This window comes from Hylobates moloch, unplaced genomic scaffold, assembly GCF_009828535.3.
Source record: "Hylobates moloch isolate HMO894 unplaced genomic scaffold, HMol_V3 SCAFFOLD_8, whole genome shotgun sequence".
NCBI lineage: Eukaryota > Metazoa > Chordata > Mammalia > Primates > Hylobatidae > Hylobates > Hylobates moloch.
The window spans coordinates 117,181,202-117,253,087 of record NW_026652283.1 but is presented as its reverse complement, the minus strand read 5'-3'; the positions used below and the strand labels follow the sequence as shown (position 1 = coordinate 117,253,087).

Here is a 71,886-nt window from a genome sequence, read left to right as displayed (position 1 = left end):
GGGAAGTCTAATTACTTCTGAATTCATGTGTTACCGGAAAGGGGTCTGGATTCACACCCCAAGGGAGGATTTTTGGATCTCGCGCAAGAAAATTCAGGGCGAGTCCGTAGAGTAAAGTGAAAGCAAGTTAAGCAAGTTTATTAGGAAAATAAATAAATGAAGGAATGGCTATTCCATAGACAGAGCAGCCCTCAGGGCTGGTTGCCCATTTTTGTGGTTATTTCTTTATTATATGCTAAACAAGAGGTAGATTATTTATGCCACTCCATTATAGACCATATAGGGTAACTTCCTGAGGTTGCCACGGCATTTGTAAACTGTCATGGTGCTGGTGGGAGTGTAGCAGTGAGGACGACCAGAGGTCACTCTCATGAGCATCTTGGTTTTGGTGGGTTTTAGCCGACTTCTTTACTGCAACCTGCTTTATCAGCAAGGTCTTTATGACCTTATCTTGTGCCAATTTCCTGCCTCATCCTGTGAGTAATAATGCCTTAACCTCCTGGGAATGCAGCCCAGTAGGTCTCCCACCTCAGACTCTCGAATAGCTGGGACTACAGGTGCATGCTACATGGCCCAGGTAATTTTTAAATTTTTAAAATTTTTTGTAGAGATGGATACTTGCTATATTGCCCAGGCTGTGCTTGAACCCTTGGTTCAAGCAACTCACCTGCCTTGGCCTCGTAAAGTGCTGGGGTTATATGTGTGAGCCACTGTTTTTCCTGGAAGGTGGTCCCTGAGATTGACTGACTATTCCATTTAGAGAATACTGTGTTGTACACCATAAACACATACAATTTTTCACTTGTCAATTAACAGATAAATAAATACTGTGAAATACATAAATAAAAGATAGGAAAGACAGTGTTATCTAATGAAAGCCAATAGAGCCAACAGGCATGGGGCAGAACTTCAGATCAATATATTCCAAAATCTGGCTATTTATTTTAGGAGACCCAATAATCCCCAGGGCTGCCCAAGAATGAACATAGCCTCAGATACAATCACCTAAGTAAAACCCACACAAGACAGAGTTGAGTATTGAAAACTGATTTTTATCACTCATGTATTGCTCTGTGAGGTCCTACCTGGACATCTTGTCATATGCTCCTTCATACTTTACATCTTTTTCTTTGAAATGTTTTTCTCAAATTTTGCACATAAAATAATGTGTTAAACATATTCCTCATTTCTAGTGTTTATTTTCTATCTCCCTATTATAAATACCATGAAGGTAGGAATTTTTTATTGCTTTGTTCACTGCTAGGTAAATGTTGACAAAAATGAATGAATGAAAGTTAACATAATCAGTAATTTTCTCTGAGTAGTCAAGCAATATGGGGAGGCAAATCAGAATTCTACCTCACTCGACCGACCTTGAGCAACATGATCACAAATTTGACAATACGCACATGTAACACTTATATTTGGTGTTCCCAGCCTCTCCTCTTTCTTCAACCATGACAAAGTGTTACCACTAGGTTTTTTCCCACTAGGGTTCTTTCCTTTCCCTCCCCTCCTCCCAGAGGTTTGTTCTACTACCACTGGACCAATCCTATGTGCTTGAATCAAGAAGAAAAAGGAAGCAAGAAAAGGAAACAGAAACAGAGGGCTAGAGCTGGGATTTTTCAAAAAATTTGGAGAGAGATGATGGTGAATCTGTGAATACTGAGAAAAATATATGGGAGAACAAAGAAGGTTTTCACTTCATAGTGAAGAAATACAAGTAAGAGACTGAGTTATTTCTAAATTACTAACTGATTTCTAAACTCTTTTGGTAATAGTAGACCATTTTCCTGATGGACAGATACATTGTTCTGACAGAGCATGCTGTGAACCAACTTCATAGGCACCAAAAATATTCAAAATCCTGTAATAATCCCTGTAGACAGACAGTATAGGAAGCCAGTGCCAATGAAAAAACAACTGGAGAAGTTAATGTTTGTATCTTTACCTGGATATCCCTACTCATTGTTCATTTGCAAACCTGTGCTGAATTTTCTTTTCTTTTTTTTTTTGAGACGGAGTCTCTGTCACCCAGGCTGAAGTGCAGTGGCACGATCTCGGCTCACTGCAAGCTCTGCCTCCTGGGTTTGAGCCATTCTTCTGCCTCAGCCTCCCAAGTAGCTGGGACTACAGGTGCCCGCCACCACACCCAGCTAATTTTTTGTATTTTTAGTAGAGACAGGGTTTCACTGTGTTAGCCAGGATGGTCTCAATCTCTTGACCTCATGATCCACCCTCCTCAACCTCCCGAAGTGCTGGGATTACAGGCGTGAGCCACCGTTCCTGGCCCCTGTGCTGAATTTTCTGTAGTTGCTCATTGATTTAGACCTGACCAATGGTTCTGTTTGTTAGTCATCACAAGGTCAGCCAAACTCTTCTTTTCCATGTGATTGTTTAGGTTTTGGCTGCTTGTTGGCGTATCTCATCTTTCTTTTTGTCCTCCACCTTCCAGAACACCTTGCAGTATTTTCTTTCTCCATCCTCCCACCCCAAACTTGCATTGTGAATTACAGAAAGCAATGGTCATCTCTAAGCTAACTCTCTCACCAGAGCAGGACACAGATGCTTGTAGTGGAGGGAAGGCTTGCTCAGGACATTACAGCTGATGCTGAGACCTGGACAAGAAAAGTGGCCAAGGAAGACACACAATAATCACACCTGCCCCAGGACTCCAGCCTTGCAGCATAAGCCTCTGAGCTGCAACTGGAATTCCTACCTCTCGACAGACTTCTGCCTACATCTCCATGTAGGACTGACTATTTTGGGTAGTCTCTCTGGACAGGTGTGCCTTCCACCTGCACATCCCAACACGGCAATGCTCCCAGCACTCTGCACCCTCAGTAGGTTCCTCCTACTCAGCACGATACCCACTGCAGGGGGTCCCAAGCCCAGCTCTGTCCTCACGTCTCCTCCCCAAACTATAGTAAATTCTTTCATATCCAGTCGCCCTTCCATGCAGATAAAGTGTTGCCAAACCACTGAAAGAAAAATCTTAGACTGCGTGATCTTGGCAAGTTATTTAACCTAGCTGAGTTTTGGTTTCTACATCTGAGAAATGGAGTTAATAAACCAAAATGGGTTTAAGGATTAAATATGTTATGTGAATAAAATGCTTTGCAAACTTTAAAACATAGTATAAGTTTAATTATAATTTTCTCCTACCCAGTGCCTTCCCCTTCATGGGAAACATATCTTTCTTTAATCAGTCCTAATGATAATGAATTATGTGGACTTGAGTAATGTTTGCTCTCATTTGGACTAAAGGAGCCATGCTTCAGATCCCGCGCCTGTGTTCCTTGCCGGGCTCCTCCATCAGCTTCTCCGTATTTTACAGCAAACAGTGAAAGCTCTGCAGGGTCCTCTGAAAGGCTCACAGTTTGGTGTTCCGCGCTTCAGACAGATCCCACCTCTAAGGTAGCAGGGTCTTTCAAAATGGAGTGCCCTAGTGATGCCTGAAAGATGGAAAGATGTTTGTATGAAGCGAAAAGTCTGAGGAGGAAAGCAGGAGAGCTCACCATGCAGATGGAATCTCCACCTTTCCCAGCGAAACACTAACAGCAAGTGGGTTTGATTCCAAGGCCTCAGCCTCTCCTCCCTTCACCCTCTCAGTCTCCCATAAGCTCCCATTGTTGTTGATATAACTACTGAGCAAATCTTCTTTCCTCCCTGGGGAATAAACAGGCGTTAGTTCATGTGTCAGGGGTGCAGTATGATCAATACCTATCGCCTGGTCCATCTCTCCAGGCATCCCTGCTCCCCTACCCCACATGACCTGGCCCAACTCTCACAGTCTGTTAAGACGGAAGCCCTGTTCAGGCAAATTGAAGTCACCACTGTGATGAGTGGCACCAGGTCTCTGGTCAGGGCAAACACAAAGAATCTTTGTCTCCACCCCAGTTTATACTGATCACATGAGTCAATAGATTTGGTCCTCAAATCATCCAATTCATTGGGGGAAAGCATAAGAGTAGAAGATAGTGACCTAACAGGACTTTTAACATCATGAAGACACAGCAGACAGTTACAGAGGAATTTCTTTTACCTTTTCAGTAAGTTATTTTGGGGTGTAGTGATGACCTCTGAGCAGCCCCCTAATCCTTAACTTTCCAACTGTTGTTGACTTAGGGAGAGGAAAAAGCAAAATAGTGATAATAAGAAAGGGCCATGATGTTGGTATTTACCGGGTAGTACCTGGAAGATGGCAAAAAGAGCAGTGAGGAAAACGTGGAGTCTCATTGTTAAAGAGCTGAGGTTCTTGAAGACCTGATGGAAGAAACAAGAAGACAAAGTTAGATGGCTGAGGTTCTGTCAGAGGGACTTGCAGTGATGTGAAGATTATACAGAGATCAACATCTCACTTCTCCAAGATCCTGCTCCTCCATGACAGTAGTGTCCACCTCTCCTGCTCCCTAATTCCCAGCTGACACTTTCCCTGGTTTTCCTCAACACGTGGGTATGACGCTGTCTTCTGACCATCTTGTAGGAGAATGGTGCAAAGGTGATGTAGAGGTCTGTAGGCAAGTAGTGGGTCAAGAGTCAAGCTGTCATAACAATAGAATAAGGAGGGTCCTTCACAGGTGAGGAAAGTAATTGGAAAAGATTTTGAGGCAAGTTGGCTCGATGTTTCAGACTTCTTAAAAGGGTGATTCAGTATGGCAGTTGGTTAGTTACAACCTCCCTGGAGAATCTTCATTAAAGGAAGAAAGAATTGATTAAAACTTAGTAGAAAGATAAACCCAGGTCAGTCCTAGAATTTGAATGTTGTAATTCGCTTGCGCTTAAATCTATTATTCTTCTAATTTTAAAAAATAACACATATTACAAAATTCCAAATAATAGAGAAATGTAAAAAAAAAAAAAAAAAATGAAGGTAGAAAACCCCCATACCTTGTCCCTTCAACTATAACCACCATTTACCATTCAAAGCATTTTAATTCATTCCCCTTGCAAATAAATCACGTAAATATCTGTCTTAAATTTCAAATACAGAATCATACTCCACAGCCAGCTCCATTGCATGTTTTTCATATTTAAATATTATCTCAGAGGTTATTATTTGTTCATATGTATTTGCCTCATATATTTATATGGCTGTGCATATATCTTTAAAAATGTATCTGCCTACTACTTTGTAAAAATTCCTAGAAATGGAATGTCAACAGCTATGCATATTTCAAGTTTTATTTTTATTCCTTTATTTATTTGTTTTTGAGACAGAGTCTCACTCTGTCGCCCAAGGCTGGAGAACAGTGGTGTGATCTCAGCTCACTGCAAGCTCTGCCTCTCAGGTTCAAGCAATTCTCCTGCCTCAGCCTCCGGGTAGCTGGGACTACAGCACATGCCACCACACTCAGCTAATTTTTGTATTTTTAGTAGAGATGGGGTTTCACTATGTTGGCCAGGCTTATCTCGAACTCCTGACCTGGTGATCCACCCACCTCAGCCTCCCAGAATGCTGGGATTAAAGGTGTGAGCCACCTCACCTGGCCAATTGCCCACTTTAGAAACTGTTCACCCACTTTTTCCCTCTTACTGCAATATATGGAAGTATCTTTTAACTATGAATATTCTTACCAATACTAATTATTATCAATTGTTTTAATCTTTGTCAGTCATATGAGTGAATATAATATTCCTGCTTGTCTCACCGTACCTTGTAAAAATTATTTCTGAGAATAAGCTCTTTTTGAATGTTCATTTGTTATTTTTCTTTCTTGTTACCTATTTTTCTGCTGGGTCACTCATCTGTACTTACTGATTTCTAAAATTGTGCGTATTTAACATCCTTTATCATAGGTATTACAAGAATTGTTTCTGGCTTGCTTTTTATTTTGTGTTTGCCCATCTAGTAGCCAAAATATGAACAGTGATCACTTTTTATGTAGTTCATGTTTGATTTCCCTAAAAGACATTTGTTTTGTGTGTTTACCTAATTATTTCTGTGTTCCTGTTAGTTTTTTAGCCTTGAGATAAAGGCTGTTCTGAAAAGTCGTGGCAGGCTTGTCTTCCCAGCAATGACATAGAAACTGTTTCTTGCTGCATCCAGAAGTATAAATTTCCTGAGCCTGCAGAAATGTCATCACTCGCCATGTGCTATCTCATACAAAAGGCCCATGTCTGGGTTCATGTCACGTTGTCTTAGAAATCTGAGTCTGTACAGTAAAGAAACAAAATTATGCAGGATTCGAAGGAATTTAAAATGCTAGGCCCATCTTGATGCTGGGGGACAGCCAAACATCCTACAGAGAACACACAGCACATTTTGCACACTCACTGCAGGGCAAACACCAACCTTGCCGCCTATCAAATTCCCAGGCATTCCTAGCTCATCCAGTGGATTCCATTCTCCTCTACTCTCCCGTCTCTCCCTGTGCCAGTACCATGCAATTTTAATGAATGTAGCTTCTACCAGTCTTTATCAGAATTCATGGCTACCCTCTACGATTCACTCTTGCAAAGTAACTTTTAAATTACTTTATCAAGTTAAAATAATTTCATTGCTTTTTTAACTGACATGAAACTGAAACTATAGGTTTTGCTTAAGAAAAAGCTGATATGCGGACTATTGAGCCTTCTAAGAATAGGATTTTACTTCAAATATTTTTGTCTCATTTTAATATATCTTTTTGGTACTCTTCAAGACGTTTCTTCATATAGATCTAAAACATTTTGTAACTTAATTATAAAAATAACAAATAATTGTTTTTATTTGAGTCACATTCTTCTTTCATTGTATTTTATAATTGGATACTGTTTGCTAGAGAAAGCTATTGATTTTGTATATTGAATTTATCACTAGCCTACAGGTTGAACTCTTACTGGTTTTGATTTTTTTGTGATTACTTCTCAACAGTTTTTCAATCACAAAATTGTATATTTGTCAATAATTAGCATTTTGACTCCTCATCTAAGTGCCTTGATTAACAATTACTAAAGCCTTCAGGGATCATTTAACACAAACTACTCACTTTACAAATGAAGAAACCATGGGCACATGAGAAATGTCAAAATAGCATTACCCAGTAAGGCTGGTAGATGTCCCTTACGTTTGCAGAACTCTCTCTCAGTTACTACAATGCAAAAATTGCCTCCTTCTCTTCAATTTATTCCACCTTTTCTTTCTTGTCTCCCTAATTCTTCCCTTCTCATGTCAAAGACCAACTTCCTTAAGTCATGGTTTCCACTTAACAAGTTAGAGCCAGAGAAAATGTACTTTGGATCTAGGAATATAACTTCCTCTGTGATGGGGTTAGATGATCTCCCAAAGTCAATTCTCAGATCTGGAATCTGTGGACCTACAAGCTTCTAAGAGTTGTGCACATGCCACAGGGAAGAGGCAGTGAGATGTGCGTGAGAATAAAATGTTCTACTTGGTTCAACTACATTCCTGCCTAAGAATGAAGAATTAAAAATAGCTGGTCTGGAACATACAGCCCAGTACAAAATCCTCCCTAATCTGCAAAGTGTCAAGCACTCAGTTACCTCCTTTCCCACCTGTGGACAGCAGCGGGGCTTGCTCAACCTCTTCCTCATTCTTAAATGATTGTTTCTGAATGTGCCGCTGATAGCCTGACCATGTTCTGACCACACTGGTGCTAGTAAACCAGAAACACCATTGAGTCAGCAACCTCCAGACTAGCCTCATGTGCCTGGCAGTGGCCCAAGCACAAGCATTATGTACCCCATTAGCATTTGTAAATGTGTTTTTTTTCTGCAGTGGACTTGGCTACTAAGCAAAAGTTTTAGGAAACGGAGCCTACTAACATGCTGGAGTGCTTAGTAGAGTCACTGCTTCCCAGGAAGATCATGAGGAAGCTACTTTACCACCAAGAGCTCAGCGGGCACTCAGATGTACCAGCAATGTGAAGGGTGTCAAACAACCAAAGCTCTGTCTCTGGACAAGAGGTTCCACAAGCGATGGGAAGGCGTCAAACAACCAAAGCACTACCTCTGTGCGAAACTTTAGACAATGGCTGGGCCAGCTCTTCACACTGCAAGTGGGAAGGCTGAGACTGAGAGCTAGAGGACATGGAAAAGATGAGAAGAATGGGAAAGGAACTCCACAAAATTGTGGAACTTCATTAGGGTTAAGATGGTAAATAAATGGAGAATGCAAGATCTCTGAGTGGAGAAGTAAGTGAAAAGGAAAGAGTATAAAATTCTAGAAAAAAATATAATAATTAGGAATAACTCATGCTTAAAATATGTCTGGGGGAGACAGACCTTGAAACAAAGTGTTTAACCGGACCGAGATTTTAACCACTGAATAGGCAGTGGAGTAAAAGAGCATTGTAGAGCAATGTAATTAATTCTTCTGAGAAGAGGCGAGGAGTTTTGGTACCTTCGGTGCTTAGGAGAGTGCCTAGAGAGTACGTTATAAAAATGCATTTGGAATAGATGGATAAAAAAGTTTTTGTTTGGAAACCACAAAAATCATTGAGAATCTTATATTGAAATGTTCATTTTAAAAAATACCCCAATATTTTCTTTTGTCACATTTTTATTTTCTTTTAGTGTGGCTCTAGTGACACTACTTGCCTATGAATTTTGGGGCATGTTCCTTCTTATTCCTGGAGCTTAACTTCCTCATCTGGAAAATAACAACCCTGGATTAGATGATCTCTAAGATCCTTCCAACTCTGAGATGCTAAGCATTTAAGCCCAGTACTTACTCCTGGGGACACTAAGCACCGATGAATGAGTTCTCAGCAGAAAGCTACCTTCAATAGTAAATAAAAGCCAAATTATCTACTTCCTAAAGCAGTTTTCTTTTTTATCCCTCCTGCTAATAACAGGAAGTACACTATTCAAAATGTAGAATTATCTGCCTTAAGTTGGGGTGGACACCAATCTAACATCCTGACCAGGAAAATAATTTAGAAGAAGGGTAGTTAGATTTTCCTTAATGTGTTTTAAAATGGTAGCTGTAGTATAAAAGTTAAATAGTGAGGAATAAGCAGAATAAATAGACATATTAGTTACAATGAGAAAAAAGAAATATATGTATGTGAGAGTTTAGCATTTTAAACAATGGAGAAATTTTGGATATTTTAATCAGTAGTGTAACAAAACCAAGCATTTGGCAGACAAAAACAAAACTTGATTCCTAACTTACTCCTTGCATCAAAAGACACTAATAATAGCACAAGTTTAAATGTAAAAATAACTTGTCAATTAAAATATCCTTATAATCTTGATATAGGGCAGATAAGAATGTCAGATATCCACAAAAGACTGATGACTTAGACAACATAAAACTTTGCAGATTTCTTTATAAAACATACACATGCACAAATTAGGATTGCAAATGAAACTGAGAAAAGGAAATTTGCAATTTATAGGTCAGAAAGAGCTTGATGTCACTTGTTCTTATATCAGTAGGAAATTACAAATCCATAAGAAAAAGGAAGATGACAAAAGTAGACAGAGAAATGCATAGACACAGCAGACATAATAGGCTCATGTGCAAATTGCACACTGCTGCCCATCTCTTTCTCTCCTTTCCCTGACTTGCTTGAGAAGGCAAAACAGACTGCTCTCAAAAACTCTCTGGTGGCCAGGCACGGTGGCTTATGCCTGTAATCCCAGCACTTTGGGAGGCCGAGGTGGGCAGATTGCCTAAGCTCAGGAGTTCACGACCAGCCTGGGCAACACGATGAAACCCCATCTGTACTAAAATACAAAAAATTAGCCCAGTGTGGCAGCGTGCGCCCGTAGTCCCAGCTACTCCAGAGGCTGAGGCAGGAGAATTGCTTGAATCCGGGAGGCGGAGGTTACAGTGAGTCGAGATCATGCCGCTGCACTTCTGCCTGGGCAACAGAGCGAGACTCCATCTCAAAAGAAAAAAAAAAAACTTTCTGGTGTGAAGCGGCCAGATTTTCATTACATGTTTTAGAAATACATAAAAACATGAATAAATGACAAAGCCAACCAATCATCTTCAAGGTACTTTCTCACAGTTTAGGTCGGTCCATGAAAATGCCTGGCACAGGCTTTCCCTGAAAGCCTTCCAGCATGAACATGGTCCAGAGAGCTCAGATTTCTAGTTGCTGTCAGATCTCAGGCAAGTCACCTCAGCTCTCTGAACTTGTTTCCTACTCTGTACAAGGAGAAAAATGTCTGTTACTGGTGTTTTTCAATGATTACAGGAAATAAGAGATAGGATCATGCTTTATAACATCTCCAGGTATTTCATGTGGAATATGGTGCAGGTGACTGGAAAGGCATAGAAGAAGAGCAAGCTGGGAAATGCTTGTGCCAGCTCAGCATACAGAGGCCTAAAAATGGCATTAACAATAATTTTAAGATGTGTATTAATCTTCTCAAGTCAGATTTTCAATAACAGTTTTAAGGAGGTGTTCATCTGTTCTCCTTGAGGCAGATGAATTGTATAAGCCTGATTAAGAGGAAAGAAATAGAAAAAAATGCAGAACAGATGTAGGAGTTCAAAAAGATAAACATTATGAGACCATTTAAAAATATATAGCAGTGTGTATCAATAGAACAATCACGTAAAATTATAAAGAATTATTTGTGCAAGAAAAAGTTGAATTCAGTTGTAATGGCATCTGTTTAAGAAGAAATTGAAATAAAATTATTAATCCATAAAGTTTTCCATAAAGAACATTTCAAATAAATCTTTGAAATTAAATTCTTAGACCTTTATCTATCCGAAAAGCTCCGATATCCTGAATGATTTATTTCCTAAGTTTTTTAGAGAGTCCAGGTATTAATGCAAATACCAAATAAATCAAAACCAGAGATGATGCATTCTTTTTCTGTTGCATCATTCTTTTTTTTTTTTAGATGGAGTCTCACTCTGTCACCAGGCTGGTGTGCAGTGGTGCGATCTTGGCTCACTGCCACTTCTGCCTCCTGGGTTCAAGTGATTCTCCTGCCTCAGTTTCCCAGGTAGCTGGGACTACAGGTGCCCGGCACCATGCCCAGCTAATTTTTGTATTTTTAGTAGAGACAGTGTTTCACCATGTTGGCCAGGATGGTCTCGATCCCTTGACCTCGTGATCCACCTGCCTTGGCCTCCCAAAGTACTGGGATTACAGGCATGAGTCACAGCGGCCAGCCAGCATCATTCTGAATGTAACCAAAAACTATGGCATTTTATTCATAATAAAGATGTGCCAAAGTTATGTGAACTTCATGAGCTCCTCCAACCCCAAGTCAAAATCTTAGAATCCATGCTAGGCTTTTACTCACATCTCTTCCTTCAACTACTGATGGTCACATCATGAAGTGACAAAGTAAACTGTTATTTATACAATATAGAATATTAGCACTTACATCTGCCACAGACAACTCACCACCATTGTACATTATACATCTCCAGTGAGTCCTGCCCTTAGGTGTTAGATCTAAACAAGACTAAGACAGGAACTAGCTCAGCCTTCTGCCTAGGCAGCCATGAGCAGGTGGTGTGCACATGAACACTGGACTCGAACTGAAAAGACCTCAGAGGCCATTCAAAATGACACACTGCATGGCTGCCACGTGTATGCCAAGAACAGAGCTAAGAAGTTCAACGCCCTTACACTTTTTATTCCCCAGACAATCCTGTGAGGTAGGTGCTATTGTTATATAATAACTGTTACCCTTATCCCTCTTTAGAAAATGTGGAAACAGAGGCACAATGTTATGCAACTTCCTCAGTATCTCAGAGTCAGCACATGGCAGAGCTGGGATCTACCTTAATTCTTCACCACATCCCTCCCGAGGCTCTCTTCCTAGGAACTGCATGCTGCCAGGTCAGCCCACTTTGCTGAGTCTCTGAGACTCGGGAAGCTTGCATGGGTTAACCCCTGAGGTCTTTTAAATTCTTCATGAGTAAGTTGACACCCTGCTCCAGCAACTTCCCTCAGAGGCCTAGGGAGGAGCTCAGATCCAGAGCGGGACTTGAGTTGGCAAGAAATCATGGGGCACCAGGGAGTAGCTCCTGGCTGTTTAGCTGTCCCTCTCTGACCACCTCCACCCAGTTTGTATAACAGCAAAACAGTCTTCTAATCCATTCAGGGACAGGACACTTACCTCACTGCTGTATCCTTGCTTAAAGACAAAAGGAGGCTGTTACGCAAAGAGACAGACTGGAAAAACCGGAAAAATAGCCTCCTCTCTGCCTTCCAGTAAGTCTATTTCCAGGATCTAACTTAGCCTCACCCGGAAGGGTTAATTTGCAAAGGATTCTAGGAATTAGAGTCCTGCCATTGACTTCCCAAGGAGAGACTTTGCTAGGGACAGTGCAGAGTAGTGCAGCGATCGCCCCCCTGTGATGTGGCTCGTAATATCCGGGGGGGAGAGGGGGGCGATATTACTCCCCCATTTTTCCTACAATCTTTTCTCTGCTGCCACCCTTGGTTCACAACCTGGGACATTGTTTTCCATATTCTAGCAAGATGCCACTACTAAAGTCACAGGGCATATACACCCTGCGATATTATTCATCATATGGTAGGGGAATGTTAATCCTGTTGTCACAGGACTCTACACGCTGTGATGTTATTCCAAATATCCTAGCTCTTCATTAATAATAATGTCACAATGTGTGTACACCTTGTGGTGTTATTGTTGTTCTCCTAAGAGGAGGTTACTTTTATTGTCACACGGGGTAGTTTCCCTTTGATAGTATTCATAACATCCTAGAGGGATATCACTGCTTGTGTCACATGGTTTGTACACCTTGTCAAATTACTCATATTATCCTTATAAGATGTCACTCCTCATATCACAGAGGTGTACACTCTGTGATAGTATCAACATATTCTAGGGAAATGTTACTTTTCATGTCACAGAGTGTGTACACCTAGTGAATTATTCATTATAATTTTGTAGGATGTTGCCCCTAATGTCACACGGGGTGTACACACAGTGATGTTACGTGCAATATTCTACAGAAATGTTACCCGTAATTGACAGGTCCTGTACACCCTTTCATATTCTTCGTAATAGCCTAGGAAAACATGACTGCTAATGTCACAGGGCGTGTAGACCCTTTTATAAAATTCATAATATCCTAGCGGGAGTTCACTAGTAATTTCATAATATTTGTACACCCTTTGATATTATTCTTATTTCCTGAAGAGATGTTACTACTGATGTCCCAATGCAGGTGCATTCTCTGATATTATTCGTGATATCCTCGGGGGATGTTACTTTTTTTTTTTTTCATTTTAACCTTTTTATTTCTTTTTTTTTGGTCTTTTTTTATTAATTTTTTTTGCACAGAAAACAATAAACATTTTCTAAAAATACAAACAAAAAGATGCATATCAAACATATTAGGAAGGTTGCACATGGGAAGATGGGGAATAGAAATGGGGGGTGGGAATTAAAGAAAACAAATGAGAGAGGGACTTTGTATGGATCAATGATAATAACTCAATCCTCTATTTGACAAAGGAGAAGGAAGAGGAAGAAAAAGCAAGTGGGATAAAGGATCAGAAAGGGAGAAAAATAGAAAAAATTAGAGTATGACTCCAAGGTAGACCTGTTTTGTTGTCGCTGGGTTGGTTGGTTGGTTTGTCTGTTGTATTTTTCTTTTTTTTTTTTTTTGAGATGGAGTCTCGCTCTGTCGCCCAGGCTGGAGTGCAGTGGCACAATCTCGGCTCACTGCAAGCTCCGCCTCCCGGGTTGACGCCATTCTCCTGCCTCAGCCTCTCCGAGTAGCTGGGACTACAGGCGCCCGCCATCACGCCTGGCTAATTTTTTGTATTTTTTAGTAGAGACAGGGTTTCACTGTGTTAGCCAGGATGGCCTCGATCTCCTGACCTCGTGATCCGCCCGCCTCGGCCTCCCAAAGTGCTGGGATTACAAGCGTGAGCCACCGTGCCCGGCCTGTGTGTTGTATTTTTCATATGTTTCGCCATGTTGGCCAGGCTGGTCTTGAACTCCTAGCCTCAAGTGATCAACCCGCCTCAGCCTCCCAGAGTGCTGGGACTACAGGTGTGAGCCACCACGTCCTGCCCCCACATTGCGTTTGGCCTCCGTGGTAGACCTCCCAGACAGGGCGGCCGGGCAGAGGCGCTCCTCACTTCCCAGACGGGGGGCGGATGTTACTTCTAATGTCACACGGGGTGTACTCCCTGTGTTCTATTTTGTAATGTCCTAGGGCAATTTTACCTTTAATGACACAGGGGGTGCACACATTGTGATATTATTTGTGATATTCTAGAAAGATGTTATTCCTAATGTCACAGGGGTCTACATCCTTTGATAGTATTCATAATTTCCCAGGGGTCTATACTCCTATTGGCACAGAGGATAACAACTTGTGACATTCTTCATCATCTTCTAGCTAGATGATACTCCTAATGTCACAGGGAGTGTACGCCCCGTGATATTATTCTTACTATTCTAGGAGGATGTTACTCTTAATGTCACAGGTGTGCTCCTTCTGTGATATTATTGAAAATATGCTAGCAGGATATTACAGCTAATGTCACAATGCCTTTACACCTTGTGATATTATTAGTAATATTCAGAGGGAATGTTACTCCTAATGTTACAGGGGTGTACACCCTTCGATATTATTTGTAATCTTATAGAGAGATATTACTTTAAATATCACAGTGGGTGTATAAACAGGTGGTACACCCACTGGGATATTATTTGTAATATATTCAAGAGATATCAGTCCTAATATCACAGTGGGTGTACCCCATGTGTGTACACCCACTGTGATATTATTTGTAATATCCATGGTAAACATCACTTCTAGTAACCCACAGAGGGTACACCCTTGGATAGTTTTCATAATATCATAGGGCGATATTGCTGCTAATAACACAGTGGGTGTACACCATGGGTCTACACTCTGTGATATGATAGCTTATATCCTAGAGAGATGTTCCTTCTAATATCAAAGTGAGTTTACACCCTATGATATCATTCATAATATCCTAGAAAGATGTTGCTGCTAATATCACAGAGGATGTGCCCCCAGTGACATTATTCATAATATCCCAGGGAGATGTTACTCCTAATGTCACAGGGAGTGTTCACACTGTGATATTATTCGTAATATCCTAAATGGATGTTACTGCTAATGTCACCACACGTGTACATCCTCTGTATTTGTTCGTTATATCCTCGGGCGAGGTTACTCCTACTGTCACACAGGGTGCACTCCCTGTGATATTATTCATAATATCCTAGGTGGATGTTACACCTCAAGTCACAGGGGCTGTGCATTTCGTGATATTATTCACAATATCCTAGAAAGATGTTACTCCTCAGGTCACAGGGGATGTACACCCTGTGATATTATTCGTACTACCCTCGGGGACGTCAATCCAAATGTCCCAGAAGGTGTACACTCTGTGATATTCCTCGTAATGTGTCAGGGAAATGTACTCCTAACATCACAGGGCCTGTGCACCATGTGTGCACAGGCCCTGTGATGTTATTTGTAATGTTCTCGAGGGATGTTAACCCTAATATTCCATATGCTGTTAACCATGTGTGAACAGTTTTGTGGTATTCTTTCTAACATACTAGAAGGATGTAACTCCTAATATCACATGGGGTATATGCCATGTGTGTACACATTCTGTGATATTATTCATAACATCGTAGGGCGATGCTACTCCTAATTTTCCACGGTGCATACATTATGTGTGTACTCCCCCTCTGATGTTATTCGTAATATTCTAGGGGAATGTTACTCCTAATGTCACAGGGATGTACACCCTGTGATGTTATTCATAATGTACCAGAGGGATATTGGTACTAATGTCACAATGCGTGTACACCTTCTGATATTATTCGTAATATCCTAATGTCACAGGGGGTGTGTTCCGTGTGATATTCTTCCTAACATGCTAGATGGATATTGCTCCTCACATCACAGGGTGGGTACACCTTGTCACATCATTCATAATATCCTAAAACTACGTTATCCCTCAGGTCACAGGGGGTGTTCACCCTGTGATATTATTCGTCATAGTTTTGTGGGATGTTGCTCCTAAAGTCACACGGGGTGTACCCAGAGTCCACACAGTCATATGAGTTGTAATCTTCTATAGAAATGTTACTCGTCAATCACAGGGGCTGTACCTCCTGTGATATTATTCGTAATATCCTAGGGGAATGTTGCTATTATTGACATGGGAGTGTACACCCTGTGATATGACTTGTCATATCCTAGCGGGATGTTACTACTAATGTCACAATGCGTGTACACCCAGTGATATTATTTGTAATATCCTAAAGAGATGTGACTACTAAGGTCACAATGCATGTACACCCTCTGATATTATTCGGTATGTCCTCGGGGGATGTTACTCCTAATGTCACACGGGGTGTACTCCCTGTCATATTGTTCGTCATATCCAAGGGGGATGTTATTTTTAATGTCACTGGGGGTGTATATCATGCATATTCTACGCTTGTGATACTATTTCTAATATCCTAAGGGCATGCTCTTCCTGATGTCACATGGGGTATACACCATGTGTGTACACCCTGCTGTGATATTATTCATAATATCCTAGGGGAATGTTACTCCTGATGACACAGGCGGTGTATACCATGTGTGTACACTGCCTGTGTTATTCATAATATCCTAGGGGGGTGTTTCTTTTAATGTCACAAAGAGTGTACAAAATGTCACAGAAGGTGTACACCTTGTGACGTTATCTGTAACACCCTAGAAGGATGTTACTCCTAATAGGTCACAGGGGTGTAGATCCTTTGATATTATTTGTAATCTCATAGAGAGATATGACTTCAAAGATCACAGTGGATGTACACACATAGTGTACACCCCATGATATGATTCATAATATCCTAGGGAGATACGACTCCTGATATCACAGTGCGTGTACCCCATGTATGTACACCCTTGATATTAGTGGTAATATCCAGGGTAACTATTACTCGTATCACAGAGTGTGCCCATACTTTAGGGAGATTTTGCTTCTAATATCACAGTGGGTATACCCCATGTGTGTATACTCTGTGACAGTATATTTTCTATCCTAGGGAGGTATTACTCCTAATTTCACAGTGGGTGTTTACCGTGTGATATCATTCTTATTTGACCTTACTGCCTTTTTTAACCCACAGTACAGAAGGAATGGAACAGATAAGAAGATACTGAGATTAGACTGTGCGGCTGTGCGGTTGCCACAGGGGCTGTAGATGAAGGGGTTCAGCATGGGGGTGACCACCGTGTACATCACTGAGGCCACTGCACCCTTTCTCGGGGAAGATGACACATCTGAACGGAGGTACCCCCAAACGCCTGTTCCATAAAATAAGGAAACACCTGACAGGTGAGACCCACAGGTGGAGAAGGCTTTATACCTCCCACCTGATGATGAAGCCCTCAGAATGGAGGAAACAATTTTAGAGTAAGAGAAAAGCGTCCCCGAGATGGGAAGGAAGCCAAATATGGCAGCAGGGAAATACATGATGATGTCATTGGTGAAGGTGTCACAACATGCAAGATGGCAGAGTTGAGAAGGGTCACAGAGGAAATTAGGAATTTCCACATCCTTGAAGCAGGTCATTAGCAAGGCAATCAAGTTATGCAGCTGGGCCTCTAAAAGACTGAGAGAAAAAAAAAGACAACTAGAAAGCCACAGAAACACGGGTTCATGATGGCTGAATGATATAGAGGGTGACAGATGGCTACAAACCTGTCATAGGCCATCACACTCAGGAGCATGTCTCTCTTCCATGCCTCCAAAAATGGCAAAGAGAGACATCTGAGTCAGGCAGCCTGCCTAGGAGATGACTCTGCTGTGAGATTGGATGTCCACAATCATCTTGGGTACCATGGTGGTGGTGAAACCGATGTCAGGCAAGGACAGGTTGGAGAGGAAGAAGTACATGGGGGTGTGGAGGTGGGAGTCAGGGCTGATGGCCAGGATGATGAGCGGTTTCCCCAGCACCGTGACCAGGCACATGGACAGGAACAGCCCAGCAAGGACCGGCTGCAGTTCTGGATCCCCTGAGGTTCTAGGAGGAGGAATATAGAGACATCTGTTAGATTCTGTGAGTCTGCAGAGATTGGACACCTTTTGCCTAGAAAAGAGGGTTGAAAAATCGGAAACAAGGAAACCAACACCCAGCATTGTGTCTGCATTTTGGATGGAAGCAACTCACAAGTAATATTTTCAGATTTCAGAGCAATCCACACTCAGCAATATTTTGCAGTTCTGACAAACTCAATTGTTTTCTAATGCTTTCATCATTGATTTCTGTGTTATTCACTTCTTGCTGTACACACCTGCCTTAGAGACACCAGATTCAAGAATGTTCCAAGAAAAAGATCATCACATATAGCAAATTCATAATTGCTAGGAAATACAGCCTATCTTTTCCGAAGGAAACTCTGTAAGAAAACTATTCTCTTCACTTTAAGAAAAAGGTTATCGTAATGAAAGGAAATTAAGAACTCAGATATTTTATTTGATTTGAATAGATTAATACAAATTCCCTTGATTTAGAGCATTTATAAACGCTATGTAACAGCTGCCAAGACCCTTGTGGTGCACAGGCAGGCCCTCATAAAACAATGAGTAGTGAAAATTACAGCCTTCTTGGTGGGTTCTCAGCACCCCGTCGTGAGCCACACCCTGCCCCAGGGAACTCAGGGTCACCCTGCTGCTACCCCTAGGCCAGTGCCCCTTCTGAAATGCCCCAGGCTGGCACCCCTATTCTTAGATCTCTTCAGCCTCCTCATGAAAACCTTCTTGTCCATCACCCCAGCATTCCCTGGACTGTGCTAAATAAGCAGCTGACCACATGTCAAATCAATTTTCAGAGTTTGCCTTTGGTTTAATATTCATGGATTATCCAAAAGATCTTGTCACTATAGCCAGATGAAAAAAATGACAAAGCTCATGAGAAGCACAGCCACAAGATGGAAGATACGTGGGTCCCAGGTTCATGAGGAGAGGAGCTGCCTGCTCCACAGACTGTCACCTGAGTGGGAATGAAACTTTTGCTGCGTTTAAACCATTACCTTTCTTCACTCTGTCACATGGTCTATCTCTGCTAAACAGAACTTGACCTCCACCAGACCATTTACATCAAGACCTGTATGTGCAGTGCAGTGGCCTGAGCCTCCAATCCATGCCCCACCTATCCAACCGGCCTTACCATATTCTTATTCTGAGGAATGGTGTTCTGGGGACAGAAGCTCAGTGCATAGAATTGACTAATGCCAGATCCTTCAGGCACTTTGCACTTTGAAGTCTACCAGTCCTAGCACATTCCAAGTACAAAGAAGACACTTCAGCAGTACAACCTGCCCTACACTCAATTCAATTCCTTCTTCAAAAACCTAGGCCTGGCCAGGCGTGGTGGCTCACACCTGTAATCCCAACACTTTGGGAGGCTGAAGCAGGTGGATCACTGAGGTCAGGAGTTCGAGACCAGCCTGACCAACATGGTGAAATTCCATCTCTACTAAAAATGCAATAAATTAGTTGGGTGTGGTGGCATGCTCCTTTAATCCCAGCTACTCTGGAGGCTGCAGTGGGGGAATTGCTTGAATCCTGGAGGTGGAGGCTGCAGTGAGCCGAGATCATGCTACTGCACTCCAGCCAGGGAAACAGAGCAAAACCCCATCTCAAAAAAAACAAAAAAAAAAAAAAAAAAACAAAAAGCAAAGAAACCTAGGCCCACATCCAGACAATGGAATGTTATTTAGCACTAAAATGAAATGAGCTATCAAACCACAAAAAGACATGGAGAAACCTTAAATGCATATTCCTAAGTGAAAGAAGCTCATCTGAAAAGGCCGTGTACTATATGATTCCAACTAGATGACATTCTGGATAAAGCAAAACTATGGAGACAGCGAAAATACCCATGTTTGCCAGAGATCAGGAAAAAGGAGGAATGAATTGGTGAAACACAGAGGATTTTTAGGGCAGTGAAACTACTCTGCATGATACTACAATGGTGGATCCACGTCATTGTCCGTATGTCCAAACCCATGCAATGTACAACACCAAGAGTGAGCCCTCATGTAAACTATGGACTCTGGGTGATAGTGATGTGTCAATGTAGGTTTATTGATTATGACAAATATCCCACTCAGGTTTGATATTGCTAGGAGGGAAGCTGCACGTGTGTGTGTGTGGCAGGCGGGAGTAGAGGTTGATGAAAACTCTGCACTTTCTGCTCCATTTTTCTTTCTTTCTTTTCTTTTCTCTTTCTTTCCTTTTCCCTTCCTTCCTTCCTTCCCTCTCTCCTTTCTTTCTTTCTCTCTCTCTCTCCTTTCTTTTTTTCTTTCTTTGTCACCCAGGCTGGAATACAGTGATAAGATCTCAGCCCACTGCAACCACCATCTCCCAGGTTCAATCAATTCTCCTGCCTCAGCCTCCCAAGTAGCTAGAATTACAGGCATGCACCACCATGCCCAGCTAATTTCTTGTATTTTTGGTAGAGATGGGGTTTCATGATGTTGGTCAGACTGGTCTCAAACTCCTGACCTTGTGATCTGCCCACCTCGGCCTCTCAAAGTGCTGGGATTACACGTGTGAGCCACAGCACCTGGCCTCTGCTCCATTTTTCTATGAACCTAGAACTTCTCTAACACATTAAGTCTATTTAAAAGGAAAAAAAAAAATCCCTATCCCCAGGAGAGCATTACCTTTGGGAGGAGAGGAGCTAGCGTTAGGGAGGGGAGAACGAGGAGCTCAGGCGAGCTGGCCATGCCTTTTTCCTTGATCTGCATGGCGTGCATGTGCTTTACTTTGTGACAGCTCACCCAGTTATCCACTTTGGATATGTAAACAAAAATGTTTAAGAAAACTTCTCCTGCAGTTATCTGACCTACACTTTTAAACAATACAGAAAGCCTAGGCACCATGGAGCCTTGGGTAATTCATGGAGCAAGGGGGTGCGAAATGCCTTCTGTAGCCAGCCTCAGTCCCATGAGGATGGGCTGCTGGGTGACAGCAGGACAAGCTCATGAGGACCAGCCATCGCCCAAATGCTCTGGTCCGCCAGGCTGCCTGCCCATGTCTCAAGCTGTTTGGTCTACAGCGCCAAAAGGTCAGGAAGAAGGACAGTTAGAACAACCCCATGGTTTCAGCAACATGGAGGCCATCAAGAACCATTTTGAAACCATATGGAATGGGGGGTGGGGACAGAAGCTTGTTTGGAAAACAAGCTTCTAAAACCCTTAGAATCTCCAAAGTGATGTGTTTTGGTATGCTAATAAGTTGGCTGATGGCTGGCAGCCCCTAGCTAGCTTCAGAATGGGGGCTAGTCCCTGGAAAGACCAAGGCAAGATTAGAGAGTTAGGAGTTTGAGCCTAACCCCAACTTCCAGGGAGAGGAGAGGAACTGAAGGTTATATTGGTCACTAATGGCCAGTGATTTAATCAATTGTGCCTAGGTAATGATGCTTCTATAAAAATCCAAAGGAATTGGGTTTGGAGAGCTTCTGGATAGCAGAACATGTACAAGTTTCTAGAGGGCAGGGCACCCAAGGTGGGCAGGTAAGCTCCACACTCCTTCCCCATCCCTTTCCCTGTGTATCTCTTCATCTGTATCCTTTGTAATAGCCTTTATAATGAACTTATAAACATAAGTAAACTTCCCTAAAGTTTTTCTGTGAACCAGTCCATATTGATGGAACCCAAGGAGAGGGTTATGGGAACCTCAATGAAGCTGGTTGTTCAGAAGTTCTGGAGGGCCAAACTGTGACTGCTGGGAAGAAGGGCAATAGTCTTGGGGACCGAGCCCTCAATCTGTGGGATATGATGCTATCTCCAGGTAGATGGTGTCAGAATTGAATTTGAGTATATCCAGGTGGTATTTGCTGCAGAATTGATTGTTCACTTGTTGGTGGAGAGGAATCCCCAAACATTTGGTCACAAAAATATTCTGTGTTGATTGTTGTTGAGTTAAAGAATAGAGAAAGTATTTTGAGTTTGTGTGTGTGTGTGTGTGTGTGTGTGTGTTTTCACACAACTGGTGTCAGAAGTGGGATTTGCTGGCCGTGGCCCTGGCTCATAGAAACATGTGCTTTGGGAAGAGAAAGAATGAGAGGGGCCGGGCACGGTGGCTCACGCTTGTAATCCCAGCACTTTGGCAGGCCGAGGCAGGCAGATCGTGAGGTCAGGGGATCAAGACCATCCTGGCTAACACAGTGAAACCCCGTCTCTACTAAAAATACAAAAAATTAGCCGGGCATAGTGGTGTGCGCCTGTAGTCCCAGCTACCCAGGAGGCTGAGGCAGGAGAATGGCATGAACCCGGGAGGCAGAGCTTGCAGTGAGCCGAGATTGCACCACTGCACTCCAGCCTGGGCAACAGAGCCAGACTCCGTCTCAAAAAAAAAAAAAAAAAAATGAGAGGATGGAGGATAAGGGACCTTTGATTCCTGGATGGTCACATGGTCGCCCATGGTATGAAGTCATAGCTGTGCTGCACTCAGTTATTAAAGGTGAAAGTTACCAATGGAATTTGGAGATAGATCCAACTCTTGGAAAGTTGGTTCACTGGTTGTGCAAGGAAATGCAAACCAATAATAAAAAAGTGAAATAATCCTTTGCTTACTGTTATCTGTAATAGCTAAAATAAAAATAAAAGGGAGCGCTAGGTCCAGCCTAAATGCTACAACAAGCTTAGATGTCAGTGAGTCTGAGCTTTGGTCACTAGCTTTGGAGCCATTCCCTAAGGGCAAAATTATGCAGAAACAACAGAAAATGCCTCTGAGACCTGTGGTTACCAAGAAGGTAGTCAATTTCAGGGAAGGGCAAAATTAAGTAACTACTGAAATGAAGGGGTAGAGTGTGAAGGAACTGTTTTATTTTGTGGTTCAGTATCTTCAACTCCCTGAGGGAGCTTTACTAAAATGGACTGTGAGAATAACTAATATAGGGGCAGTATCTTTGTTTTACGTGCTGCAGAGGGGAGGAGCATGTTTGGGTTGATGCAGGATCCACAGCTCACTATGGAACAACTTCAGATGGCTATATACGATCTGGACATACAGCAGGCTATTCGTGAGGCAACACCCAGCCTAGTAGACTGGATAAAAGCCACTATAATGTTTGTTTACCCTGAGAAGGAGGACTGTCCAACTCCACCTATAAATGCCAAGTGGAGCACTCCAGATGAAGCAGCTGGTATGCTTTGTATGCAAGCCACATGGGACTGGCTTTATGGTGACTGGGATATCCACCCGCTACATTGCCTGTTACCCAGGTCATGGGAAATGCTGTGATTAAGGGGCCCTATTTGCACGGACACCTCATGCAATCTCACTGCTGCAAAATCAAGCTATGGTTGGAGAAGCCTTATTGAATTTGCTATCTCAGCTTGCCATCATGGGTCTTATAGATGCTACTAAAAACATTAGGGCAATTAATAAAATAATGTGGAAAAGCAGAGGACAGAGTCAAAGGACTCATCCCATGAAGGTGGATGTATTTAAGCAGTTATTAAGAAATAAAGAGATTAAAGAAAACATTAATAAAGCTAAAACTAAGAGGAAAAAGGGAAGGGCCATGGGACTCATCGCAGGAGGCTGAAAATCTTTAGTGGTGCTTAAGAAATGAGATGAATAGAATGGAAATTGATGGGGTGAAAACAAAGGTCTTAATACAACACTATTGAGGGTTGGGTGGACCAAAAAGAGCCCTTGCTGGCTGCCGACATTAAGGAGTTCCAAATGGGTTTGCTGTATTCACCTTAGTTTGGAGAAATTTTAAAAGTCATTAAGCGGAGATTATAATGAGAAAGCTGATCAGCAATCACCTAGGCCAATGTTGAGGCAGGTTCATCCAGATAAAGATTGACAAAAAGGCCAAGGTTCCTTGGCTCAACCCTCTGCTGGCGACTCAAAGCCTTTTGCACTGGCTGGTGGAGAAGAGAAGCTCCTGGATCTAGAGCTTAAAAATGTGACGGTTGGTAGAATTATGAAAGTTGGTGTATTTGAACATGCTTCATTTGAAATGGTTACATCTCTTTTACCTGATTGTATTAGGGAATGGACTTTGTATCTGACTTGTCCTTCAAGCGATATTAATGGGACGTGAGATGGGAGCCAGTAAGATTGCCCCCAGCCCACAAAGTGCAGAGTGGAAGCTGCTGAGCTGGGAGGGACATATTCTCCATTCAATAACCCCTCTATGGAGCCTCTAATGCAGCATATGGCAAAAGCCTGTCACCGTCTCCCAGTGACGACTCCCGGCCCATAAAATGATCTTGACACCTGAAATACCCATGCTGTCTCAGGTGATGTCATAGAAACACTCTAATGAGGCTGGGCACAGTGGCTCACACCTATAATCCCAGCACTTTGGGAGGCCGAGGTGGGCGGATCACCTGAGATCAGGAGTTTGAGACCAGCCTGGCCAACATGGTGAAACTCCGTCTCTACTAAAAATACAAAAAATTAGCCAGGCATGGTGGCAGATGCCTGTAATCCCAGCTACTTGGGAGGCTGAAGGAGGAGACTAGCTTGAACCTGGTAGGCAGAGGTTGCAGTGAGTCAAGATCGTACCATTGCACTCCAGCCTGGGTGACAAGAGCAAGACTCCATCTCAGAAAAAAAAAAAAAAAAGAAAGAAACATAATAAAACAGAAATGGTTTATACAGCATCATGCTATGTGGGGAATGCAGGGAGGAGATATTCCCAAGGAGGGAGACTCTTTTCTCCTACGACTGACTCTAGAACAGTGAGGAGCTGCTGGATTCTATCAACAGTTCGACAATGCCCTATACAACCAGCTCTCAACTCGTTCACCCCCAGCTGTTTGGCCTATGGATGACAATTTCAAGGTGAACAAACAACAACCTGTTTGGAGGGTTGCTACTCTGGCTAAAGATGGTAAAAATCAGTCAGCTCAGTAAGTTGAATTGCACGCTGTTTTCCTAGCTGCTGATTTATACTAGAATGATGTCAATAACTGATTTTCAAAGAATCATGGTATGTGTCCCAAAGTGTTCTACAGGAGTGTGATGTTGTGAAATATATATTTGATCAGTTGAACAGTGGTAGAAGCCCCGTGTTTGGGTTTTTACTGACTCCTGGGCAGTGACCAGTGTCTTGGCTGTACACTCAAGCAAGAGAGCAGTAGCCACCTGGCTTATTAACGGGATATCCGTATGGGGCACAGCCCTGTGGAGATGTGAAAGACGCCTTGAAGTAGAACAGGTTCACGCCCATCAGAAAAACTCCCTTCCAGGCTCAGGAGGTGGCTGGAGTCACCAAGTGGGTTTTTTTTGTATGCTCCTGTGAGGTGGTCACCTGGGTCCATGAAATGAGTGAACAAGGCGGTTCTGCAGCAGTGCAGAGTTGGGTTGAATCTAGCCATGACCCTCGAGCTCAAAATGCAAGTAACTGTTCTGTCGCTGGGTGCGGTGGCTCAAGCCTGTAGTTCCAGCATTTTGGGAGGCCGAGGTGGGTGGATCACCCGAGGTTGGGAGTGCGAGAACAGCCTGACCAACATGGAGAAACCCCATCTCTACTAAAAATACAAAATTACCGGGGCATGGTGGTGCGTGCCTATAATCCCAGCAGGGGCAGGAGAATTGCTTGTACCCAGGAGGTGGGAGTTGCGGTGAGCCGAGATGACGCCATTGGACTCCGGCCTGGGCAACAAGAGTGGAATAACATCTCAAAAAAAAAAAAAAAAAAAAGAACTGTTCTGTCTGCCAGCAAGAGAAAAGAGACTGCCCATGGCTGTGAGGCACATTCCCTGGTGGGAAAGCTCTTAGCATAACTGGCAAGTGAGATGGATGCTGGCAGCCCTGGGGGGCTACATCTAGGTCTTGACAGGAATAGACGCTGTCTCTGGACTGGGCTTTGTTTGCATGGCAGAAGATGCAAACACTCAGAGTGCCATTAAAAAAAAAAGAAAAAAGGCCAGGCACGGTGGCTCATGCCTGTAATCCCAGCACTTTGGGAGGCTGAGGCGGGCAGATCACCTGAGGTCAGGAGTTCAAAACCAGCCTGGCAAACATAGTGACACCCCGTTACTACAAAAATACAAAAAAATTAGCCAATCCCAGCTACTCGGGAGGCTGAGGCAGAAGAATCACCTGAACCCAGGAGGCAGAGGTTGCAGTGAGCCGAGATCGTGCCATTGCACTCCAGCCTGGGAGACAGAGGGCGACTCTGTCTCAAAAAAATAAATAAAGAAAAGAAAAGGGAAAAACAAAACAAAACAAAACAGAACAGGAGATACTGCATGAATCTTGATGGCCAATGTCATTGCTTCAGAAAAAGGAGTACTCTATACAGCCCATAATGTCCAACAATGGGCAGGGAGGCATCCTCTTCAGGGTCATAATTTGGCACAGAAGTGGAACAGGTAATTCAAACGCTGGTTGTCTAAAATGGGGGAGGTGAAAGCACAAGGGCTGGTGATAGAGTTTGGATCTGTATCTCCACCCAATTGTGTGTTGAATTGTAATCCCCATTGTTGGAGCTGGGGCCTGGTGGGAGGCAATTGGATCATGAGGGCAGGTTTCCCATGAATGGTTTAGCACTGTTCTCTTTGGTATTGTACTCACGATAGTGAGGGAGTTCTCATGAGATCTGGTCATTTAAAAGTGTGTGGGGCCGAGCGTGGTGGCTCACACCTGTAATCCCAGCACTTTGAAAGGCTGAGGTGGGTTGATCACCTGAGGTCAGGAGTTCAAGACCAGCCTGGCCAACATGGCAAAACCCCACCTCTAGTAAAAACACAAAAAGTAGCCAGCGTCGTGGCAGGCACCTGTCTGCTACTTGGGAGGCTGAGGCAGGAGAATCACTTGAGCTCAGGAGGCAGAGGATGCAGTGAGCCAAGATCATGCCATTGCACTTCAGCTTGGATGACAAGCAAAACTCTGTCTCAACAACAACAAAAAAAAAGTTCACGGCACGTCCCCCAGTCATTGTATCTGGTCCTGCTCCTGCCATGTAAGAGAACTGCTCCTCATTCATCTTCTGCCATGATTGGAAGCTTCCTGAGGCCTCACTCCAGAAGCAGAAGCTGCTATGCTTCCCATACAGTCTGCAGAAGAGTGAGCCAATTCAAACTCTTTCCTTATAAATTACCCAATCCCATTGCTTCTCAGCCTTTTGGCTAAGATCAAGTATAAATTACCCAGTCTCAGATATTTCTTTATAGCAATGCAAGAATGAACTCATATAGCTGGCTTGCACGCTTCGTGAGTGTGCACTGATACTCAGCATTAGTGGTCTAAAGGAGTGGCCTTTCAGATTTTTCTCCATTTTTTTTGGTTGATCTGGGGAAGGGGGCGTGGGGAGGATGCTGACATGACCATGTAATTTTTTTTTTTTTCCTGAGATGGAGTCTTGCTCTGTCACCCAGGCTGGAGTGCAGTGGCGCAATCTCAGCTCACTGCAACCTCTGCCTCCCAGATTCAAGCAATTCTCCTGTCTCAGCCCCCCAAGTAGCTGGGATTACAGGCACATGCCATCAGGCCCAGCTAATTTTTGTATTTTTAGTAGAGGTGGGGTTTCACCATGTTGGCTAGTTTGGTCTCAAACTCCTGACCTCATGATCTACCCACCTCAGCCTCCCAAAGTGCTGGGATTACAAGTGTGAACCACCGCAACCAGCCCAATGAACAGTTCTTGAATGAATGACACAATGAAGAAGACTACCAGAAGAAGAGCAGATCAAAGGTGAATAAGTGAGTAGTAGCTTCTGATTAATCCTCATCAGCAACCAACATAACCCAGGGCTTATAGATTTCTCTATGTAATATGCTACACACACGTCTACAGAAAGAGAGAGAGAGAGAAGCACATCAGTCAACAATTTTTAAAAAGTTACTCTAAATGTGCTGTGTTGGTCTTTTATTACAATCTTTAGATTACACTACCATTTTATTTCAAACAGGACTGGTAGAAACTTCTTCTTGCCTTTTCAACCAAAGGCCTTCAATACGGTGAAACCCCATCTCTACTAAAAATACAAAAAATTAGCCAGGTGTGGTGGCAGGCACCCATAGTCCCAGCTACTTGGGAGGCTGAGGCAGGAGAATGGCATGAACCCGGGAGGCGCAGCTTGCAGTGAGCCGAAATTGCACCACTGCACTCCAGCCTGGGTGACAGAGCGAGACTCCGTCTCAAAAAAAAATAAAAAAAAATTAACACTTTGTTCTTTGACCAAGTACCAACCTTAGAAAGTTATGCAGCGAACACCATCTGACTTAGATTAATTGAAAAGTAACTGAATCTAACATTTAAGTCTTTAATCCATCTTGAATTAATTTTTGTATAAGGTGTAAGGAAGGGATCCAGTTTCAGCTTTCTACATATGGCTAGCCAGTTTAGACCTAAAACCATTAAAATCCTACAAGAAAACCTAGGCAATACCATTCAGGCCATAGGCGTGGGCAAGGACTTCATGTCTAAAACACCAAAAGCAATGGCAACAAAAGCCAAAATTGACAAATGGGATCTCATTAAACTAAAGAGCTTCTGCACAGCAAAAGAAACTACCATCAGAGTGAACAGGCAACCTACAGAATGGGAGAAAATTTTTGCAACCTACTCATCTGACAAAGGGCTAATATCCAGAATCTACAATGAACTCAAACAAATTTACAAGAAAAAAACAAACAACCCTATCAAAAAGTGGGCAAAGGACATGAACAGACACTTCTCAAAAGAAGACATTTATGCAGCCAGAAAACACATGAAGAAATGCTCATCATCACTGGCCATCAGAGAAATGCAAATCAAAACCACAGTGAGATACCATCTCACACCAGTTAGAATGGCCATCATTAAAAAATCAGGAAACAACAGGTGCTGGAGAGGATGTGGAGAAATAGGAACACTTTTACACTGTTGGTGGGACTGTAAACTAGTTCAACCATTGTGGAAGTCAGTGTGGCGATTCCTCAGGGATCTAGAACTAGAAATACCATTTGACCCAGCCATCCCATTACTGGGTATATACCCAAAGGAGTATAAATCATGCTGCTATAAAGACACATGCACACGTATGTTTATTGCGGCGCTATTCACAATAGCAAAGACTTGGAACCAACCCAAATGTCCAACAACAATAGACTGGATTAAGAAAATGTGGCACATATACACCATGGAATACTATGCAGCCATAAAAAATGATGAGTTCGTGTCCTTTGTAGGGACATGGATGAAACTGGAAAACATCATTCTCAGTAAACTATCGCAAGGACAAAAAACCAAACACCGCATGTTCTCACTCATAGGTGGGAATTGAACAATGAGAACTCATGGACACAGGAAGGGGAACATCACATTCCGGGTACTGTTGTGGGGTGGGGGGTGGGGGGGGCGGGGACAGCATTAGGAGATATACCTAATGCTAAATGACGAGCTAATGGGTGCAGGAAATCAACATGGCACATGGATACATATGTAACAAACCTGCACATTGTGCACATGTACCCTAAAACCTAAAGTATAATAAAAAAAAAAAAAAAAAAAAGAAAAGTAACTGAATCAATCCCCCTTTACCCCAAGCATCTAAATGGAACAATTTTCTTTTGTTTTCTTCTGGATGCAGCATAATCCGCAAACTACAGAGCCACTTGGCGATGAAGCCAGGATCACAGTGCATTTGATAACTTAATGTAACTTTTTACTAGCACTTAAAACTCAAATATGAAATCTATACTTGATCTTTTCTGCTTGGAATTGGCCAGATGAGTGGTTCTGCCCCCGAATACAACAAAAGGCTCTCAGAAACACTCAGGGTTGCTAACCAATCAGAAGGACCAACAGAGCTTGACAAACAGACAGGAGGGTGGAAGGGCACCGCCTTCCACCCCAACCGCTTAGACAGCCTTTCAACTCTGCCCACTTTGAGGATGTGTAGGATGATCAAGGTAAGCGTGATACCTATCTTAACTTCAAGGTAGAAATTAAGGCTTGAGGGCACTTATTTGGTGCATTATTCAGTTAACTGGAAGATTATATGGTAATTTCACTGCTCACAATAAACCTTTTTTTTCACTTTAGGGATGATAATGACATTTGGAGAGTAGCACTATAAACCTCAAAAATCTATTTTGAAGATGACTGGATTTAGGAGCAGGACAGGTTTGCTGTACACTTGACCGAACATGCTTTGTTCCGCACAGCAGCAAAAAAGCCAGAGCCTGGAAGTTTCTAAAACTTGAAGCAGATGTAAGTGACAAATCCAAAAAGCCATGGCTAGAGAACAGGTCAGTTGACCGGCTGTATCTATTGCAGCCTCCCCAGTGGCTCGGTGAAGGATTTCGGACAGGTCTCTCAGTTTCCCCTCCTTTGGTTTCACCTTAGAGTGAGGGGAAGTCACAGCATTTCTTCCTTTGTATTTCACAGAAACACAGGAGGCTGGATTGACAGTCAGCAAATGTAAAGAAATACAGGCGCCCACACGGCAATTATGCTGGCCTGGCCTCAAGCTTCGTATTCATCCTTAATTGATTCCCTGGCACATTCGCCAGTGACCTCGCTCCACTTCACTGAATGGACCCAAGGGCCCACGCTTTCTTAATTCTCCTGTGGACCCTTTATTCACTCCCCCTCATCCTTCCTTTGCTGACAGTGGTCGCTTCTGACTGCCCCAATCTTTTTTTTTTTTTTTTTTTGAGACGTAGTCTCACTCTGTTGCCCAGGCAGAGTGCTGTGGTGCGATCTCAGCTCACTGCACCCTCCGCCTTCCCAGTTCAAGCGATTCTCCTACCTTGGCCTCCCAAGTAGCTGGGATTACAGGCATGTGCCACCAGGCCTGGCTAATTTTTTTTGTATTTTTAGCAGAGACGGAGTTTCACCATGTTGGCCAGGCTGGTCTCTAACTCCTGACCTCAAATGATCCACCTGCCTTGGCCTTCCAAAGTGCTGGGATTACAGGCATGAGCTACCGAGCCTGGCCTCAATCTTATGCTTACTATTCTTAATCTATTGCCTCATTTTATAGCCACAGCTCAGGTGACAGCTGAGGGATTACATTCATCTGTCTCTGAGCCTCTAAGACTTCTATTTTCTTCACCACCCTCCAGGAATCCTTTTTTCTAGCTCTTGGTTGCTGGCCATGTCCTGCATGGTTAAGTTGAAAATCTGACCTCCAGTTCATTGGTGCATCTACAATCAATCCTCATTACCTGCAGATTCTGTAGCTGCAAATTCACCTACTTGATAATGTTTATTTATAGCCCCTAAATCAATCCCAGTGGGGCTTTTCTGGATGTGCGCCGGGTGGTGAAGAGGTTGAATGGCTGATATGCATTGTCTCAGCAGAGCTCCAGCGAGGAACCTCTGCCTTTTGGTTTCCACTCTTACACCATAAATGAATGCCCTTTTCTTGGTCGTTTTGGGGGTTTTTTTGAGAAAGAGTCTCACTCTGTCACCCAAGCTGGAGTGCAGTGGTGTGATTGCAAACTCTGCCTCTCAGGTTCAAGTGATTCTCCTGCCTCAGCCTCCCGAGTAGCTGGGAGTACAGGCATGTGGCACCACACACAGCTAATTTTTGTTTTTTAGTAGAGATGGGGTTTCCCCATATTGGCCAGGCTGGTCTCAAACTCCTGACCTCAGGTGATCCACCTACCCTGGCCTCTCAAAGTGCTGGGATTACAGTTGTGAGCCACCATGCCCATCCAGGGTTCTCTTAAATGTAATGGAAAGAGGAGAACTGGAATGGCAGAGAGAGAGAACTAGGACCCTGCATGAATGAATCAAGTTGACTTGGAGAGAAACTGTATTTATAGGAAAGTTAAAGCTCTGAGTTTGTAGGCCAAGCAGGGTGGGGGTGAGCAAAGCCATGGGAAGGAAAGCAGGGCTTCAAAAAATAGCTGCTCCTTCGTGATAGATGCAGGGAGGAAACAGGAAAGACTGGGGCCATGCGGTGTTATTTGTAGCACTTGAATAGCTTGGCTCTTAGAGTCCCAAGGCCTCCAGCTAGTGATCTACAGATGCCATTAGAGGGCAAAAGTGCTCCCTGCTTCCTCATTTGTCACCAAGAAGACCCGGTATGGCCCTGGCCTTAAGGACAAGTTAGTCAATTGCTTATTGTACGTCACAAGATGAATGCTGGGAGAGAGGAAATGCAGGGTGTGTAGGGAGAGGGCAAAAATGGCTACATCTGACCCACTCAGAGATGAGGAAGGCTTCCAGGTGGGAGGTGACACCAGGAGGTAACCAGGTGGAAATCACCCTCAAGTAGCAGAGACAGGTGTGGAAAGGCTCAGAGGGAGCTTCTCCAGGATCAGCAGAGCTCGATTGTAAGGCGTGAGGCTGTCGCAGAGGCTGGAGAAATAAGCAGTGCCTTGCTAAGAAGTCTGAATTTTAACCTGAAGGGACACGGGAGCTACTGCAGGCTAGTAAGCAGGGGGGTGATGCTGGTTGGATTGCAATGCAGAGAAACCCTGGACTGGTCTGCGTCTAATGGACTGGAGAGACCCTTGAAGAAATCAGGGTACAGGCAGTCCTCTGGAGTAGAAATGAGGAAGGTGCCAACTGAGACCACAGCAGTGGGGAAGAGTGTGAGAGGGATGGAAATTGAGACGAATTCATGGGTGTTTGGCCTGTGCAGTCACACAGGGCCCCATGCTGAGAGGGATCCCGAGCTTGGCTTAGTGCTCTGCTGTCACTGTCTTAAAATTCCTCCTCATTTTATGTTTGAATCTATGTTTTGTTTTGTTTTGAGAGTCTCGCTCTGTCACCCAGGCTGGAGTGCACTGGCGCCATCTCGGCTCACTGCAAGCTCCACCTCCCAGGCTCAAGTGATTCTCCTGCCTCAGCCTCCCAAGTAGCTGGGACTACAGCTACCTGCCACCACGCCTGGCTAATTTTTGTATTTTTATTAGAGAGTGTGTTTCACCATATTGGCCAGGCTGGTCTCGAACTCCTGACCTCAAGTGATCTGCCCACCTCAGCCTCCCAAAGTGCTGGGATTACAGGCATGAGGCACTGCACCCAGTCTGAATCTATGTTTTATCAGTGAAATCCAACGGGGCAATAGAACATGTGCGTGGGCAGACGAGACACCAACAATATGAGTTACCCCTGTCCCTTGCCACCATACTCCCCATGGCATGTCTGCCATGCCCTAAGCATAGAATCTTGGGGGGTCCACAGTGCATGGGAGCCCAGAAAGGTTCCCAGTTAGCATAAGGGAAACCTACTATGTCCACAACGGAGTCTGTGAGAGATGCTGACAGCACCAAGAGGTCGCACTTTCTCTTATTATAGAATCAGAATTGAAAACCAAGTCAATGGCAATCTAAGAAACAGGAACAAACAAGAAACCCTCTCCCAGCCTTTTCTACTCATCTGATTCCCTGTAGTAGCCAACCACTTCCACGGGAAATGGTGACATAGGAGAGGCAAAGGTAGCAGAGTCATAGTTATTTTTCCTTTCAATTCTTCCTTACACATCAGTAAGCCAAAGGTAGAGAGTGGAGGTAGATTGTATAGGTGTGAAAAAGTGAAATAAAAACAACTGAATGGCCGGGTGTGGTGGCTTATGTCTGTAATCCCAGCATTTTGGGGGGCCGAGAAGGGTGGATCACAAGGTCAGGAGTTCGAGACCAGCCTGACCAACATGGCAAAACCCCGTCTCTATTAAAAATACAAAAATTTGGCGGGTGTGGTGGCAGGCTCCTGTAATCCCAGCTACTCAGGAGCTAAGGCAGGAGAATGGCCTGAACCCGGGAGGCACAGGTTGCAGTGAGCCGAGATCTCACCACTGCACTCCAGCCTGGGCAAGAGAGCAAGACTCTGTCTCAGGGAAAAAAACAAAAACAAACAAACAAACAAAAACAGCTGAATTAGTTTCCTGCAATGTCTCACTGTTTTGTGAGGCAAAAAAATCCCACATGCAAAGTACAAATTATGTCATTTCTGTGATTCCACATTTGAGTCCAATGTTCCTATTTAAATCTGGCATTGCACAATGTAAAGAGGAACAGTATAATCCGTGCTAGTAATTTAAAATTTTTTTTTTTTTACTTAGGACATTAAATAACAAATGAAAGCATCGTGATAAATTGAGACACAGAGACCACAGAAGAAAGAAAATGCTTTATATGTTAATACTTCACCAGTGCTTTTCCTCTGATTTTTGAATAAAGGGGCCCATGTTTTCATCTTGCACTGGGCTTTGCAAATTCTGCAGCTGGTCCTGACTGTAAAGAGAGGAATTTAGCCATAAAATCAGCAAGGGTTGGTCATGGGGATGTGGGGTGCAGGAAGATAGAGGATTTAGGCATGGCTGCAGGGTTTTAAGCTGGTGGTACTGTTGGCTGGGAAATCTAGGAAATCCAGCATTGAAGGACAGGCTTTGTGAATCTGTTGTGGATGGGCTGAGCCTGCAGTGGCCATGGGGCATCCTGCCTGGAAGTAGGGCGAGCAGCAATTCATCAGCACAGGTGGTGAGTGACTGAGGCTCAGGAGGGGCTACTGAGGCAGGAACTGTGGGCAGGGATGCTGGGGAAGGCAGACGTTTAGGAGATGGGACAACAGCTGGGTATGGTGGCTCACACCTGTAATCCCAGCTACTCAGGCTGAGACAGTAGGATAGCTCGAGGCCAGGAGTTCAAGATCAGCCTGCACAACATAGCGAGACCCCATTCCCCCCCCCCACAAAAATAATTAATAAAAAGTAAAAATACAAAGAAGAGATGGGACAACAAAGAAGGCCTCATAAAGGAGATGGAGAGGAAGGGGACAGGAGGAAAGGGGAGAGGGAAGGTGGCAGCCAGAAGTAGGAATGAGAGGTTCCCTAGAGTGGGGTTTTATTATCTCAAGTGACCATGAGTTAATTACTGAACCTCTCTGTGCTGCAGACATCATGGATAAAAAGAAGATAAAATGAAGGCAATAACAACAGCATTTATGGGCAGGGTGGTTGTGGTGAAGATTAAATGAAGAGATTATATGGGAAGGACTCAGAATACTGCTGTATTAGATGCCTCAGGCTGCTATAACAAGGTACCACAAGCTGGATGGCTTAGAACTACAGAAACGCATCGTCTCATACCTGCAGGCCAGAAGGCTGAGATGAAGGCATTGTCAGGGCCACGCTCCCTCTGAGGATGCTAGGGAAGGATCTCCTTCCCAGCTTCCGCCAGCTCCTTAGCTTGTGGCAGCAGAAGTCCAGTCTTCACGTGGCCTTCTCCCTGTGTGCATCTGTGTCCAAAATTTCCCCTTTCCATATATCTGTATCTATATCTATGTCTATATCTACACACACAAATACACATATATGTAGTGTGTGTATATATATAGATATATATAATTTTATTTTTTTATTTAGAGACAGAATCCTGCTCTGTCACCTAGGCTGGAGTGCAGTGGTGCAGTCTTGGCTCACTGCCACTTCCGCCTCCCGGGTTCAAGCAATTATCCTGCCTCAGCCTCCCGAGTAGTTTGGGATTACAGGTGCCCGCAACTATGCCCAGCTAATTTTTTTGTATTTTTATTAGAGACAGGTTTCACCATGTTGGCCAGGCTGGTCTTGAACTCCTGACCTCAAGTGATCCACTCCCCTCGGCCTCCCAAACTGCTAAGATTACAGGCGTGAGCCACCGTGCCTGGCCTATTTTATTATTTTTTAATAGAGATGGGGGTCTTGCTATGTTGGCCAGGTTGGTCTTGAACCTTGGCCACAAGTGATCCTCCTGCCTCAGCCTCCCAAAGTACTAGGATTACAGGCATGAGTCACTGTGCCTGGCCTATTTTATTTATTATCTTTTTAATAGAGATAGGAGTCTCCCTATGTTGGCCAGGTTGGTCTTGAACCTTGGCCTCCCAAAGTGCTAGGGTTACAGGCATGAGCCACTGCACCTGGCCAATTTCCCCTTTCCATAAGGACACCCATTATACTGGATAAAGCCCACTCTATCAACCTGATTTTAACTTGTCTACCTTTGTAATGACTATCTCCAAATATGTCACATTTTGAGGTACTGGGGGTCAGGACTCCAAGAAGTCTTTTGTGGGAGAGGGGATGGAATTCAACCCACAACAGTGCCCTGCTCTGTGAAATGTTCACCTTTATGAATGAGACGACCTCCATGAGTTCTTTTCTTCAAAGGTGTGAGGAAGAGACCAGTGAGGGACAACCTGAGGGTGGGGAACCTAAATTTGTTGTGGCCACAATCTCCACAACAACCCAATGTTTCTCCCGTAGCACTTAGCAGCCCAGGTGAAGGTAAATACAAGAAGGAGACGGAACAAAGATGAGGGAGTGACACATCCTGATAACACGCCAAAGACAACCACAGGCAGAAATACTGATGGCAGTGAGGCAGACGGGGAACACTGCTCATTGCTCTGCCTGCCTCACTTTTGTTCAGGGGCCACCAGGAGGCCTGAGGTTCCAGGTGGACAGAAATCACTGTGATCCCCTCTTGGCCCCAACCAATATATGCAAAGGAGGCAAACCAACTTTTGATCATTTATTAAAACAAATAAGAGGTTAATTTGTGGGTAAAAAGGCCATGTTTGCCAGCAGCTCAGGGGATGCCTTCAAGCTGATAGGCGCTAGTGCAATTTGAAGTAGGAAGCATCAGATGGGTTCTGGAGATAAGCAATAGATAAACAACGGGAGTTACCAGAAGTGTCAAGCCAGGCATCACCTTAACAGAAATTATTCCTGGAGCTAATGTGGAAGTCATTAATCCCAAGAGAAAAGACAGAGGTGGGCGTGGTGGCTCATGCCTGTCATCTCAACACTTTGGGAGGCTGAGGCAGGAAGATGCCTTGAAGCCAAGAGTCCAAGATCAGCCTGGGTAACAAAGTGAGACCTCGTCTCTACAATAACTACACTAAATAAAATAAACTAGCCAGGTGCAGTGGTGCACACCTGTAATCCCAGTTACTCAGGAGGCTAAGGCAGGAGGATTGCTTGAGCCCAGGAGGTTAAGGCTGCAGTGACCTATGATCACATCACTGCACTCCAGCCTGGGCAACAGAGCAAGGCCCTGTCTCTAAAAATAAGAGAAGAGAAGACAGATGAAGCAAAGTGGGCCAAAACTTAGAAAAAGAATTGCTCTGTTTTAGATGAAGGATTGCGAAACAAAATTTTCAAAAGCAGCAATGAAAGGCCTGTCTACCACAGTGTAGCCCTCAGTGAAACCACAAGGGGGCAGACTCTGACTCTCTCACGACCCTCTGGCTAACTCCAAACCCCTTCTAGATAGAATGATCTCCTTCCTCTTCCTCCTAATGCCAGGAGCAACTTTGGTGATGCATTCCCCACACCTGCCCCCTTTGCCAAAGCTCCAGGTTCCAGAGCCTTCCTTTGTTTCTTCTCTTCTGCTTTAAGGCTTGCTTACCCTGAGTTCAAGACCCTTACAGCCTTGTTAGATAAATGGCTATGTAAGATGATCGGTTAATCAGAGCGAGTATGGCTGACGATGGCTTCTGCAATATAATGCAATGAACCTGCGCCCACTTTCACTGAACGATCAACATTCACTTTGGTGTAATGGGGTAAACCATCAGCATGTCCCTCCTGATGCGATGCACAGAGAACATGACACCATTGCTGTGATAGTCCCACCCCAAATGCATAAGAATATCACCCCCAAGAAACATCGGCCAAATCCAAAGTAAGGGACATTCTATCAAATAACTGTCTTGCGTTCTTCAAGAATGCCAATACCATGAAAGATAAAGAAAAACTGAGGAGCTGTTCCAGGCTAAAAGGGACCTACAGAGACACAACAACTGAAAATAATACACGATGTGGGATGATCGTTTGCTCCAATGTACATCATTGGATTAACTGGCAAAATCCGAATGAGGTCCATACATTAGGAAACCGTACTGTAGCAGGGTTAGTTTCCTGATTTTGATCATTGCCTTGGTTATATAAGAGAAAGTCCTTGTTATTAAGGAATACACAGGAATATTTAGGGGTAAAGGACAACTCATCTGCCACTTAGAAAATAATAAAGCAAATGGGGTAAAATGGTAGCGCTGGGGAATCTCAGCGAAGGGTTTGAAGGCTGTTTTGTACTATTCTTGCAACGCTTCCGTGTCTGGAAAAATAATAGTAAATATTACGTATTTAATAACTAAATGAATGAAAAAGTGTGCAATGTTTCTGCAGGTGTCGACTTTGGCAATGCAATAGGATCATCTCAGAAGCTCTGCATGAATATCAGTGCCCAGGCCCCAACCCAGAGATTCATAGTCAGTTAGCTGGGGATGAAACTTCAGACATTGGCCTGTGTGAAACACACCCCAAGGTCATTCTAGTGTGAATCCAGAATAATAAGCAGCCAGCTTAGCCTTTAGTGTCATTGGGTTGACAGGAAAGTTCTAGGCTGGGGACTTTCTGAGCCCCCCATGTCTGCTTGTTTTGAGATCTGATCTTGGGGGCAGCATGGTGACTCAAAACAGGAGCACAGTTGTGGGTCCAGTCTTGGTCCTTCCACTAATAAGATGGGAGACGTTGGGTCAGATCCCTTGCCTGTGCCAAGCCTGGGTTTTCTCAGCTGTGGAATGAGGTTAACCAGGAAGTGCGTCAGAGGCCAATGTGCATTCAAGGAAGAAGATGCCCAGCTCAATAACTGATATGGTGTGGCTGTGTCCCCACCCAAATCTCTAATTGTGGTTCCCATAATCACCACATGCTGTGGGAGGTACCTAGTGGGAGGTAACTAAATCATGGGGTGGGTCTTTCCCCTGCTGTTCCCATGTCATTGAATAAGTCTCACAAGATCTAATTCTTTTTTCTTTTTTTGAGACCGAGTCTCACTCTGTTGCCCAGGCTGGAGCACAGTGGTGTGATCTCAGTTCACTGCAACCTCTGCCTCCTGGATTTAAGCAATTTTCGTGCCTCAGCCTCTCAAGAATCTGGGATAACAGACATAAGCCATCACACCTGGCTAATTTTTGTATTTTTATTAGAGATGGGGATTCAACATGTTGGCCAGGCTGGTCTCAAACTCCTGATCTGAGGTGATCCACACACCTTGGCTTCCCAAAGTGCTGTGATTAGAGACGTGAGTCACTGTGCCCTGCCTGATCAATGGTTTTATAAAGGGAAGCTCCCCTGCACAACTCTCTTGCCTGCTGCCATGTAAGATGTGACTTTGCTCCTCCTCCACCTTCTGCCATAATCATGAGCCCTCCCCAGTCATGTGGATCTGTGAGTCCACTGAACCTCTTTTTCGTTATAAATTACCCAGTCTCAGGTATGTCTTTATTAGCAGAGTGAGAATGGACTAATACAGTAACCCTTACATCCCCAGACCCCAAAATGGAGTTGCCACAGGATGGCAGTCTGAAATCCTTGTGATATCCAGCTGGCAGAAAGGAATTTGCATGAGTAGGGCTGGCCAACTTCTGGTATTGCTGGTGGGTCCTGTCATTGTGTGGGTGACTCCTTGCACCCCTGGCCCTTCATAGGACTAAATTCTGGGAGGGTTCTTGGGAAAGGGGCTAGAGAAGGCAAGAGGACACCAATCTTCTTCAGGCAGTAGGAAGGCAAGCTGGAGAGGCCAAGCTCCCAAGTAAACTGAGGCACCTCCACTGGCCCCTTTGTGAGGCACGCTTGACCTGGGTTTTATGGAAAGAAAGTGCCCTCACCAAAGGGTGCTAAACAAGGCCCCAGGCTCCACACCTGATCCCAGGTGCCCCCCTCTGCCCTGCCCTAGACTCACCTAAAGCTGTACTGCCCAGAGTCATAGCCTCAGGCCACACGTGGCTACTGGGCACTTGAGATGTGGCCATCTCAATTGAGATATGCTGCTAGTGTAAAATATACACTAGATTTCCAAGCCTTCATAAGCAAAAAAAAAAAAAGAACATAAAATATCCATTAAGAATTTTTAAGTATTCATTAATGTTGAAATAATAATATTTTGAATATATTGGTTAAAGTTTACTAGGAGAATTCATTTCACCCCTTTTACTTTTTCTAATGTGGTGACTAAATTATTTAATATTACACGTGTGGATTACATTATATTTCTATTGGACAGCTCTGTTCTAAAGTCTGCACATTGTCCTTTTGTGGCTTATTTCCTTGATAATTTTATTAAAATTAAATTGAAGGGCCAGGTGCAGTGACTGACACCTGTAGTCTCAGCATTTTGGGAGGCCGAGGCAGGTGGATCACCTGAGGTCAGGAGTTCGAGACCAGCCTGGCCAACATGTTGAAACCCTGTCTCTACTTAAAAATACAAAAATTAACCAGGCTTAGGGGTGCGTGACTATAATCCCAGATATGTGGGAGGCTGAGTAGGAGAATCGCTTGAATCCTGGAGGCAGAAGTAGCAGTGAGCCGAGATCATGCCACTGCACTCCAGCTTGGGGGACAAGAGTGAAAATCCATCTCTAAATAAATAAATAAATAAAGAGAAAAATAAAATTGAGGGCCGGGCACGGTGGCTCATGCCTGCAATCCAAGCATTTTGGGAGGCCGAGGTAGGAGGATTACGTGAGGTCAGGAGTTCGAGACCAGCCTGGCCAACATGGTGAAATCCTGTCTCTACTAAAAATACAAAAATTAGCTGGGCTTTGTGGTGGGTGCCTGAAATCCCAGCTACTCTGGAGACTGAGGCAGGAGAATCACTTGAACCCGGGAGGCGAGGTTGCAGTGAGCTGAGATTGCACCAAAGCACTCCAGCCTGGGCAACGGAGTAAGACCCTGTCTCAAAAAATAAATAAATAAAAATAAATTGAGGAAGGATTGAGCATGCAAAATAGAATCAGCTTTGGACCCTGAATACCCTGCAGTGAGAATTCCCCTGTGGTTCTCAGGCTCCTGTAATTCCAGCAAATACACTCTTCCTTCAGGTTCACTAAAATGCAGATATTGTGAGATAATGCTCATTTCTTACAGCTTGCTGGAATAATAATAATGATCATCATAATAATTTACAACTTAATAGCCAACACTGCCTTTTTAACCCAGTCTGTGAGACTGAATCGTAAACGTGACATTCTTTGAAGTAAAGCTCTCAATTAATATACCAGACTGCATAAACTCTAATAGCTTACCTTTCCACAGAAAGAGAATATGTGGGTATTCTCTTTGAAGACAAATGGTGGAGAGTAGACTCTCATCAAAGACCCTCTGGCAGTAATGAGTTGCATTCCAGAAGGTTCCAGAAGGTTCTGTGGAAGGCTGCAGTTTCGGATTGGTTCTCAGGTGTCTGTCTAACTGCTTTCTAAGGATGAAGACTCCTGGTTCGTGCTTTAGCTACACCCACAGGAGCAACAGACTAAGACATTCCTCCACATAATAACAGACCCAGGCAGTGCAGAGCCATGTGGGTCTTATCTGTCCTGTTGTCCACAGTCTGGTTTTATCTTAGACCTAGCCTGGGGCAATCCCTGTTGTGTATTGGCACTCCACTTAAGTTTCCTGTTTGTAAAAAGCCCCTTTCATTCAATGATTCCTCAGGTCTTTAGGGGAAATTTCTGGAAACCAGGAAGAAGGAAATAAAGGTTGTTTTGCTGAGGATGGGTGACGTTGGGCGCGGGACCCAAATGAGTGGTTTGAGCAGAAAGTAGCCTCCATGCTGGACTAATGAAATAGCCCTGCCATGGTTTCATTGCAGGGCCGTGATCCATCTACGACGAGCTGGCATCTTTCTTTAAAGAGGCACCTCTGGACCTGCAGCACTGGCTCTTCATGAAGCTGGGCAGCACACACTCTCCGTTCAGGGCCCGGTAGGCCTCCCATCCTCAGCTGCCTTCTCTCCTGCTTGCCACTGCCCTGGCCTCTCCCGTTCTCACTGCAGACCTGGGAACCCATTCATCCAGGGGTTGGCAAACTAAGGCTACAGGCCAGTCTCCTGCTTTTGTAAATCAAGTTTCATTGAGACACAACACACTCATTAACTTCTGAGTTGTCTATAGCCGCCTTTGAGCTACAATAGCAGAATTGCGTTTTGCAACAGAGAACATGTGGCCCGCAAAGCCTGAAGTATTTACTCTCTGGCCTTTTAAGAAATGTTTGTGGACCCCTGCACTGTCTTACTCTCCTGCCAATGGGTTCCCAGGCCTGTGGCAGGATCTGTGGACCTGTGTGTCCCCTGGGGTGTCTCATGGGGCTAAGGAACGGACCTTTGTGCAGGTCCACATACCCTGAAGTGTGCCCCTGGGTAAGCTGGGGTGGTGTGGGAGGGCATCCTAGCACCCTCATCTTGAGTCCAGGGGATGATAAGACAGTAAGTCCCGTGGAGAAAAGGAATTAGTCAGTCTTGTTTGCTGTTGTAACCTTAGCACCCGGCAACAATATTAGAGAAAGGAAGCCCAGGCCTCGGATGGCGGGGGTGGCCTGGTGCTGCTGATGCGGCCAGGCACCCCAACTGTTGGGAGCCTGCAGGCCTCACCACGGCAGGAGTTGCCCGTTCTGGGCCCTTGGCCTGCTCTGTGGCCTCTCACAGGGTTTTTTTTTCTGCTCCTTCAGCTCAGAACCTGAGGACCCAGCCACGGAGCAGTCAGCCTTCATGGAGCGGGATGCTGGGAGTGGGCTGGTGAGACGTCTCCATGAGTGGCCAGCCCTGCTGGTCAGCAGCACAAGCTGGACAGGTCTGCACAACTCCTGGGGCACTTGGGGTTGGTGTGACGGGCACCTGGCCAACCTGTGTTCTCAGCCCTGCCATTCCTGCATGCCCCCACCCCGCCACGGTCTCAGTGAGAAGGGGAGGGCATGTGAGTTGGAAGACTGGTGTCTAGAAACAGGCCCCTGACATTCAATTCTCTTCTCATAGAAGATGAAGACTTCTCTATCCTGCTGGCAGCTTTAGAAAGTAGGTGTGTGGCCGCGGTGAGGAGCTCTGGGCTTGTCGGGGGCCACTGAGCTGTGAGCTGCTTGCCTGGCCTGCAGCATGTTCCTGTCCTGGGCCACTGGGTGGGGCAGCCTGGGGACAGTAGGGGTGGTGGAGGTGGGCCGCCCTGAATCCCCAGTTGGGTCACTGAGTGATCAGGCCCTCAGGCTGAAATGCCCCCTCCAGGAGAGTATCTCACAGAGGCTGGTGGCCTCCCCGCCAGAGCAGTGCTCTTTCTCCACCTGACCAGGTGACTCTGGCTATTGTTTATTTAAAAATTTTTCTCTGAATGGGCACGGTGGCTCACACCTGTAATTCTAGAACTCTGGGAGGCTGAGGCAGGCAGATCACCTGAGGTCAGCAGTTCGAGACCAACCTGGCCAACATGGCGAAAACGTTATTCTACTAAAAGTACAAAAATTAGCTAGGTAGGGTGGTGGGCGCCTGTAATCCCAGCTACTTGGGAGGCTGATGCACGAGAATTACTTGAACCCGGGAGGCAGAGGTTGCACTGAGCTGAGATCATGCCATTGCATTCCAGCCTGGGTGACAGAGCGAGAGTCTGTCAGAAAAAAAAAAAAAAAATTCTATCAGAAATTCCATGTAGAATTTTTTTCTTTTTTTAAACACAGAGTTTGAACAACTGACTCTTGATGGACATAATCTTCCTTCTCTCATCTGTGTGATAACAGGTACCGCCTGGGACCCTGGGTGTCTGTTTGGTTGGGGGATGGCAGAGGGGGAGGGGCACGTAGCCTTTATGCTGGGCTTTCCCCTGTGCTTCCCACGATCTTGTCTCCTTAATCCTCACTGCAGCTCTCTGCCATAGGGTCTTATACTGCTTGACATGGGAGAAACTGAGGCTCAGAGGGTTTCACAGCAGGGCAGGAAGCCCAGATTTGAATCTGTAGATACCAAGCGTTCTACTTTTTCAGTAGTTTCCAGGCATCTTTTTTTTGTTGTTACGTCATTGGTATCTTTTTTTTTTTTTTTTGGGACAAAGTCTCTGTCACCCAGGCTGGGGTGCAGTGGTGCGATCTCGGCTCACTGCAACCTCCACCTCTCACATTCAAGCAATTCTCGTGGCTCAACCTCCTGTGTAGCTGGGACTACAGGTGCCCACCACACCCAGCTTATTTTTGTATTTTTAGTAGAAACAGGGTTTCCTCATGTTGGCCAGGTTGGTCTTGAACTCCTGACCTCAGGTGATCCACCCGCCTCGGCCTCCCAATATGCTGGAATTACAGGCATGAACCACTGTGCCCGGCCATGTCATTGGTGCCTTAACCAAGCCTTTTTTAGCTTTTCAAACGGAAGAGCCCCTGTCCCACAGTTACTGCTGCTGAGCCCTTTCAAGGTGACTGAACGTGGAAAGGGGGTCTGCCCAGTGTGGTCCTGCTCTCCTCTCTGGTTTCTAGTCTCAGATGTGCTCTGGGGGCTGTGGCAGGGCAGGGGCGGCTTGGAACCTGCACCATGTGCTCTGGGGGCTGTGCCAAGGCAGGGGGAGTCCTCATTTCCCCTGTGCACAACACAGACAAAAGGCTGGGTCCACCCAGTAGGCGGTCGGGTGCCAGGCCAGTGCTTACCCCGCCATGTTTGCAGCCCTAGGCCAGCTGGCTGCAGGTGCAGGGCTATGTGTCAGGGATCAGGGTGCACACACCCCTGCAGGTCTCCGGGCTCCTGGGTTGCTTCTGGAAGGGCCCGGTTGGGGCCTGACTGGAGCTGCCAAGGGGTGGAGCTTCTGGGAAAGGGATCCCTCCTAGGGGGGAGTGTCTTGGGCCTGGGGCCATGTGGTAGGGACAGAGACGGGTCCATGGCAGTGTCTGCTCTTCTCTATGAAGGCAAAGGGCCTCTGAGGGAGTATTACAGCCGCCTCATCCACCAGAAGCATTTCCAGCACATCCAGGTCTGCACCCCCTGGCTGGAGGGCCGAGGACTACCCCCGCTTCTAGGTGAAGCCAGCAGGAGGCTCAGGGAGGAGGCGGGGCCTTAAGCAGGGGGAACAGGGGTGGGCAGGATGTACTTTTTCTGAAAAGGTGGCTCTGGAGGCCACTTGGGGACACGACCTGGGCTCTAGCTGAACTCCTGGGAGGAGGCTACTTCCTGGTGTGCCAGCCCCTCCCTGCCAGGTGGCCCCAGAGGTCCTTTACCAAGGGGTTTGAGGAGGCCACGTCCTTTCAGCCTGCCACGCCCTCCATTCAGTCCTCTTCCTTCCTGCAGGAGGGCTGGGCCTGGGGCTGGGGCCACTGTTGCCCAGGTGTGGGAGGGCAGTGGCTTTGGGAGGTACAGGTACGATGTGTCAAAAAGCGTCGCCTCTCCCAGTGAGATGGTTCTCCTTTGCCTCCGTCTCTTTCCCCGTTGATTTCTCCAAGTGGGGAGTCGTGGCTTTGTCCTGATGCGTCTCTAGAGCCGCATCTTCCAGCTTCGAGTGAGCAGAGCAGTTGGAGGCTGAGGGCCTTTTCCTGGCAGGATTCTCCAGCTAGTCTTTGTTTTAGACGGTCTAGCTCCGTTGCCTAGGCTGGAGTGCACGATCTCAGTTCATGCAACCTCCGCCTCCTGGGTTCAAGTGATTCTCCCACCTCAGCCTCCCAAGTAGATTACAGGATTACAGGAACCCGCCACAACACCTGGCTTATTTTTGTATTTTTAGTAGAGATATGGTTTCACCATGTTGGCCAGGCTGGTCTTGAACTCCTGACCTCAGGTGATCCTCTCGTCTTGGCCTCCCTAAGTGGTGGGATTCCAGGCGTGACCCATCACGCCTGGCCCCAGCTAGTGTTTAGAAATGTTAAGCTATTTGGCTTTATTTTCACACTGACAGCTGGTTTGTGGTGGGTGTGCTGTGGTTTATTATTATTATTATTATTATTTTGAGATGGAGTTTTGCTCTTGTAGCCCAGGCTGGAGTGCAATGGCGTGATCTTGGCTCACTGCAACCTCTGCCTTCTCGCGTTCAAGCGATTCTCCTGCCTCAGCCTCCTGAGTAGCTGGGATTACAGGCACCTGCCACGACGCTTCGCTAATTTTGTATTTTTTTTTTAGTAGAGATGGGGTTTCACCATGTTGGCCAGGCTGGTCTTGAGCTCCTGACCTCAGGCGATCCGCCCGCCTTGGCCTCCCAAAATGCTGGGATTACAGGAGGGAGGTGAACTTGGGAGGTGGAGGTTGCAGTGAGCTGAGATTGTGCCACTGCACTCCAGCCTGGGTGACAGAGTGAGATTCTGTCTCAAAACAAAACAAAACAACAACAACAAAAAACAAATTGTGGTTACGTAGAAAAAGTGTCAACTTACATTTTCAGATGTCCCAGCCAGGCCGTGTGGCTGCTTGGCCAGCTTAAGCCACTTGTGCTTGGGGCTGTCGGGGGCCTTCTCCAATTTTCACTCTCCTCAGGGGATGTTGCCTCACTGTGCTGGGAGAATTTGTGTTCTCAGGGCAGAGACCAGCGCTGTGACCCACCCCTCTTGCCTAGCAGGGTCGGGGGACCTGGGTATCTGTCTGGACACGTCCTCCAGTGGCCTGGACCTGCCTATGAAGGTGGTGGACATGTTCAGGTGCTGTTTGCCTGCATGTGCCGTGAACTTCAAGTGGTGGGAGCAGAACCTGAATCTTTCTGGGGATAGCTTTGCAGATCCACCGCTGAGGGGGAAGCAGTGCAGAGCGAGCTGCCCACAGTGAGGCCCTGCCCCTCGGTCAGTCCAGCACACACTGGAGGCCATGAGGAGGAGCCCTATGGTTACTGTGGCTGGGCTGAGCCTCACTGAAGTAGTTGCTTCCATTTAGAGCTCATGTTATATTTAGGTTGGTACAAAAGTAATCACGGTTTTTGCCATTAAAAATGGCAATTACTTTGGCACCAACCTAATATGAAAAAAAGCATCTTAAATACTAGAACTCCACTCAGGGCTTTTGCTCCTAGAGTAGAATTGGTGGGAATTGCCTGCAGGCTTATGTGGTTTTCTTTGTTTCTTTCTCTCCCACCATGTCCCTTTTGGCCAAGCTCACATGGTGGGTTTGAATCAGTTAAATGAGTGTCATGCTGTGGCCTCACTCCACCCAGCATAGACGGGTGTTTGGAAGGGTGGTGTTAGAGGAGATTCTAGAAGCAGCAGCCCCAGCACAAGCTGAGCCCTTGGCCCCTGCTCAGGAGCCGGCCCCCAGATGGGATTCAGGGATGCGAGTCCCTCGTGTGAGCTGAGCTCAGGGAATGTCGGGATCAATTCTGGTGCCCTAGAAGAGTCATCTATTATATGCTGAGCCAGTCCCCAGGGGGTTGCCTTTACTTGTTCTATGGCCATGGAATGAAGAAAAACATGCAAAAATCATTCTTCAGTCCTTGAAGAGCATCCAGCACAGAAGGTACAAACCCTCCTTAAGGCTCCCTCCTCAAATCGGTTTGGCCATTTTGCCGTGCACCCCCCAGGACTTTATACCCTTCAGATGCCAAATCTAAGGACCAGTTCCCAGAAACCACACCCCCTGTTCCAACCCCCAGCCTGGCTTGAGCGTGGGGTGGGTGGGAGCCCAGGTGGGCACCCCAGGGGTCTGGTGTCTTCTCCAGGCAGCTCTCAGGCTCCCGTGGTTCTCCCTGCAGTTTACATGAGCTGGTGAAACATGAAGAAAATGGCCTGATCTTTGAGGACTCAGAGGAACTGGCAGCTCAGCTGCAGGTAGCCATGTCTGCCACCACACCAGGGTGGGCAGGGTTCTGGAGACTGGCACCGAGCCATGCTCCCTGATCCCTGCTTCCCACAGCCAGGGTGGGACCATGTGGGGTCTGGTGGAAAAGCTAGGGAGGGAGCAGATGTCACAGAGGCTGGCCTACTCTGCTGTCCCGTTTCGGTACAGTAGGCTCGGGAAAGCTAGGACACACATCCACCTGCCCTCTGGATTTATGGAGCTGACACTCCACAAGTGATGCTGGAGCCGGGTGGGCCAGGCTGCAGTTTAGGAAGTGATCAGGATCAGGTAGGTGGGCGGGCAAAGGGAACTTCTGGGACCAGCCTTGGAAGATGGGTGGAATTCTGCAAAGGTTACTTGTTTCTTATTGCAAAAAGTAATACCTCATTCTTGCCAACAGAATGATTGGCAGGATTTTCAGTAAAGGTCCAGGTCGGAAGTCATTTAGACTGGGTCCCCCAGTCTCTGTCGAACCATGGTACTCCGTTGTGGTGTGAAAGTAGCCACAGATCATCTGTAGATTAAGGGGTGTGGCTTTGTTCCAATAAAACTATTTACAAACACAGGCTGTGGGCTGGATTTGGGCTGCAGGCTGTAGTTTGTGATCCTTGATTCAGAAAGTTTAGCAAGGCTGAAAAGAACACCGACACCCCCTTGTTACCCACAGATGGGTGGGACTGTGTTGGCCAGAGGCCGAGAGGAGGCTGCTCACGGGAACGTACAGCATGTAGAGGCCGGAAGGTGCTCCAGGGCACCAAGTGTGGGAAAGTGGGACATACGGGGAAGTTTCCAGAAAGCACGATGTCAAGTTGGAGGTGGAGCGCTGCTGGGATGTGAAGGCTCTCAAGTCCAAGTGAGGGAGTTAGGAACTTGGGAGGGGTTGTTGTTGGGTCAGGGACCTGGGGTCAGCCAGGTGGTGACCTGGGATGCGGTGGGGACAGGAAATGAGGTAAGCTCTGCTCTTTAGTATTTTGCAGATGATTTTCTCAAACTTTCCTGATCCTGCAGGCAAGCTAAACCAGTTCCGGAAGAACCTGCGGGAGTCGCAGCAGCTCTGATGGGATGAGAGCTGGGTGCAGACTGTGCTCCCTTTTGTTATGGACACATAACTCTTGGGCCAGAGGGTAAAACCCCTGGACTCCTTCTGTCCTTCCCGCAGCTTCTTCTCGGAGTCTCAGGGCAAACCCTTTCGAGCAGCGCCTCCCAGTGGCCAGAAGCTGAAATTACGGCAGTGGTGCCGCCTGCTGAATGAATTGGTTCTGTGACCCGGGAAGCTGTGGTTGGCCCTGATTTCTTCTTTGGAGGCTCAGAAACCCTTCCTGTCTCCTTCTGTTCTTCATGCCCCATGCCCCTGCTAGCATATTACTGTTCTGTGACTTCCCTGTGACCTCTGCAGTACTCCTCATCCTGCATTTGGTCTCCAGGTGTCATCTTTCTGCCATGTTCCTAACACTTTGATTCCTGCCTTGAAAAAAGCACCTGCTGCACCATAAGCCCAGGGATGTGGCAGCTGCAGCGGGCTTGGCCTTATGAGGAACCCAGTGTGTCCACGTTGGGGGAACGTCATACTTGATACACACGTTTTTATTTGCACAAAGAAAATGCTATTTTTGGAGCCAGAATTTTCATGTCTGATTTATGGTGATTTTCTTAAGAATCAGAACTGCTGGCAGAAAGGGGGCACCCATATGCTTAGATAGCTGATGTCTTATTAAAGGGCAGTTTGTGGTTCCTGATTTGGAATTTAACATTCTTCAAACATTCTAGTCCAATGAAAGTTTTATCCAATTTCCCATATAAAAATTCTTCCCATGAGAGTGACTTGATTCTCACAATCACGTTGGAGGCGTGTGTGAGTCCTACAGTGTGAGGCTCAGCATTGCCATCTCCAAGTGCTCTTTGTAGGGAAACAGTTTCTGGTCATGATGAGCTTCCGCTTCCCATCTGATCCCGGCTCGGCCTGGAAACAGAGCACATGATTGAGGATGGCGGTGTTTGGGGACAGGACATGAGCGTATTGTGTGGGGCTGCTAGGACAGGCCTGGCGGGGTGGGGGGTGTCTAAGTCAGTTTACTTGGTTCACAGATTCCCAGGCCCACCCAGGTACCCAGAATTGGCCTCCAGGATGGGACCAGAAATCTGGTTTTGCATAGAAATGGCTAGCAGCAGGCACCATGCCGCTGTCCACTCTCTGCCCGCGTCCGCCCCAGCACTTGGCACAGTGGGACAGAAGCAGAGATCTGAACCCACATCTACCTGGCTGCTCAGTCAACCCATTCTTCACAAAGCTTACAAGGCAGCCAGGCACAGTGGCTCACGCCTATAATCCCAACAAGAATTTGGGAGGCCAAGGCGGGCGGATCACTTGAGGTCAGGAGTTCGAGACCAGCCTGGCCAACATGGTGAAACCGTGTCTCTACTAAAAATACAAAAATTAGCCAGGCACAATGGCGGGTGCCTGTAATCCCAGCTACTTGGGAGGCTGAGGCAGAAGAATTGCTTGAACCCAGGAGGCGGAGGTTGCAGTGAGCCAAGATTGTGCCACTGCACTCCAGCCTGAGTGACAGAGTGAGACTCCATCTCAAAAAAAAAAAAAAAAAAACCACACACGCACACACACACAAAGCTTAGAAGGGCCTGGTGTTCTCATAAGCACAGATGTCTGAAGAGCCGTTAGCCAGAATGATTCTTTTTTTTTTTTTTTTTTTGAGATACGATCTTGTTCTGTCACCCCGGGCTGGAGTGCAGTGGCACAGGCATTGCTCACCACAGCCTCGACTCCTGGGCTCTATCAATCCTCCCACTTCCTGAGTAGCTGGGGTGACAGGTGCGTGCCACCATGCCAGTAATTTTTTTTATTTTCTAGAGATAGGGTCCTGATTGCATGGCCTCAAGTGATGCTCAGCCTCTTTTATTATTTTTTTTTTAGATGGAGTTTTACTCTGTTCCCCAGGCTGGAGTGCAGTGGCGCAATCTCAGCTCACTGCAACGCCTCCCAGGTTCAAGTGATTCTCCTGCCTCAGCCTCCCACGTAGCTGGGATTATAGGCGTGCACCACCACGCCTGGCTAGTTTTTGTGTGTTTAGTAGAGATGGGGTTTCACCGTGTTGGCCAGGCTGGTCTTGAACTCTTGACCTCAAGTGATCCGCTCACCTCAGCGTCCCAAAGCCTCAGCCTCTTACAGTGTTGGGATTACAGGCGTGAGACACTGTGACCCGGGATGATTTTCAATCACAGTTTTTTGTTACAAGTGGAAAATGCATATTTATAAAAATGAAGCAGTACAGACATGAATGTGTAGAAGTCTCTATAATCCTGACATCCAAGGATGGCACCTGTTAACGTGTATATCAGGGATGTCCAATCTTTTGGCCTCCCTGGGCCACACTGGAAGAAGAATCGCCTTGGGCCACACATAAAATACACTAATGCTAGCAATAGCTGATGAGCTAAAAGAAAAAAATCATAAAAAATCCTCGTGCTGTTTTAAGAAAGTTTACAGATTTGTGTTGGGCCGCAGGTTGGACAAGCCTGCTATATATATACTCTAGGTTTTCCCCTATAGGTATACTTATGTGAAAATGATTATTGTGATAATTTTTTTTTTGAGATGAAGTCTTGCTATGTTGCTCAAGGTGGCCACAAATTCCTGGACTTAAGCCATCCTCCCGCCTCAGCCTCCTGAGTAGTTGGGACTATAGGTACTCATAACCATCTGTGGGTGATTATTATTAGTTTTTAAACAAAAATGGGGCTGGATGCAGTGGCTAACACTTTGGGAGACTGAGGCAGCAGATCACTTGAGGTCAGGAGTTCAAGACCAGCCTGGCCAACATGGCAAAACCTCGACTCTACAAAAAACACAAAAATTAGCCAGGCGTGATAGCACGCACCTGTAGTCCCAGCTACTCAGGAGGCTGAGATGGGAAGATAGCTTGAACCTGGGAGGTGGGAGGTTGCAGTGGGCCGAGATGGCACCACTGCACTCCAGGCTGGGCAATACAAAGCCAGACTCTGTCTCAAAAAAAAAAAAAAAAAATGGTGGGTGGCGGCTTATACTATGTGTGCTGTTTGGCACTTTTTTCACTTAAAAGATATTGCAGGTATTTTTTCACATAAGTATCTAAAGACAGACTTTTTTTTTTTTTTTTTTTTTTGCCTTTTTGAGACAGGGTCTTGCTCTGTTGCCTAGGCTGGAGTGCAGTGGTGAGATCAGAGCTCACTGCAGCCTCCACCTCCTGGGCTCAAGCCATCCTCCCACCTCAGCCTCCCGAGTAGCTGGGACTACAGGTATGTGCAACCACGCCCGGCTAGTTTCTGTATGTTTTGTGGAGATGGGGTCCCACTATGTTGCCCAGGTTGGTCTTGAACTCCTGGCGTCAAGAAGTCCTCCTGCCTTAGCCTCCTAAAGTGCTGGGATGACAGGCCTGAGACCCGTGCCCAGCCAGCCTCCTGTGCCAGGTTATGTGGGACTCTGTCGTGGAACCCAGTATGCCTTCCTGAGCTGGCTTGTTTGTTGGCTCTGTAGTTAACGGGCTGCCCCACGTGGACAGGCATTGGGTCGTCCCTGTCTCTGTGTGCAGGCAGAGTCTGCTGCGGGTGCATCTGTGCACATGGCTGCCAGGAGGGGCTGTGCTCAGGGGCAGCTGGGGCAGAGGCTGGTGGCATTGGGGGGCTTGGGTGTAGTGTGGAGGCGCGACAGCCAGGTGGCCGGGCTGCAGTCTGCAGGAGCTCAGGGGTCGCTTGGCCTCTGTGTGTCCTAGTGTCTTTGTCGGTGAGATGGGACAATAATGGCACACCCTCACAGTTCCTGGGGGCTGACAAATGTCAGGTCTGAGGACAGTGGCTGGCCCACTATGGGGCCAATTCCCCTTCTCTACAGTCACCCTGCTTGTCTTCCACCGACTGGGTGCTCAGGACAGTGGCGTGGTGGATCCGCCTGTACAGCCTGTGCTCCAGCGTCCTGCAGGCCACAGCTGTGTCCAGCCCTGACCCCAAATGCCTCTCCCACCACCTCCATTTTATAGATGAGAAAACTGAGGCCCAAGGGCTTAGAGAACCCTGCTGTGAAGCACACAGTAGGGCTGCTGGGCTCAGACCCTCCCTCCCTGTGCTGAGCTGCCCTCCTCCTGCCACAAGCCCCCCACGCCCCAAGCCCACCCTGCTCATTGGCCTCTGCCCGAGTTCCCCACGTGGTGTGGGAGTGTGGAGCATCCTAGCTTTTCCCCGGTGCCCAGTTCTTTCACTTCCATGGGAGTCCTGCAGGGACAGCTCAGGGACCATGCAGGCCCAGGTAGGCGTGGCAGCTCACCCAGCTCAGTGGTGAACAGCTGGCATGTCTCTGGGTTGCGGACAGTGAAGGTCACATAGACCTCAGGAGCCCGCTGGTGCTCCCAGCAGCCAGCCTCCGCAGGACCCCGACAAGCGACATGATGGCTTCTGGGCAATATAGCACGTCTACGGTGAAAGCTTCAGGTTACTGAAAGGGACCAGCGGAAAGTTCCAGGTCATGCTGACCTCAGCAGCAGGGCGAGGCCAGAGAGGCAGCGGTCTGTTGAGACTATTAGATGCCATTTGACCATTTGGGCCATTAGATGGAAAGGCAATTACTTGGGTGAAAAAGGAAAACCCTTAGTAGAGAAAGCTGCAAAAGACCGAAGCAAAAGAAAAAAATCTCCAGACTCACTGGTGTTCCTTAAAAAACCAGCTCTGGTTCTCGGCCTATCTAGAGGGCTTCAAATGACACAAAGCCTGACCCTGCCATGAACTTCGTGTTTCAGGCATCTGCCGATTGGTCTGCTGGCTTGCAGGGGTGGGCCTGTGTCCCTGGCCACCGCTGGACCTGTGGTTTTCAGGACTCGGACCCAGGACCACAGGCAGAGCTCTGTTTGACCAGAGAGGGGACTGAGTGTGCTGGCAGAGGCGAAGGGTTTTTGGTGGCCCAGCCAAACACCATCTTCTCTCAAGGGCCCTGTCCTTGTCCCAGAAGTGTTTGTTTTCCTCCTGTGGTCTCTGAAGGACACAGGGCATGGCTCTGGGACACAGCCATGTGGTGACGACTGTAACGGGAGCATGCCTGTCTCCAACAAGAGGGCTGTGGCTTGAAGGTCACCTTAAGAGGCACCCCTGTCCTTTGATGTCACCCTGGAGGCCCAGAGTAACTCTTCTGGAAGCCCCATCATGTCCATGCCCGACAGCGTCCATTGTTCCCTTTTCCCAGAGCCAAGAGCTGGGTAGAGCTGCAAGGACACCGCCTGCACAGGGTGCCCAGGGCTGGGCATTACCTGCTGCAATGACAACATCTGGCTAGAAGGCAGAGAGCTGATTGACCATCGTGACATATCAGTCCAGCTGGGCCATTGTCACCCTAGGGCTAAGTTGGCAGTGATGTCTGCCTCTAATGAGAGGCCATTGAGAAGGGCATTCCCTCGGAGCTTCTTGAGGACCCAGCTGTGACAGTCGCTGAAGATGTATGCCCGGGAGCGGCACAACTTGCAGATGGCCAGGCCTGTGAGGCCGGCGCCACTGCCAAGCTCTAAGATAGTCCTGGCGGGAGGAAAGGGGGCCGTGTCTGTGACTGTACCAGGGTAAGCCTGCCTCGGTGCCCTGCCCTACGCCCTGAGGTCACCTGTGAGTGAAGGCTGCCGGGTTCTCGATGGCCCATTCTGCAAGGTAGAGGGCAGCATCCCATGTGACCAGGCCCATGGTGCCGTGGGGGATGATGGCCGTGCTCTCGGAGAGTGTGACCGAGCCTCTGAGGGCTGCATCAAGAGACAGCGAGAGTCAGTCCAGCAATCAAAAGACAAGTGGCTTAGAAGACAAGCAGCCATCCACCACATGGCTGAATAAACCATGACAGGACCAATCGCCACTCAGCAATGAGAAGCAGCTAACTGTTGACATGCCAACAGCTCGCACAGGCCTCAAGGGTGTCACGCGGTGTGAAAGACACTCATCTCAGGCCACACAGGATTCCATTCATCCAACATTCCTGAGACGACAGAATTCTGGTGATGGAGCACAGGTCAGTGGTGGCCAGGGGCTGGGTGTGGCTATGAAGGGGTGGCTGCCTTGTGATGTTTCAATATGCTAAGTTTTTCCTTTGTGGTTTTCTGTATCTATGTTTTATCTTATTTTTTTTGAGCTCTGTCACTCAGGCTGGAATCAGTGGCACGATCTTGGCTCACTGTAACCTCCACCTCCTGGGTACAAGCAATTCTCCTGCCTCAGCTGCCCAAGTAGCTGCGACTACAGGCATGTGCCACCATGTCCGGCTAATTTTTGTACTTTTTTTGAGACAGAGTTTCGTTCTTGTTGCCCAGGCCAGAGTGCAATGGGGCGATCTCGGCTCACTACAACCTCCACCTCCCGGGTTCAAGAGATTCTCCTGCCTCAGCTTCTCGAGTAGCTGGGATTACAGGTGCCCACTGCCACACCCTGCTAATTTTTGTATTTTTAATAAAGATGGAGTTTCACCATGTTGGCCAGGCTGGTCTCGAACTCCTGACCTCAGGTGATCCACCCACCTCAGCCTCCCAAAGTGCTGGGATTACAGGCATGAGCCACCACGCCCAGCCTAATTTTTGTATTTTTAGTAGAGACACGGTTTCACCATATTGGCCAGGCTGGTCTCGAACTCCTGACCTTGGATCCACCCGCCTCGGCCTCCCAAAGTGCTGGGATTACAGGCGTGAGCCACCATGCCTGACCCTGTCAAGTATTCTTTGAGGACTGGGCACCAGGTCCTTGTGCAGCAGGTAGTATGTGTTACCTGTTGGACAAATGCCCAACAACCCCATGAGACATGCTATTGTTGTTGAAGTGCTTGATTTACAGACAGGGAAACTGAGGCTAAAGAAGGTTAACGGACCTCATGTCTAAGACTGCAGAATGGGTGAGTCAGGATTTGAACCCACACCCACGTTTTCACTTTGTGCAGGAAGGGTATCTGGGCTGTGAGGGGAGGAGGGTGCCCTGCTCATACCAGCAAATAGCTCTGGTGGCCCTGCGTGGACTCCTTGGCCATCACGGTCTCTACCAGCGCCTCGTACAGCTCATCCAAAGGCTCCGTGTGGACAGCCTCGTGCTGGGGGCAGACAGAGTGAGAGCTTGTTTGCTTTCGTTCTAATCTGTAAAAATGGCCAGATGATTTTCACCAAGTTTGGAGGGGAGATTTGGGATGGAATGGTGTAATACCGGCCAGCTGGCATATAAAATATTCACTTCGTTGGGCGTGGTGGTGTGTGATGAATAGTCCCAGCTACTCTAGAGGCTGACATGGGAGGACTGCTTGAGCCCAGGAGTTCAAGGACAGCCTGGGCAACAGAGATGTTGTCTCTAAAAAAAAATAATTCCACTTAGTAGGGAAACCTGGATGGGAGGGCCTTCAACAAGAGGTGTTGAGAGGGTAGGGTTAGGTGTAGTCTAGGGCAGGAGACAAGGATTCCGTGAGAGCTGCCACACGACCATGACAGAGAGCTCTGTGTTTGGATCAAACACAGAGAGGAGGAAAACAAAAGGTGCTCTTAAGTGAGCCCAGGCAGAACTGTGAGGGCAGTCCATGCTGCAGGCTGTGGCTGTCAGCAGGCTGCCTCGCCACAGCTGGCCCTGTCCTAGGATTCACAGGGCAGCAGCAGACTACACTGGGTGACTGCTGCCCTCTCCTGGTGGCAGAGGGCAGACCTGCTGGTGACCACAGATGCACCCTTTGGGGGAGGACTAGGGAGAAAGCAGGTATTGGAGAAGCAGGGGATTGTTTATTTGCTAAAAGTGTGGCCCTTTCACTCAGCAGGTCTGCTACTGCCTACTAAGGAACGGCCTCTCGACATCCTCATGTCAAACCCTGCATGTTTGGGCCCATCTTTAAAATCCATCCTAGGCCAGGTGCGGTGGCTCATGCCTGTAATCCTGCCACTTTGGGAGGCCAAGGCAGGCGGATCACCTGAGGTCAGGAGTTCGAGACCAGCCTGGCCAACATGGTGAAACTCTGTCTCTATTAAAAATACAAAAACTAGCCAGGCATGGTGGCGTGTGCCTGTAGTCCCAGCTTCTTAGGAGGCTAGGCACGAGAATTGCTTGAACCCAGGAGGCAGAGGTTTCAGTGAGCCAAGACTGTGCCACGGCAATCCAGCCTGAGCAACACGGTGAGACTCTGTCTCAAAAAAATAAATAAATAAGTAAAAAATAAAATGCATCCTGTATCAGTCAGGAAAGAGCTCATTCCAGCAGGATCAATGCGGAGAATTCACCAGAGGAACTAGTTCCAAAGGTATGGCAAGAGCTAAAACTTCCAACAGGGGCCCGTGGGGCAACCCAGAGACGGACAAGAGCAGGAAACTCCAACCCCTTCGGCGGGCAGGACAGAGGGTGTGGGTGAGGGTTCCAGTGCTGTGGGCTGGGCCAGCCTGGTAGGAATGAGAATCCATATGCTAGCAGATGGGGCCCCAGAGAAGCAGCTGCTGCAGAAACCCCAAGAGGCAGAGTGAGGGAGAGACGCCGGCCTCCCCTTATTCCCGCCCTGCACTGTCTCCCATGGGTCACACGCAGCTACAGCCAGTTGCCTGGGGAGGGCCCTGCCACGCTGGGGTTTGCAAAGCAGGCCCAGGGCCTGGGAAGGACGGGGGCTCCAGCACGCAGGTGGCTATGCTGTCTGGCTACTGGGTGGACACTGCCCATAAGTGACCTTTTTGATGAGTTCTGAGAGAAAGCACCGGGCATACTTGACTGACAGCGGGTGCTTCACACACACAGGATGCTTCACAGTCTACAGCAAAGGACAGAACGTTGGTTGCTCGAGAGCCCGTCTTAAGTCTCCTATGAGCTTCAAGCCAACACAGCAGAGGGCAAACTCCAGGCTACCAGATCCCTCAGCAAAGATGTAGATGGACACAGCATTCCAGCCCCACGCATCTGAAGTTTGTCTTAAGACATAAGCCGTTTCCTAAAAATGCTTCCACTGCAGTGGCACAGGCTATGGCAGCATTTCTAACGCCCATTCTCAGCAGGAACACGGGGCATGTGGACCCAAACCACCTCCCTCCCAGGGGAGCCAGTGTGAACCAAGGTTTGCAGTAAGGACAGTCGCCAACTGTCTGGCTCTATGGAAGAGGCGGGAAGGCCCACTCTGCAACTGCTCTCTTGGAGCATGTGTCCCTGGGGACAGGATGGAGAGGAGGGGATGCTCAGGGTGACACTCCAGCTAAAGCTGAGAGAAGCCAAGTGCAGGACAAGCAAGTTCCAGGCAATGGGAATAGCCGGTGCAAGCTCTGAGGTGGCCAAGGCCTGGCACTTGGAAAGAAGGGCAGATGGACTGGTGCAGCAGGAGTGGGGACGGTGGGAAAACCGGAGCCTGGAGGGAGAGGGAGGAGATGGTCCGCAGCGCCTGCTGGCTGGGAGGGATGCAGATTCTGCCCAAGGGCAGCAAAGTACCCCACGCAATACACAGGCTCTTCAGGCTGGTGCTGGTTTTTCATTTTTTCTGACACAGAGTCTCGCTCTGTTGCCCAGGCTGGAGTGCAGTGGCCCGATCTTGGCTCACTGCAGCCTCTGCCTCCCGGGTTCAAGCGATTCTCCTGCCTCAGCCTCCCGAGTAGCTGGAACTATAGGCATGCACCACCACGCCCAGCTAATTTTTGCATTTTTAGTAGAGATGGCTTTTTGCCATGTTGGCTAGGCCGGTATTGAACTCCTGACCTTAAGTGATCCGTCCACCTCAGCTTCCCAAAGTCCTGGGATTACAGGTGTGAGCCAGTGCACCCAGCCTTGTGCTGGATTTTAAAGCAGCTCTCCCTACATTTCATGCTTCACCACCTACGAGAGTGAAGCTCAGGGTGAAACTCAGAGCAGGGTGCGAGATAACTTCAGGTATCTCCGTGCTCGAAGCCCTGACCTACTGTGTTGCCCTGAAAGTCTTCCCTGCTGTGGCTGCATCTCTTCCACGTGGATAATCTTGGTTCACCTCTAGCACAGGAATTCTTAACCGGGGCTCCTCGGATGGGCTGGGTGGGTGGGGGTGGAGGATGTCTGCCTCCCCTGAGTTTGTATGGAAAACGTATTCTTCTGGTGCACTTCTTTCTGGGAGGGAGTCTGTTGCTTTGTCTTTTCTGAAGGGCTCATGGCCCTTTGAAGGCGAAGACCCAGGATGCAGGGTGATCTGCACTTGGCCCTCAAGGCCAAGGTCAGGCTGTGGCTGGGCTGGGTGGTGATCCTGCCTCTCACCTGCATGCAGATGCACTTGAGTCCAAACCCCACCCTGCGCAAAGCAAGGGCCCATTTAGGTGTAGAATAGACAAAAGTGGGCAGGACAGGCCTCATGAATGCAAAAAAGAAAATCTCTGAGCATCTACCAAATGCTAGAAGCTGTTTTGCACCTGTCATCTCTGTTTTTGCTGTGGATGGTTTAAAAAACATTCCCTAGATTCCCCCCTCTCATGCAGATTTTTGTATATTCTGATGTCTTTGTCTAAGTCTTACATAGAAAATGAAAGCGCTGGAGCTGTCGGAGGTGCTGACACCTACCTGCAGTGCTGACTCCATGGTTTTGTTCTTTGAACAGGGGTGTTTTTAAAGGGTAAAACACACCTGTGGTTCTTCTCTCAGGTATTCCGGACAGATTCAGGAGGCAGGGTCATGAGTCCCAGGGACTCTGGGATTCTTACCTTCTGCAAAATATCCCGCAGCAGCTCAGAATCTGATGAGTCTCTTAACTTTGCTTCTAAGCTCTGTGTGGAGGGTAGAGAGAAATCTCAAGGGCGCATTCCCAGGAATATTAAACAGGCAATAGAATGTGTTGGCAAAGCGCTATGTGATCTCTCCCTGGGGACGTGGAGCCAGTTGGAAGTGGCAGCCACAGCAGCTGAAAGCATGACCTTCAGATGTCCCAGGGTGCACCTGGATGAGTCACAGGAAGAAGGCTAGAAGACTGACTCTTGGCCACATTAGTCCTGGCTACTTAGCTGCCACCCAGGTCATGGGCCAGCTCCCTGGTTGCACTGGTCAGCCAGGAATTACTGGGGCAGCCATGACACCAAGGTTTGATGGGCTTGCCATCTGAGTTTAAGTGGAAATGCAGCATGTGCCCATACCAGCCTGGGTTACGTTGTCCTTTTACAGGGGCCTCAAGCCCAGCAGCGAGCTTTGGCTCCCGAGTTAGGCAGACTGTCTCGGCTGGTATGTGACACAGGGCAAGGCACTTCATTGCTTCAGAGCTCCTTCCATGCCGTAAAAGGCCCTGCGAGACGTGGTCCTAATCCCTCTCTCTGGCCTGTTCTCCCTCACCCCTTGCCCACCCTGCTCACTCCACTCCAGCCACACTGGCTGCCTTGCTGTTGTTCCTCAACCACAGCTGGCTTATTTCCACCACAGGGCCTTTGCATATCCTGTTCCCCAAACCCTTCCCATGGCTAGCTGCTTCACCACTCAGGCCCCAGTTCAAATGCTACCTCTTTGGGGAAGGCTTCCCTGATTCCCCGACTTTGGTGACTCTTCTCCCCAGTTGCTCCATTCACCATTTCCCTGTTTTCTTGGCTTTAAAGCCACTCTCATCTGGTCTATTCTTGTTTATTCATTTATTTGTTTAACATTCTCTGGCTCTCCCATGCAAGCAGAGCCTCATCTGTCATGGGTACTTCTGATCCATGGTGTCTGGCTCATGGAAGGCATTTATTAAACATTTTGAGACTGAATAAAAACAGTAGCTAACACCGACATGCATTTACCATGAGCCAGGCACTGATCCACAGGCTTTTGTACTCAACTCTGACAACAACCCTAAGAGGTAGTTATCATTATATCCCCCATTTTATTAACAAGAAAACAACAGCACAGAGAGATGCAGTTACTTACCCAAGGTCACACAGGGCCAGGGGTTGGGCCAGGATTCAAAACAGGCAGGCTGTCTCCTGGGTCTGAACTCTCAACTACTTCACCCTAATCAAACAGTCCCTCTGGTCAAATGTGAGTGATAATAATAGTACCCACGTCGTGGGTGTTGAGGGTGAGCCCAACTTATCATTCAGCATGGGCATGTGAACAATTATAGTCAATATTGAATGGAGACCTATGATGCTTTTATGAAGGTTTCTATTTTGGGTTAAAAATGCACAAATTTCTCCTGACCAGGAATGATCTCTGAGTGCTAAATATTTTATGTCAATGGAATAACGCAAATGATTAAGCAACACCCCATAAAATGGGGCAGACCCAGGGAGGAATATATATCCAAACTGACTCATCCCAGTGAACTCACTGCACATGAATTACAAATGGGGCGGGGTGCATTAAGCCCCTCTGCTGGCATAAGGGAGGCTGCTGCCTGCCATGCGCCTGTGCTGAGAATGGCAGGTCCCCAGGGAGACGAGATGCCACCCCCGTCTCTGACTCTTCCATCACAGGCGTCAGAGCCTCAGCGCATGAGCCGATTCTGTGCAGTGCTCGACATACAGATGAGAAGAGAACACTGAGGCACAAGGGACAGCCTGTGACCTGGTCACCGCGCTCAGGAGGACGTGGTTACCGGCGGTCCTGAGGGGGCTGACTTTTTAGAATGGGCGAGGGCAGCTGTGTCCCAGTGGCCAGAACGATTACTGCCTTTAAAAAGTCGTGAAAATCATCGTGAACTGTACCCCACACCGAGCGCGCGTCTGCCCCCCAAGACAGAGGAGACGCACCCAGCTTCCGCCGCCAGCCCGCGGGGCAGGAGGGTTGCGAGCGACTCTGGCCAGGCCCCACGGACGGGGACCGGGTCGCTCGGCCCTGACCGACGGGATCCCGGGCACTCACGTGGCAGGAGCGCCGGGGGCTTCTGCACGGAGACCCATCCCGTCTGCCCCTGGACTCCAGCGTGCCCCGCGGGCCTCTCCGCCCCGCCGCCCACCTGCCAGGGGAAGGAGCGCAGTGCGCGCGCAGCCAGGAAGCGGCGCTCGAAACTCTGCAGCAAGAGTTCGCTCCCCGCGTTCTCCTCGGGCGCCATGACGTGGGCGGGGCCGCAGCGTTGCCGGGAGACCGGGCGGAAGCCGGGCCTGGACTGAAGAGGGGGCGGGCCCAGGGCAGTGCGCGGGGGCAGACAGGGGGCGGGGCCCGCGGATAGGGACAGGAGGAGCGTCGTGGGAGCGGACTCTAGGGCGAGGCCAGGATGAGCGTTATGAGGGCGGGGCCTGGGGTGGGGCCAGGATGAGCGACATGAGGGCGAGGCCTGGGGTAGGGCCAGGATAAGCGCCGTTAGGGCAGGTGCTGGGGAGAGTCCAGGTTGGTGGGTCCTGGGGCGGGGCCAGGATAGGGCGATCCTGGAAGCGGGGCTTTGGAAGCGTCCAGGTTCGTGGCGTCCTGGAGGCGGGGCCTTGCGTGGGGGCAGGATAAGAGTCCTGGAGACGGGCATTAGGGCAGGGATAAACGATGATTGGGTTCAAGAGGAGGGACTCGGAACAGAGCCCAGGAGACAGGTCTTAGGGCGGGGCTAAGGCCAGACCCAGAGGAGGGCTCAGGAGGCGGGGCCGGGGCGGGGCGTTGACTATGGCGTAGCTCATGAACAGGCGGTGCTCGGACTCTGGGAGGCGGAGCTTAGGACGGGCCGACGTGGGGAGGGGCCCAGGGTCCGGGAGGCGGGGCCGAGTCCGGGCTGCGGGTTCGCTCAGGAGGCGGGCCTTGGGGCATGGCCAGGCGCTGCTCGGGCCCTGGGAGGCGGAGCTTAGGGAGGGGCCGGTGTCGGGAGGGACCCAGGGACAGGGAGGCGGGTCGGGGCTGGGCTCAGGGGCCGAGACAGAGATGGGCTTGGGGCGGGGCCGAGACGGAGCGAGGGGTCCAGGGTGTGGGAAATGGGGAGGGGTTTGAGGAGGGGATCGGAGTGTGGCTCAAATTCGGGAGGCGTTACCTGCGGTGGATTTGAGGCAGGCCCAGGAGCGGGGCCACGGTCGGCCGAGGCGGGGCCAGGGGCAGGCCCTAGGAGCCGGAGCTTTGGGCGTGGCCGAGTCCGGGTTTGGGGCCCGGGAGGCGGGGCCGGTTAGGTCAGGGGTCCCTGGGATCGTGGGGTCAGGCCTTGGGCCAAAGTAGGCACTCTCGCAGTTTCTCCGCCTTCAGGAAGGTCTTTTTGGCAGGGGCCTTACCGGTGCGCGTTTCGGTCCTGGAGGCGTTATCCTAGCCGCCTCTCCATCAGCGCCACTCGTTTGGGGCCCAACAGGAGGGAGCTTTCCCTCTGTCCCCTAGCCTTTGGACAGTCACCAAACAAGCCATTCGTTCAACAAATTATTAAGCGCCTACCATGTGCCTGGCAAGGCAGATGTAACAGTGAGAAAAACTAGATGTGGTCCAGGCCCTCCAGGGGCTCAGGGGCTCGTGGAAGAAGTGGACGTTGAAGTACTTATCACATAAATGAGTATAAAAGTACAATAGCGATATCTGCTACTAAGGCGAGCAGACAGAGCTAGCGGGGCTTCCAGGAGGAGTTTTGATCTTGCAGGGACAGGAAGGAGGAGTTAGCTCCTGCGGGGTGGGATTAGGGGAGGTGGTGACATAGACTTGGGGGCAGAGTGGAAAACAACAAAAATATAATTATTTTAGTTCCAAGTTATTCTGTCTTGAGTCGAAAGGCAGGGCAGTAAGCAACACAGTTCAGATTTCAGTATGCTCCTGAAATCTGAACTGTGTTCAAAGTCTAAAACGTTTACCTTAGCAAATGCCTCATAAAACTCCATTTGGAAGAGTCCCGAGAGCTAATTTGTTAAGTATACTTGCAGAACTTAGATGAGGAGACAGATGAAATTTTATTACCTCTTTCAGATGAGAGGCACCTGAGCCCTGCTTAGCTGAGAGTAAGAGAGGGGAATTAATTCTAATTGAATACACTTGTTCTCTCATAGCTGTTGTTCCCCACCAGAACCAAATGAGTGCAAAATCTGACAAAGAAAAAAAAAGGTTCATCTTTTATTCCCCCAAAGACTTTCATTTAAATCGAGAGGGTGGGATGTGGTTATTGCTGTGTTTTTAGACAGAATCAACAGTTTCTGGGTGTGAGATGTTGCATACACCCTCTCAGTCCGTGTATCCTGAGATAGAGTCACCTGAGAATCCAAAGCAAGTCCTAACCAGGGATGGGTCTGGGTGGTTAAAGAAGGTTGGCTTCAGAACTGGGCCAGGAGCACTGCTTTGCTTTTGCTGTTTTGATCAGCTCTCTGCCTGCAGGAGACAAGGAAAACCAATGGGAACAGGTTAGTTACACTCATAAATCCTGGGCTTATTTTATGAACTCACATAATAGCTATTAATTGCCTTTCCTCCAAGGAGCAAAAGGGCATATACGGTCAATGCCATAGTAACACTGTATTATGTTATACTAAAATATTAATAAATCTAGGCTGGTTCAGTCTTTCCTGATTCCATAGATTGGAAGCTGGACCACAGAGTGAGTATACATACAGAAGAATTTTTTTTTTTTTTTTTTTTTTCTCTTATTGCCCAGGCTGGAGTGCAATGGCGCGATCTCGTCTCACTGTAACCTCCACCTCCCGGGTTCAAGTGATTCTCCTGCCTCAGCTTCCCGAGTAGCTGGGATTACAGGCGTGAGCCACCATGCCGGGCCATTTTTGTGTTTTTAGTAGAGACAGCGTTTTAACACTTTGGCCAGGCTGGTCTCAAATTCCTGACCTCAGGTGATCTGCCCGGCTCTGCCTCCCAAAGTGCTGGGATTACAAGCATGAGCCAACGCGCCTGGCCAGAAGAAATCTTTATCTTGGTGTGCGGGCTCTGATGAGGGACAAATGTCATCTATCTTGGATCTGAATGTGGAAGGATCAAGGCACTGAAGGGATTTTTTTTGTTTCAGTCTCCCTCTGTTGCCAGGCTGGAGTGCAGTAGCACGATCTCGGCTCACTGCAACCTCTGCCTCCCAGGCTCAAGCGATTCTCCTGCCTCAGCCTCTCGAGTAGCTGAAACTACATGCACGTGTCACCACGCCCAGCTAATTTTTGTATTTTTAGTAGAGACAGGGTTTCACCACGTTGGCCAGGATTGTCTCAATCTCTTGACCTCATGATCCATCTGCCTTGGCCTCCCAAAGGGCTGGGATTACAGGTGTGAGCCACCATGCCCGGCCTCACTGAAGGGATTTTTTTAATGTCACGTGGCTCTCACAGGTGTGGTGCGTTCGGGTGCAAGTAAAGATTAGGACTGATGCATAAAACCAAACGTAAAATTCCAGGTGGTGTTGCTATGGGGAGCAGAATTAGGACAATCTGAGTGGTTTCAGTTGCAAGAGTGTGTGCGTGTGTATGTGCAAGAACTCAGTCAAGATTCAACTTCTGGCTTTGAGGGTCTCTTTAATAACAGTAATAGCAACCTAAGGCAGTTTAACAGTATGGAATGGTTGCCTTTTAGAAATTAAGCTATGGGCATGGAAGTTCAATCAGTACACTGAAGTTTTTCCTTTATCTCTCTTATGGTTAATGGTTTCTGCAGAAAAGGACCAATTGATTTCTTTCTAAAACGTTGCTTCAGGGTGTAGAGACATTTATGGGTCATGTTTCAACTTACAGAAAATTTTTATAGTTCAAATATAAATCACGTTCAATGTGGACTTTGTAATAGAATTTAAGGTTAAGTAAAGTTTCCACTTTCCTTAGGCTGTTTGCAGTGCCCAGCAGGCCCCATGATATCGAGATGGAAGTTATGTTAAAGGAGGAGATTGGTCATGGATGGGCAGAATAAGGAATATGGGCAGCTCAGGCTAATGATACAATGATTGAGATGTAGAAAGAGGGCCAGGCATGGGATAACGCCTGTGATCCCAGTGCTTTGGGAGGCCAAGGCAAGAGGATCGCTTGAGGTCAGGAGACCAGCCTGGTCAACAGAGTGAGACCTAATCTGTACCAAAAAAAAAAAAAATCTGGGCATGGTGGTGTGCGCCTGTAGTCTCAGCCACTTGGAAGGCCAGTTCAGGGGAGTCCTTGAACCCAGGAGTTTGAGGCTGCAGTGAGCTATAATCACATAACTGTACTCCAGCTTCGGTGATAGGGTGAGGCCCTGACTCAAAAAAATTGAGTCAGGGAAAAAATTGGAAATCTTAATCCTCGGTACCCAGGAATGTGACCTTATTTGGAAATAGGGTGTTTATAGATGTAACCAAGTAACGACGAGTCATACTGGATTGGGGGCTGCTGATGAGGGGGCAGATGCAATGACTGGTGTCCTTATAAAAGAAGAGAATGAGGGCCAGGCATGGTGGCTCATGCCTGTAATCTCAGCACACTTTGGGAGGGTGAGGTGGGAGGATCACTTGAGGTCGGGAGTTCAAGACCAGCCTGGCCAACATGGTGAAACTCCATCTCTACTAAAAATACAAAATCAGCACTGTGTGGCGGCAGGCGCCTGTAATCCCAGCTACTCAGGAGGCTGAGGTGGGAGAATCACTTGAACCTAGGAGGCAGAGGTTGCAGTGAGCCCAGATTTTGCCACTGCACTTCAGCCTGGGTGACAGAGGGAAACGCCATCTCAAAAAAACAAAAGAGGAGAATGTCAGGTGAAGACAGAGACACAGGGAGAAGGCAGCCATGTGATGAGGGAGGAGAGACTGGAGGGATGCATCTATAAGGAACACCAAGCATTGCCAGTGGCAACCAGAAGCCAGAAGACGCAGGAAGTATTCTCTCTTACATGTTTCAGAGGAAGTGAAGCCCGGCTGACACCTTGATTTTGGATTTCTAGCATCCAGGCCTGCAAGACAATACATTTCTGTTGTTTTCAGCCACGTGCGGGGCCCTCGTTGCTGTTGTGGTTGTTTTTTTTTTTTTGGAGACGGAGTTTCACTCTTGTGCCCCAGGCCCGAGTGCAATGGCGCGACCTTGGCTCTCTGCAACCTCCTCCTCCCAGGTTCAAGCAATTCTCCTGCCTCAGCCTCCTGAGTAGCTGGGATTACAGGCATGCGCCACCTTGTCCAGCTAATTTTTGTATTTTTAGTAGAGATGGGGTTTCACCATGTTGGCCGGGCTGGTCTCAAAGTCCTGACCTCAAGTGGTCCGCCCGCCTCAGCCTCCCAAATTGCTGGGATTACAGGCATGAGCCACCGCCCCCGGCCTTGTGGTTATTTTTTTAGACAAGATCCCGCTGTGTCATCCAGGCTGGAGTGCAGTGGTACAATCTCAGCTCCTGCAGCCTCGACCTCCCTGAGCTCAGGTAATTTTCCCATCTCAGCCTCCAAGTAGCTGGGACTACACGCTTGACTAATTTTTGTATTTTCTGTAGAGATGGGATCTTGCTATGTTGCCCAGGCTGGTCTCAAACTCTTTGGGCTCAAGCCATCTGCCTGCCTTGGCCTCCCAAAGTGCTAGGATTACAGGCATGAGCCACTATCCCTGGCCACCCTTGTTAAAAAATAAAGAATTTCAAGATGGTGATGGCAGATTATTAAACCACAGTGGGGACTCTTCTGTGTCCTTGTGGGACTGTCCAGGTTGCAAGCCCATGAAGCCGGCCCTAGCTGCTGGGTTCTTGGAGTGCTGGACCTCCCGTGGCATGTGGCAAGGAGTTGTCATGGGTTATCACGACATATGATGATCAACTACAGGGGACCCAAAGACCACTCAGTCCTTTTTCTGACGAATGGCTGTGTATGTCACACTAGCAACAAACAGAACCGCAAGAGCTCCTGTGACAATGCTGAGCCCGATCGCTGCGCCTTGCATAGCAGATGCCCTCTGTACCTCCACTCCTGTTAAGAAACCAGAGGGTTTTTAATTGCCTGATTATTAAGACGCTGTTCTGGCTGCTCCTGGTTCCCTGGGAAGTTTCTCATCTAGCCGCTAGTGAGTATTAATTATGGAAATGAAATGTACATTTAACCCAAAGAAATGCTCACTCTAGAGAAATCTCATAGGGCAAGTCATTGAAAGCCGATTTACTAAATGACCTCTTCGCCAAATGACCCATTTGCCTAATGACCACTTTGCCAAAAATCTATGGGATGTCCTGCTTATCAGTAACTGACAGTCAGACGCAGCTTATCCTAGGCTCCCAATAGCATGTGGGACAGGGGAGTGGCTACAAAATAGTTGTAGCAAAACCCTAAAACTTAAAAAGAAGAGAAATCCTCCATAATTTGGTGAATTGGTCGTTCATTTAATTAGTTTTCTACAAAAGGGACTGTTAACAAGGAGATCATGGGCAGTGTCTTACAAGAAGAGAAAGGATGTATATCACCCCTGCCCTCCCCTCTTTTCCTTTTTGTTTTTTAGAAGCAGGAATTGGAGTGCCATAGCACAATCATAGCTCACTGCAGCCTCAAACTCCTGGGTTCCAGCGATCCTCCCGCCTCAACCTCCCCAGTAGCTGGGACTACAGGCATGTGACACTACACCCAGCTAATTTTCTGTAGAGATAGGGTCTCTCTATGTTGCCCAGGCTGGTCTCAAACTCCTGGCCCCAAGTGATCCTCCTACCTCGTCCTCCCAAAGTCCTGGGATTACAAGTATGAGCCACTGTGCCAGCCCATTACTCCTTTTTGCATGTAATTGCTTTAAGCACTCGTTAGATCACTGGACAGTATCCAAGTCTCTCCTGGCAAAAGGAAAGATAGCCAGTGTTTGTAAACAACCCACAAAAGAAGGCAACAGCAAATTCTGAGATGATTTTATTTTTCCTTTGTATCGCCCAGATCGAAGGGGTTTGAAGTCTTGAGAATTTGCAGTCTCGTTTCACACTCTCCCCTCTCCTTTTTCAGCATCGAGTAAACAGCAGGGTTTTGCTCCTCCCCTATGAACACCTTTCTGTGCTATTGAAGAGGACTGATTTCCATATCTGGAAGGGGCATCTTGGGGGCAGACTGTACACAGTGATTTCCTGAGGACCGGAAGCATTATAGCCTGACTTTCTCTATAGAGCGCCTTCCCTTTGCCTAAAAGGCACTATGTAAAATGTTACCAGCAGGTGGAGGGATTCCCTACCTCCCCTGCTATCTGTTTGGAGCTGTTGGCATCTTGCTCATGGGGCTCCAAAGCTGCTGGGAAACAGGATTGTTCTACTTGAATTCCTTCCTCCCCACCATGAGACCCCTTTTTGATTCTTTTCTATCTCAGGACAGAGCAGACTATGCTGACAGTTTTCTGGCAGCTGCTTTTGTTTCTCACCTGGCTGCTGGTCATAAGAGTTCACCAGCATTTTCTGGGTGACTGCCAGGGAGCCATTGTGGGTTTGGGGGTGACTCCCAGGAGCTTACACATGAATGGGTAGATGTGGATGCCCTTAAAAGGCTCAGCCAGGCGATTCCTCTTGAAATCTGGCCCGAAAGCTCTGAATATGATCTTCATATCCATGAGGACATTATCAAAGCCATGGCTGCTTTTGTTGAAACACATTATAATTCTCTGAAAAATAATAACAATAAAAAAGCCATTTTAGATTCCAATCCGCTGAAAGAAAACTGTCCCTTAGTTAATGTCATGCTTGTTGGATCCATGAAGTCTTTGAGAATCTAAACTACAAGGACACTGCTCTCTGTGGTGGTGGAGAGAATACCAAGGATTTAAAGGTTTTTAAGAAAGAGAATGTAGAAAGCCTACCCATTGGAAACAGCAAGATGATGATAATTGTACTGACAGTAATAATAAGCTCAAATATATAGAGCTTACTATGTATCATGAATTGTTCTGAATGCTTCATGAATACATGTTACCTCCTTTACCCTCATGGCAGCCCAGTAAAGGGGCCATTCCCCATTTTACAGCTGGGGAAACTGAGTTACAGAGCTTTTCTGCACTGAGTCATCAGGAGCATGGTGGGCTGCATGCCTCCTGGGAGGTACTAAGGAGTGATCTGAAATGTGTCTGCAGACCCCAGAGTTGGGGACTGCAGAGGGAAATTGAGATCAGGGACCCCAGTCTGGCAGAAATGGGTGCAGCATGGGGCATTGTGTTCCTTCCACCGGAGGCATGAGGTGTGTTGCAGACAGTCATGAAATGTGGCTGAATCTTGCAAGCGAACCGCAGTCCTAGGGTTGCTGCTTGGGACAAAGACCCCTGTCAGTGGAACCTGGTGACCTTCAGCCTTCTGTGTCAGGCTGCAGACCGCAAGAGATGGCAGCAGATTACACCCAACAGGAAAAGGGCCATTGCCATCCCACAGGTTGCCATAGGAGGAGATGACATCTCTCCCTCTCCTCCTCCAGCAGTGTCAGCTGGGGAAGAGGTGGGTGGGTGTGCACAAAAGAGTAGACCACAGACCATGCTCCTTCTCCTCCAGTCTGCTGGGGCCCCGAGAGAGTCTGCAGCCCTTGGCCAGGGACCGGCTGACACAGGAGAACAAAAGACCTTAGGTTGGGATAACATGATGGTGCAGTTCATCCTCTGGAGCTCCCTGTGAGATCAGACTGGAGCCAGTCTGCAGCTGAAACCACATCTCACTTAGCTCCTTCCCTGCCATATCCTGTTTTCCTTACTCCGATCTCCTGAGAGTTCTTCCTGAATCAATTACAAGCACTCAATCCCTGCCTCAGATTCTGCTTTTAGGGAACTTGATCTAAGACAGAAATCTTAGTACTAAATACTTTGCAAGATCTCAGAAGCGCTGCTATCCACAGGCAGGTGAGATATTACCTTCCCTGCCGCCTAGCAGTCAGTCTATGATGCGATTCAGCTTTGTGGAAGTGCTTCTCTAAAGATTTTCCCCCAATTTAAGATGATCTTAATTTGCTTACTTGTTTACTGTCCATTTAGCTGCTCTAAAATGTGAGCTCCAAATCCGGGGCCATGTCTGGTTGGTTACCCATTTCCTGGGACCTAGAACGGGCCTAGCTCAGAGCAGGTGCTCACTATGGATGGAATGTATGTTGAAAGAATGCATGAATCTCATCTCCTTTTGCGGGTGAAAAACTTCCTATTCTCACCCTGATTAACTTTCTTTCTTTCTTTTTTTTTTTTTTCAAAATGGAGTCGTGATCTGTCACCCAGGCTGGAGTGCAATGGTGCGATCTCGGCTCACTGCAACCTCTGCCTTCTGGATTAAAGCAATTCTCCTGCCTCAGCCTCCTGGGTAGCTGGGATTACAGGTGCGTGCCACCACGCCCGGCTAACTTTTTAGATTTTTAATAGAGACAGGCTTTCACCATGTTGGCCAGGCTGGTCTCGAACTCCTGACCTCGTGATCTGCCCGCTTTGGCCTTCCAAAGTCCTGGGATTACAGGCATGAGCCACCATACCCAGCCACTCTTGATTAACTTAATGGAAATATTTACAGAGATTCTTTCTCTTCTGGGTTCTAGCATCTTATCTGTAACCTCTGCAAGTAATACATTTTCCTTCCTGATGATAGCACTTCTATGGTTGCTTTAACTTGCAAATCCTCTAATACTTATTTATTCCATTTTTGATTGGCATTAGGCATAATTCTCAATTTTTAGTGACAGCACTTTGTTTAACTTACATATAAATCGACTTTGCCTTGAAATGGGACATTGACTAGAAGGATGAAACTTCTAACATGCTGTAGAACATAGTTTGACTGGCTAATTTATTATTTAGAAGAAGCTAATATTGCCATTATGAGGGACTTAGGTGGCTCTGAAGAACCAGCTGTATTTCTGATGTTTGCAATGTTAAATCACAGATACTGTCAATGTGAAATAGTTTCCATGTGCTGTGTTCTCAATACACACCTTTTCCAAAGATATCCCAAGCTGTAGTCTCAGGAAACAGTGAATTTTCTCATCTGGTCTCATAGGAATTTGGGAAGCTATGCGGGATCCCCATTAAATGAGCTCCAGAAAGACACATATGTGCACTCACACACACACTCACACATGTACCACCCCACACCTGACTGCTTATTTGGGACACATGATTATCAGAAGTGCTATTTTCAATAAATACTTCTGAGAAATAACCTGAACACTTAATTGGATGCAAAAGAGTGGGTATTTAGTATTCTACCCTTTAATTAGCATAATCAGTGTTTCCAGCAGCAAAAGCAATTGGAAAATCGCTAGTTTTATTAGGTTTGAAAGGGTGACTCTGTAGGCTCAGACTCAGACCACGCCACACCAGTTGCAGTCAAGGGATCTTTATTGGAGGAGTCCATGGGAGAGCCGAAGCAGAAGAAGAGAGAGAGGGCTCTGCAGCCTCCGTCTTTTACGCCTAGGGACCTTACGTGGGGGTCGCTGGTTGGCTGAGGGGCTGGGTCTAGGCTGAGGCAGGAAGGCGTGACCTCTGATTGGCTCCTTTGGGCGGGCCTGTGTTGGGGAGGAAGAAGAACCCGGAACCAGCACCATTAGGGTGCTCTTGTTACCTAACATTCCTCCCTTTTTTGTTTTTTAAGAAGTGGGGAGGTGGGCGTCGCTGTTCGTCTGGCTACTTCCTGCTGAACGGGGGCGTCGTGGGGAAGGGATATTGGAGGACTGTAGGGGCGGAGCAACAGCAGGAGGCTAAAGAAGACGGCGCTGAAGGTGAGCACTTCCCGGGGTGTGAAGTCTAAAATGTCCCTTGTAAGTAGAGGTCATCTATGGACGCGAGCCATCCGTATG

At 47.2% G+C, this 71,886-nt stretch overlaps 1 protein-coding gene and 2 pseudogenes across 1 annotated transcript; 1 reads left to right on the top strand and 2 right to left on the bottom strand.

The window, feature by feature from the left end:
• Window positions 1-17,024: 17,024 nt before the first annotated feature.
• LOC116472483 (olfactory receptor 7E24-like) lies at window positions 17,025-18,060 on the bottom strand (annotated as a pseudogene).
• Window positions 18,061-29,639: 11,579 nt separating this feature from the next.
• Window positions 29,640-48,762, top strand: LOC116473801 (putative glycosyltransferase ALG1L2). Its single transcript, XM_058442817.1, is given in 10 exon segments — window positions 29,640-29,822; window positions 41,452-41,505; window positions 41,507-41,610; window positions 42,353-42,474; window positions 42,657-42,695; window positions 43,346-43,405; window positions 44,555-44,665; window positions 46,189-46,303; window positions 47,308-47,383; window positions 48,371-48,762. Coding segments are annotated over 10 exon segments (996 nt in total). The 3' UTR covers window positions 48,503-48,762.
• Window positions 48,763-49,252: 490 nt separating this feature from the next.
• Window positions 49,253-61,518, bottom strand: LOC116472482 (putative protein N-methyltransferase FAM86B1; annotated as a pseudogene).
• Window positions 61,519-71,886: the final 10,368 nt, after the last annotated feature.